The following is a 72,089-nucleotide window of genomic DNA, read 5'->3' on the forward strand; positions in this document are numbered from 1 at the left end:
GGAATAAAACCTAGAATGTTGGCCTGGATCAAAACTTTGTATAATCAACCAACTGCAAAGGTAAAGGTCAATGGAACTTTGTCAGACTCGTTTAAAATGCTCAATGGAACAAGACAAGGATGTCCCTTGTCTCCGATGTTATTTGTCTTATCTTTGGAATCACTACTGGCAACTATTAGAAATAGTGTGGACATCGGGGGCATAAAGGTGGGACAAGTGGAGCATAAGGTATCTGCCTTTGCAGATGATATCCTGCTTTACATAAGTAATCCGAGGATCACTTTGCCCAACATAATTAAAATAATGAAACAATATGGAGAACAATCAAATTTAAAAATTAATCAAAAAAAATCAGAAATATTAAATATTAATATCCCTAAACAAGAAGAGGAGATGTTAAAAAAAGAATTTCAGTTCAACTGGAGAAAAGATGAGATTAAATATTTAGGGATAAAATTAACCCCAACTCCAGAAAAACTCTACAAAACAAATTTTCTAGAACTTCTGAATGAAGTAAGATCAGAATTAAATAGATTATCCCCGAGAATCTTTTCCTGGATAGGGAGAATAAATACGATAAAAATGATAATCCTGCCCAAAATTATATATAAATTCCAGATGATTCCGATTTCATTACCTCAAGTATTTTTTAAAACACTTAAAAGATTAATATCCCGCTTTATTTGGAAATACAAAAAGCCAAGGGTAAAGTACACTACACTATGTAAAGGTAAGGGACAAGGGGGACTAGCCCTACCCGACTTTAAAAATTATTATTTTGCAGCAATACTCACAAGGGTGATAGAATGGACAAAAAAAAATAATGATAGAAATTGGGTGGTAATAGAAAGCAGTTTGAGTGGTACACACCTAGCAAAAGTTATATGGATACCTGAGAGGTTTAGAAATCTGGACACTAACACGCATATAATCACAAGACATGCTATTAAGGTTTGGGATAATATACATAAAAAAGAAAATTGGAAACACAATTCACCACTGATCCCGTTACAGGGCACAAAATTTTTTGCACCAGGGGAAGAGAAGGAATTAGGTAAATGGATAGAACAAGGAGAAGCACAATTAGGGGATATAGTAGAGAAGGGGAAAATTATAACCTTGGCGGAGCTGAAACAAAGGAAAGAAAACTGGAAGATAAATGAGTGGAGGTATATCCAACTAAAGCACTTCACATTGTCACTACCGCAGCCATTGAGAGATATAAACGACCTCCGCCCTTTTGAGCAATTATGTCTTAAGGATAAGATAATAAATAATATTTCGAATGTGTATAAAATACTGTTAACAATAACAAAAGAGAGAGGAATATCATTAAAAGAAAAATGGGAAAGAGACCTCGGCCCGTGTAGTAACAACAAACAGTGGGATAAGAGCCTTCAATTAGTACATAAATCCGCGATAGACACCAACACGGAGGAGATGAACTATAAATTGATCACAAGGTGGTACAACACTCCTGATAAGATGGGAAGAATTCAGGTGGAGAGTTCAAGACTTTGCTGGAGGGGATGTCAGATGGTAGGGACTATAGCCCATATATGGTGGAAGTGCCCAAAAATTAAAGTATTCTGGAGTGAAGTTATAGAATTAATAAGTAAAATTACTAAAATGGATATTCCCTTGGATCCTTGGAAATGCATGTTTCACGGAACCCATATGTCAGTGAAGCAATATAAAAAAACATTACTCCCTCACTTATTAAACTCAGCTAAGAGCTTGAATCCCTTTAATTGGCAAAAAGAAGAGGCCCCCTCCAGGAAAGATTGGCTGTTAAAAGTAGAGAAAATAAGAAAGTTGGAGCAGGTGAGGACCTGGGAGGAGGTGGAACAGGGGAATGAAGAGGAGATTTGGGATGAGTGGCAAGAGTTTAAGGACACAAGGGAATACAGAGAAATAATAGGAGTCGAATGATAAGAAGAGACGGGGGGGGGGGGGGGATAAGGAAGGGAGGGGGGAAAAAAAAGGGATAAAAGGTAATATGTGTAAAATGTATATGAAAAAATTCTCCAGCGATTGGAGTGTTGTAAATAATTTTTTACCTGGAAAATTTAATAAAGAAATATAAAATAAAAAAAAAAAAAAAAAGAAAGCTGAACGCTTCCACGGGACATTGTGGAGATGGTTGTTGGTGACCCAGGTGGTGGTGTTGCTGGCAGATCCTCTGTTTGTGGGGTGGCAGGTGCCGGTATGACTACAGAGGTGGATGAAGAGGCCGAGAGTGCAGCAACAGAAGAGGAAGCAGGAGGAGCCAGAGACCTTTCTTGGTTTTTAAAGTGTGCACTCCACTGCAGCTCGTGCTTTGCACTTAGATGCTTGGTCATGCAGGTTGTGCTCAGGTTGAGAAAGTTTATGCCTCGCTTCAGGCTCTGATTGCACAGCGTGCAAACCACTCGTGTCCTGTCATCATCACATTGTCTGAAGAACTGCCATGCTAGGGAACTCCTTTGAGCTGGCTTTGGTGTGCTCGGTCCCTTGCTGCGTTGGGCAGTAGCAGGCGTAGTGTCTAGGGCACGGCCGCTCCGCTTTTTCACCCTGCTCCCTCTTCTGCTGTGCTGGTGGCTCTGTGCGACCACCGCCTCTTCCTCCAAACAACTCAGGTCACCTGCATGACGTTCATTCCATGTGAGGTCGAGGACCTCATTGTCCTCCACATCATCTTCCAGCCAGTCTTCACCCCTGCAACCCTTGTCGGTCTCCACAATTCAGAATTCCGCAGCAGTTGGCACCTGTGTTTCGTCATCATCCGAGACGTGCTGCAATTGTCCTCCCATGTACTCATATTTCTTGAGACATAAGTGGTTGCCATTGGTGCACTCAATCCCTTCCACTTCTGGGGCAGGGCTAGATGGATGGCCCTGGGAAACCTTGCTAACAGAGTCATCAAAAAGAAGAAGAGACTGCTGCATGACTTGGGGCTCAGACTGCTTGGCTGATTTGCAAGGGGGTGAGGTGAAAGATTGATGGACTTCGGCTGCAGGTGCCAACTCTGACCTTTCAGCAGAAGAATGGGTGGGAGACAATGTGAAGGAACTGGAGGCCCTGTCAGCAACTAGAAACATGTCCCAAACTATTCGCCGTACCCTGTACCTCACAGTCAGCAGACACATTCCAGCCAATCAGCATACCCTCCCTCCCACACTCTCCCACCTCCTATAAAAAAGCAAGGGCAGCATCCATCTTAGATCATTCTGAAGCAGTGTGTTAGTGAGAGCAGGGAGAGTGCTGCTGCTGCTGTTAATAGGGACAGTTGTTAGATAGTGTTCTCGGTCCACTCCTGCTGTAAGGACAGCATCCTGACAGCACCCCAAAAAGCCCTTTTTAGGGCTGGTATTTCAGTCAATTTTTTTTTGATATATATATATATCTATTGTGCAGTTGCCTGCCCACCGTGTGTGAGAGGCCACAGACCCACCACAGACTGTACTGTGTGCACACCACACTCATATCGGGTGGCACAGTACCTTGCAGTTTAAAAAATATTTTTTTTTCCTCTGTCATAATTGCAGTTCCCTGCCGGCTGCCAGTGAGTGTCAGGTCCACAGAGTGTACTGTGCCCACTGCAGTGCTCACCACTGATTTATACGGTGGCACAGCACCTTGCAAATTAAAAAAAATATATTTTTTATAATTGCAGTTGCCTGGCCTGCCAGTGAGTGTCAGGTCTACAGAGTGTACTGTGCCCACTGCAGTGCCCACCACTCATATATACGGTGGCACAGCACCTTGCAAATTAAAAAAATATATATTTTTTATAGTTGCCTGCCAGTGAGTGTCAGGTCCACAGACTGTACTGTACCCACTGCAAATGGACTGTTTGCGGTGTGTTAAACGGGGAGTTTGGTCTGTCAGAGTTTGGTCTGTCACTGTGAAGCGGGCGTAACCCTTACACTACCTGATTGATACAACATCATACCTGATCGTATACACACACTGGATGTTTTAAAGCAAGTTATTCCAAACAATTTAGGAATGTTAGGTGATTTATGCCCTTTATGGATTAAAACCCGACTCTGCATCAACTACGTAATTTTCCATGGGAGTTTTGCCATGGATCCCGCTCTGGCATGCCACAGTCCAGGGGTTAGTTTTTCCATCACTATTGTGGCCAGAAAGAGTCCATGTGGGTTTTAAAATTCGCCTGCCTATTGAAGTCTATGGCGGTTCGCCCGGTTTGCGAACATTTGCGGAGGTTCGCGTTCGCTGTTCACGAACGGCAAATTTTAGGTTCGCGACATCTCTATCAGCAACCCAATCTACTATCTATAGCCTGTACTTGTTCTGGCCTCAACATTTGTAGAGGCGCATTAGGCCCTGCCAAATACTGCTGTAAGGTTCTGTCGCCTACTCGCAGCTGAGAAAGGTGTTTCACTTGTGCGTGTAGCTGGCACAGATCGACCATGTCCTCTCCTTGCAACAGGAGCTCCACCAGCAGCACCACGACCCAGCACTAACATGGTGGAGCAGTATGTGTGCACACGCCTTGACGTACTGAATGACGGGTCTGCCCCCTTCAACCTCTGGGTCTCCAAATTGGGCACATGGCCTGAGCTTGCCCTTTACGCCTTGGAGGTGCTGGCGTGCCCTGCAGCCAGTGTATTATCTGAATGTGTATTTAGCACGGCTGGGGGCGTTATCACAGACAAGCGCAGCCGCCTGTCCATTGCCAATGTGGACAAGCTCATGTTCATTAAAATGAACCAGGCATGGATCCTACAGGACTTGTACATACCTTGTGCAGAATAGACATGTATACTGGCCTTACCCAGCCATTGTTGTATTTTTGATCTTTCTTACTCTTTTTGGGATGTACCCTCATTTAAAAAGAAATAAAATTAAAAACAAAAACCAGTGTTGGCTACCTCGTCCTCCTCCACCGCCGCTTCCACCTACACATCCACCGCCACCTCAACCATCTACTCCATATGGGCCTCCTCCTCCTCCTCCACCGCCGCCGCCTCTTCCACCCAAACCGCCATATGCTCCGCCACCTCAGCCTCCTACTCCATATGGGCCTTGTCCTCCTCCTACATCATTCAAGATGATTATTTTTTATTTTTCTGTTTTTTATGTTCTTTTAAGTTATTTCCCTATCCACATTTGTTTGCAGAGCACTTGCCACGCTCTTAAGATGATTTTGATGCAATTTGAAGCCCTCTAGCCCTTTCCATGTTTGTTTTAGAGGCATTTTAGTGCTCAAAAGTTTGGGTCTCCATTGACTTCAATGGGGTTCGGGATCGGGACAAAGTTCGGGTTAAGTCCGGGTCACGAACCCGGACTTTTTTTCCAAGTTCGGTCAAACCCGCCAAACCCGAACATCCAGGTGTTCGCTCAACTCTAACCACTATCTTTTCTGATAGTGAAAATCGTTTAACCACTTCAATACCGGGTGATTTCTGGCACTCCGTTCCTACATGTAAAATTTATAATTTTTTTGCTAGAAAATTACTTGGAACCCCCGAGTAATTATATTTTTTGTGTTAGCAGAGACCCTAGGAAATAAAATGGCAGTCATTGCAACTTTTTATTTCACACGGTATTTGCACAGAAATATTTCAAACGTGTTTTTTTGGAAAAAAAAACTGTTTTGTGAATTAAAAAAAAAAAACAAAGCACTAAAATTAGCCCAATTTTTTTTATATAATGTGAAAGATGATGTTACGCTGAGTAAATAGATACCTAACATGTCACACTTTAAAATTGCGCACACTCATGGAATGACGCCAAACTTTGGTACTTAAAAATCTCTATAGGCGACTTTTTAAAAAATGTTTCAGTTTTGAGTTAGAGTGGAGGTCTTAGGCTAGAATTGTAGAAAAATATATACAAGGTATATTCCCTGCGCCAAGTTTAGGGTAACCAATAAATATGAGGAAAAGTAAAAGCAATATATTAATATAAAATGGGTGAAAATAGCTAGATAAGCAGCTGCTGTAAAAATGAGTAAAATGCCAAAGGAATGGTCTTTATAAAAAAAAGGCCAAATACAGCGCTTGCTATTTTAATAACAACTAGGATTCTATAAATTACAATTACCAATAAAAATTAACCTGTGCTTGTAAAGTGCCAATGTGTCTCCATAAACACCACTTGAATGGTATAATTGTAATAAATAGCATAAAATTGAATGTGATTAAGTATTAAAAGATAGAAAACGTGACAGTGAATCATAATCTGGTATGCATATGTGACTGTGACTAGAATAAATAACATCAATCAACAGTCATCTTTAAAAGAGGTGAAAAATATATATATGAAAGTCCAACAATAAATAGTGATTAATGCTCAGGCAATTATTATCCTCAATAAGTGGCTATCCACAAAAAGTGCAAGTGCTCTGGCTTGATTGTTCAAAGTATCGATTGCTTGTCCCAAAAATGGGAGACGTCTGAAGACGTCACCGGAAGTGACGAAACGCGTCAGTTTGGACCGCATAACGTCATCACGCTACCCTAGTTGGAACGCAAGCCGGAAGTTAGCCGTGATTCCACGAGGAGGACGCGCAGCCCGCACCGCTGACCACCAAGGATAGTGTGCGTGTGATTTTTACCTTGTCTGGACCCGATGGATGGGTAATAAAACTTCAATAAGACTTTATTACGCTATTTGGAGCCTTTCTTTTCTCCTTTTCCATTACTTTTGATTATTATATCTCGGAGTCCAGAGGAGCCACTACTAGCCCACAGGACCACCTAAAAGGGAAAGCCACTTGGCCCAGGGGGCCACCAAAGCCTGAATGGTCTTAGTGTCATACGACACATAAGACCCACGTTATCTGGTAAGTGACCCATCTTATTCATTTTTGGGGCAAGCAATCGATACTTTGAACAAGAGCACTTGCACTTTTTGTGGATAACCACTTATTGAGGACATTAATTGCCTGAGCATTAAATCACTATTTATTGTTGGACTTTCATATATATATTTTTCACCTCTTTTAAAGATCACTGTTGATTGATGTTATTTATTCTAGTCACAGTCACTTATGCATACCAAATTATGATTCACTGTCACGTTTTATATCTTTTAATACTTAATCACATTCAATTTTATGCTATTTAATACGATTTTACCATTCAAGTGGTATTTATGGAGACACATTGGCACTTTACAAGCACAGGTTAATTTTTATTGGTAATTGTAATTTATAGAATCCTAGTTGTCATTAAAATAGCAAGCTATGTATTTGGCCTTTTTTATAAAGACCATTCCTTTGGCTTAGGCTAGAATTGTTGCTCTCACTCTAACGTTTGCAGCGATACCTCACATGTATCGATTGAATGTTGTTTACATATGTGGATATGACGTACGCATGCGTTCACTTCTTCATTTGAGCACGCAGGGGCGGGGGCACTTTAAATTTTGTTTTATTTATTGTTTCTTCTATTTTTACACTTTCCCTTTACTTTTTTTTTTTTGATCACTTTTATTCCTATTACAAGGAATGTAAACATCCCTTGTAATAGGAATAGGGAATGACAGGTCTTCTTTAAAGGGAGATCTGAGGTCAATAAGACTCCAGATCTCACCTACAGGCTAGAAAGCCTGAAATTAAAAAAAAAAAAACAAAAAAAAAAATCTCAGCTGAATGCCGAGATCAGTGCAGTATTGAAACTGCCAGGCCGAGCGTGGCGTCAATACGTCGCACCTGGGCCTCCGAGAGTGGCTGGCGGCCGATTCGTAGAAGCACCACTGCCTGTAAGAATGATCAAGCAGCTGTTCAGCCGCTAAGATTGCTCTTATGGTGAAGGGAGTCGCCTGAGGAAAGAAATTATATCTAAATGATGCCTGCAGCTGCACCCATTATTCACATATCCCCACTTAAAGCCCAGGATGTCATATGATGTCCACCTAAGGGGAAGTGGTTAAAGTAGGGGAAATGTTTATAAATCATGACTAGAGTTGAGTGGACACCTGGATGTCCGTGTTCGGCGGGTTCGGCCGAACTTGAAAAAAAAGTCCGGGTCCGTGTCCCGGACTTTTTCCGAACTTCACCCGGACACCGATCCCCATTGAAGTCAATGGGGACCCGAACTTTCAGGCACTAAAATGGCTCTAAAACACCAATGGAAAGGGCTAGAGTGCTTCAAATGGCAGCAAAACGTAGTTAAGAGCATGACAAGTGCTCTGCAAACAAATGTGGATAAGGAAATAACTTAAAACAACAAAAAAAAAAAAAAAACAGAAAAATCAAACAATGTTCTTCATCTGTGAAGGACGAGGCCCATATGGAGTAGGAGGGAGGTTGAGGTGGTGGTGGATGTGGCGGTGTCATAGGCGTGCGCACAGGGTGTGCCGGGTGTGCCTGGGCACACCCTAATCACCTAGGGCACATTAGCATTATCGCTCTGTTTGCCAGTGAGGAGATGGGAAAGATCTCCCTCGGACCTGCTCTGCCATAAGGGAAGTGCCACACACTTCTATTTCACTTTGCCAGCAGGGAGAGTAATGTACCGGGGCCATATACATGTAGGCAAACACATGCATGTGTATTTAAACTTTGGGGTGCACACCCTAATGCAATAGGCTGCGCACACCTATGGGCGGTGTAGGTGGAAGCGGCGGAGGAGGAGGACGAGGTAGCCAACACTGCTTTTTTTCAGTCATTTTAAATGAATACACCCCAAAAGAGTGAGAAAGATCAAAAATAGAACAATGGCTGGGTAAGGTCGGTATCCATCTCTATTCTGCACAAGGTACAGAAAAGTCCTGTGGGATCCATGCCTGGTTCATTTTAATGAACGTGAGCTTGTCCACATTGTCTCTGGACAGGCGGCTGCGCTTGTCTGTGATAATGCCCCCAGCCGTGCTAAATACACGTTCAGATAATACACTGGCTGCAGGGCACGCCAGCACCTACAAGGCGTAAAGGGCAAGCTCAGGCCATGTGCCCAATTTGGAGACCCAGAAGTTGAAGGGGGCAGACCCGTCATTCACTACATGTAGGCGTGTGCACACATACTGCTCCACCATGTTGGTGAAATGCTGCCTCCTGCTAAGACGTTCCATATGAGCTGCTGGTGCTGCTGTTTGTTGTGGCGTGCTGACAAAGCTTTTCCACATTTCGACCATGCTAACCCTGCCTTCTGAGGTGCTGGCGGTGCCCTGGTTGCGTTGGCGACCTCTTCCTCCTCCTCTGCCTTGGCCTTGTGCTTCCACTGTGGCCCCGCTGTCAGGTGGGAATGCCGGCTGTCCTCTGTGGGAGGTGTATCGTCTGTGTCCTCTGTATCCCCCCAGCCACGCACCAGTGATGGCCATGAGCGTGCCTGGGTGCCACCCTGCTGTGAACATGGTTCCATCTCCTCCTCCATCTCCTCCTCTTCATCCTCCAGCACTGTGCCCCTGCTGGACAATTGTGTCCCTGGCGTTTGTGGGTGCAGGAACCCACCCTCGGAGCCACTTGCGAATGACTGCCCTGAAAGCCTTGGAAATGTTACCTCTTCATCCTCCTCCTCCTCCTCCTCATCCTGTGCCACATCCTCTTCCATCATTGCCCGAATCGTTTTTTAAAGGAGGCATAGAAGTGGGATAGTTAAGCTGACAACGGCGTCATCGGCACTGGCCATGTTGGTGGAGTACTCAAAACAGCGCAACAAGGCACACAGGTCTCGCATGGAGGCCCAGTTATTGGTGGTGAAGTGGTGCTGTTCCGCAGAGCGACTCACACGTGCGTGCTGCAGCTGAAACTCCACTATGGCCTGCTGCTGCTCGCACAGTCTTTCCAGCATGTGCAAGGAGTGGAGTTCCACCTTGTGGGCATGTCACATATGAGGCGGTGAGCGGGAAGGCCGAAGTTACGCTGCAGCGCTAACAGGCAAGCAGCAGCAGGGTGAGAACGCCGAAAGTACGCACAGACAGCCTGCACTTTCTGCAGCAGCTCTGACATATCGGGGTAATTTTTAAGGAACCTCTGCACCACCAAATTCAGCACATGCGCCAGGCAAGGGATGTGCATCAAACCGGCTAGGCCCAGAGCTGCTGTGAGATTTCGCCCGTTATTGCACACCACCAGGCCGGGCTTGAGGCTCGCTTGCAGCAACCACTCATTTGTCTGCTGTTCCATGCTCCTCCACAACTCCTGTGCGGTGTGTGGTTTTTCCCCCAAACAGGCAAATTTTAAAACTGCCTGCTGTCGTTTACCCCTGGCTGTGCTGAAGTTGGTGGTGAAGGTGTTACACTGACCGGATGAGGAGGCGGTAGAGGATGAGGAAGCGGAGTAGGAGGAGTTAGGAACAGGAGGCAAACTGTAGCGCCCTGCAATCCTCGGTGGTGGAAGGACATGCGCCAAATTGCTATCCGCCTCAGGCCCATCCGACACTGCATTTACCCAGTTTGCCGTTAGGGAGATATAACGCCCCTGACCGTGCTTACTGGTCCACGCATCGGTAGTTAGGTGGACCTTGGCACAGATGGCGTTGCGCAGTGCACACCTGATTTTTTCCCCCACTTGGTTGTGCAGGGAAGGGATGGCTTGCCTGGAAAAGTAGTGGCGGCTGGGCACGACGTACTGTGGGACAACCACCGACATAAGGCTTTTAAAACTGTGCGTCTCCACCAGACGGAATGACAGCATTTCAAAGGCCAAGAATTTTGAAATGCTGGCATTAAGGGCCAGGGATCGCGGGTGGGTAGGGGGGTACTTCCTCTTCCTCTGAAGTGTTTGGGAGATGGAAAGCTGAACGCTTCCACGGGACATTGTGGAGATGGTTGGTGACCCAGGTGGTGGTGTTGCTGACAGATCGTCTGTTTGCGGGGTGGCAGGTGCCGTTATCACTACAGAGGTGGATGGAGAGGCCGAGACTGCAGCAGAAGAGGAAGCAGGAGGAGCCAGAGACCTTTCTTGGTTTTGAAGGTGTCTACTCCACTGCAGCTCGTGCTTTGCACTTAGATGCCTGATCATGCAGGTTGTGCTCAGGTTGAGAAGGTTTATGCCTCGCTTCAGGCTCTGATTGCACAGGGTGCAAACCACTCGTGTCCTGTCATCAGCACATTTTCTGAAGAACTTCCACGCTAGAGAACACCTTTGAGCTGGCTTTGGTGCGCTCGTTCCCTTGCTGCATTGGGCAGTAGCAGGCGTAGTGTCTAGGGCACGGCCACTCCGCTTCTGCACCCTGCTCCCTCTTCTGCTGTGCTGGTGGCTCTGTGCGACCACGCCTCCTCCTCCAAACTACTCACGTCACCTGCATGACCTTCATTCCATGTGGGGTAGAGGACCTCATCGTCCTCCACATCATCTTCCACCCAGTCTTCACCCCTGCCCTCCTTGTCGGTCTCCACAATTCTGAGTGCCGCAGCAGTTGGCACCTGCGTTTCGTCATCATCGGAGACGTGCTGCGATGGTCCTTCCATGTACTCATCTTGAGAAATAAGTGGTTGGGCCTCGCTGCACTCAATCTCATCTCAGACTGCTTGCCTGATTTGCAAGGGGGTGAGGTGAAAGATGGTTGGACATTGGCTGCAGGTGCCAACTCTGACCTTTCTGCAGTAGACTGGGTGGGAAACAATGTGAAGGAACTGGAGGCACTGTCAGCAGCAAACCAATCTACTATTGCCTCTACTTGTTCTGGCCTCATCCCTTCTAGAGGCGCATGATGCCCTACCAAATACTGCTGCAGGTTCTGTCGCCTACTCACACTTGAGGAAGGTGTTTCACTTGTGCGTGTAGCTGGCACAGATCGACCACGTCCTCTCCTTGCAACAGGAGCTCTTCCAGCAGCACCACGACCCAGGCCACGGCCCCTATTTGACGGTCTCCTCATATTTCTGTAATTTATGATCTTGCCCTAGATAGGTGTTTATTGAATAGCGGAACAAAACAACAACAGTATCGCACGGGTGTATCTCACAGTCAAATATTCAAACTATGCCGCAATTTAATTTTTTTTACCCCAAAAGGGTGTATATTGAATAGCGGAATAGAAAAAAAAGGTAAAAAACTGTGTATCTCACACGTACAAACACAGACTAGGCCCCGATTTTAATTTTTTGTACCCTAAAGGGGGGATGAGGAATAGGAGTAGGAGGAGTTCGGAACATGAGGCAAACTGAAGAGCCCTGCAATCCTTGGCGGTGGAAGGAGATGCGCCAAACAAATTTAAAAGGTTTATCTCACACGTACTGATACAGACTATCCTGTAATTACATTTTTTACACTCCAAAAGGGTGTATATTGAATAGCGGAATAGGAAAAATATTATAATACGGTGTATTTCACACGTACAAACACAGACTAGGCCCCGATTACAATTTTTTGTACCTTAAAGGCAGGATGAGGAAGAGGAGTAGGAGGAGTTCGGAACAGGAGGCAAACTGAAGCGCCCTGCAATCCTCGGCGGTGGAAGGAGATGCGCCAAACAAATTTAAAAAGGTGTATCTCACATGTACCGATACAGACTATGCCGTAATTTAATTTTTTACACTCAAACAGGGTGTATATTGAATAGCGGAATAGGAAAAATTTTACAAAACGGTGGTGTATCTCACACGTACAAACACAGACTAGGCCCCGATTACAATTTTTTGTACCCTAAAGGCAGGATGAGGATGAGGAGTAGGAGGAGGTCCGAACAGGAGGCAAAATGAAGCACCCTGCAATCCTCGGCGATATGAGATGCGCCCCAAAAATTGGAAAGGTGTATCTCACGCGTACCGATACAGACTATCCCGCAATTTAATTGTTTTTACCCCAAAGGTGTAGATTGAATAGCGGAATAGAAAATATGATATCAAAAGGTGTATGTATCTCACACGTACAGACCCAGACTAGGCCCAAATTACTATTTTTTGTACCCCCAAAGGCAGGATGAGGAGTAGGAGGAGTTCGCAACAGGCAGGAGGCAGACTGAAGCACCCTGCAATCCTCGGGGGTATGAGATGCACCCCAAAAATTGGAAAGGTGTATCTCACACGTACCGATACAGACTATCCTGATAATGGGGTACTTTGACGCAGTAGTGGGCTTGAGCACGATATGGCCATATGGTGGGACCAAACCCCCATTTTTATTTATGGATTGTCTTCAGATTTGGTAGTTATTTCTTTTGCATTTGCGCGCTATTCTTTTTTAATATACATGTCTCTTGGTTCATAGCTGCAGCAGCTTTAGAAATACATGGGTATGCTCCCCCAAATTTTTTGCCTGTTTATTATGTATTCGGTCTGACCAGACTATCGAGGTTGAGCAACCCTCCCCACCCCCCACACACACCTGTACTCAATCAGTGTCCACCATCAAGTGGATATAGGAAGAGTCCCCTGTAGTGCATTTGCACATCCTTCCCAGCAAGGAGTATTATCTCCAAGGGTAAGAAAGGCTGGATTCATCTCTTTTTCATGGATAGTGTAGGACCCACTGATAATGGGGTACTTTGACGCAGTAGTGGGCTTGAGCACGATATGGCCATATGGTGGGACCAAACCCCCATTTTTATTTATGGATTGTCTTCAGATTTGGTAGTTATTTCTTTTGCATTTGCGCACTATTCTTTTTTAATATACATGTCTCTTGGTTCATAGCTGCAGCAGCTTTAGAAATACATGGGTATGCTCCCCCAAATTTTTTGCCTGTTTATTATGTATTCGGTCTGACCAGACTATCGAGGTTGAGCAACCCTCCCCACCCCCCACACACACCTGTACTCAATCAGTGTCCACCATCAAGTGGATATAGGAAGAGTCCCCTGTAGTGCATTTGCACATCCTTCCCAGCAAGGAGTATTATCTCCAAGGGTAAGAAAGGCTGGATTCATCTCTTTTTCATGGATAGTGTAGGACCCACTGATAATGGGGTACTTTGACGCAGTAGTGGGCTTGAGCACGATATGGCCATATGGTGGGACCAAACCCCCATTTTTATTTATGGATTGTCTTCAGATTTGGTAGTTATTTCTTTTGCATTTGCGCGCTATTCTTTTTTAATTTACCCCAAAGGTGTAGATTGAATAGCGGAATAGAAAATATGATATCAAAAGGTGTATGTATCTCACACGTACAGACCCAGACTAGGCCCAAATTACTATTTTTTGTACCCCCAAAGGCAGGATGAGGAGTAGGAGGAGTTTGGAACAGGCAGGAGGCAGACTGAAGCACCCTGCAATCCTCGGCGGTATGAGATGCGCCCCAAAAATTGGAAAGGTGTATCTCACACGTACCGATACAGACTATCCCGCAATTTAATTGTTTTTACCCCAAAGGTGTAGATTGAATAGCGGAATAGAAAATATGATATCAAAAGGTCATACCTCCCAACCGTCCCGGAATCCGCGGGACTGTCCCGCAATTTGGAGTGAGTCCCGCGGTCCCGCAGAGCCGGTCTGAAGTCCCGCAAAATCATCTGGTGGCCGGCCATCCCTCCTCCCAGCTCCGCCCCTGTCTTCGTCTCCTGCCTCTCAGCGCCGGGATCGCTGCAAGCATCACTTTACTGACCTATCCGCAGCACACTCCACACAAACCTGCAAACCAACCACATGCGAGTATGAAGCAGGACAACACGTGACGCCGGAACGTACAGTGCTACAGACCCGCCCCTTGTACTAGGAGACAGAAGGAAACTTAGCCTGCACAGCAGACAGGTACGGGGAGAGCGGATTCGTTCAACCGGTAAGCACTGCCCGAGGGCCCAAAGTCAGGGGGGGCCCAGCAGGGTCGTCTTTCTCATGCGCATGCTGGGGAGTTGTCTGGGAGGCCCCCGATCTGATCCCCCCACGCCGCAGCAGCAGCTACATTATGCGGTAAACTGGTTGCTAAGATCGCCTGCCGAATGGCGTCTAGCAACCAGTGACATCCGAGTAGGGACCAGCATGCAAATCATCCTCCTCCATGCCTATTAGAGACTTCCTCCTCCACCCACCTCCGCTCCTCCCTTCATCCTCACTGTGCGGCCGCTGCGGAGGGGAAACTGCCTGAGTGACTGAGGCAGCAAGACCGAGCACAAACTGCTGCTTCAGGTGAGTATTCTTTCCCTCCTCCCCTTCTCTCCCTCCATTCTCTCTCTCCCCTCTCCCCTCTCCCTCCCTCCCACCTTCTCTCTCTCCCCTCTCTTTCTCCCCTCCCCCCTCTCTCCCTCATCCCCCTATCCCCCCCTTCTCTCTCTCCCCTCCCCTTCCCCCTCTCTCCCCCTCCCCTTCCCCCTCTCTCCCCCTCCCCCTCTCTCCCCCTCTCTCCCTCCCTTTCCCCCCTCCTTTAAACCCCTCTCTCCCCCCTCTCTCCTCCCTCCCTTTCCCCCTCTCTCTCCCTCCCTCCCCCCTCTCTCACCCCGCTCTCTCCCTCCCACCCCCCTCTCTCGCCCCGCTCTCCTCCCCCATCCCGACCTTCTCTCTCTCTCTCCCCCTCTCTCCCCCTCCCTTTCCCCCCTCTCTCTCCTCCCTCCCACTCTCTCCCCCCCCTCTCTCCCTCCCCATCTCTCTCTGTCCCTCCCCCCCTCTCTCTCTCCCCCCCTCTCTCTCTCCCTCCCCCCTCTCCTCTCTCTCTTTCCCTCCCCTCTCTCTCTCTCTTTCCCTCCCCCATCTCTCTCTCCCTCCCCTCTCTCTCTCCCTCCTCCCTCTCCCCCCTCTCTCCCTCCTCTCTCCCCCCCCTCTCTCACCCCGCTCTCCCTCCATTCTCTCTCTCCCCTCTCTCCCCCCCATCCCACCCTTCTCTCTCTCTCCCCCTCTCTCCCTTCCCCCTCTCTCCCCCTCCCTTTCCCCCCCTCTCTCCCTCCCCCCTCTCTCTGCCCCCTCTCTCTCCCCCCCTCCCCCCCTCTCTCTCTATCTCTCCCCCCTCTCTCTCTCGCTCCCTCCCTCCCCCATCTCTCTCTCCCTCCCCCTCTCTCTCTCCCTCCCATCTCTCCCTCCCCCTCTCTCTCTCCCTCTCTCTCTCTCTCTCTCCCTCCCCCCTCTCTCTCTCCCTCCCTCCCCCCTCTCTCTCTCTCTCCCTCCCCCCTCTATCTCTCTCTCTCTCCCTCCCCTCTCTCTCTCCCTCTCCCCTCTCTCTCTCTCCCTCCCCTCTCTCTCTCCCTCTCTCTCCCCCTCCTCTCTCTCTCCCCCCCCTCTCTCTCTCCCCCTCTCCCCTCCCTTTCTCCCCCATCTCTCCCCCTCTCTCTCTCCCTCCCTTTCCCCTCTCTCTCCCTCCCTCCCCCTCTCTCACCCCACTCTCTCCCTCCCACCCCCCTCTCTCGCCCCGCTCTCCCTCCCCCATCCCAACCTTCTCTCTCTCTCCCCCTCTCTTTCACCCCTCTCTCTCCCTCCCCCTCTCTCTCCCCCCCTCTCTCTCTCCCTCCCCCATCTCTCTCTCCCCCCCCTCTCTCCCCCCCTCTCTCTCTCCCCCCTCTCTCCCCCCCCTCTCTCTCTCTTTCCCTCCCCCTCTCTCTCTCTCTTTCCCTCCCCCATCTCTCTCTCCCTCCCCTCTCTCTCTCCCTCCCTCCCTCCCTCTCCCCCCTCTCTCCCCCCCTCTCTCGCCCCGCTCTCCCTCCATTCTCTCTCTCCCCTCTCTCTCCCCCCATCCCACCCTTCTCTCTCTCTCCCCCTCTCTCCCTTCCCCCTCTCTCCCCCTCCCTTTCCCCCCTCTCTCCCTCCCCCTCTCTCTCGCCCCCTCTCTCTCTCTCCCCTCCCTCCCCCTCTCTCTCTATCTCTCCCCCCTCTCTCTCTCTCTCCCTCCCTCCCTCCCCCATCTCTCTCTCCCTCCCCCTCTCTCTCTCTCTCCCTCCCCCCTCTATCTCTCTCTCCCTCCCCCCTCTATCTCTCTCTCTCTCTCCCTCCCCCTCTATCTCTCTCTCTCCCTCCCCCCTCTCTCTCTCTCCCTCCCCCCTCTCTCTCTCCCCCTCCCCCTCTCTCTCTCTCTCCCTCCCCTCTCTCTCCCTCTCTCTCCCCCTCCTCTCTCTCTCTCTCCCCCCGCCCCTCTCTCTCTCTCTCCCCCCTCTCTCTCCCCCCCTCTCTCCCCCTCTCTCTCTCTCCTTTCATAAAGTATAAAGAAAACCCTATTGACATAAGATAAATACCAATAATCCCCCAAAAGAAATGAAAACCTAAATAGACCACCCTCCTGAAATAAAAGGTTTTTTTTTTTGATAAAAGGCCTGGCAGAATTTTTTTTTGTGGATAGGACAGCATCGCCACCAGTGGCGGCTGGTGCGTTGGGGGCACAGGGGCAGCTATCTATTCCCTATCTATTGGCCGAGGAGGAGGCGGGAGGACTCGAGGAGATGTGGGGGACTGAGGAGAAGGCGCCGCTGCAGGTAAGTGCACTGGTCTCTCTGCATTGAAGGGGGCACGCTGGTCTCTCTGCATTGAAAGGGGACACGCTGGTCACTCTGCATTGAAAGGGGGCACGCTGGTTACTCTGCATTGAAAGGGGGTACGGCACACTGGTTACTCTGCATTGAAAGGGGGCACGCTGGTCTCTCTGCATTGAATGGGGGCACGCTGGTCTCTCTGCATTGAAAGGGGGCATGCTGGTCTCTCTGCATTGAAAGGGGGCACACTGGTTACTCTGCATTGAAAGGGGGCACGCTGGTTACTCTGCATTAAAAGGGGGCATGCTGGTCACTCTGCATTGAAAGGGGGTACGGCACACTGGTTACTCTGCATTGAAAGGGGGCACGCTGGTCTCTCTGCATTGAAAGGGGGCACGCTGGTCTCTCTGCATTGAAGGGGGGCACGGCATGCTGGTCACTCTGCATTGAAGGGGGCACATTCTACCTTGATTACTGAAGGCTCCTTTCACACTTCTGTGACCTCAAAGTCACGCAATTTCTCCTGCATTCTGTACATTACATACTCCTGTCTCCTGTACATTACACACTCCTGTCTCCTGCATTTTGTACATTACACTCTCCTGCACTATATACACAATACTTTACATTATATACTTCTCACCAAAGTCTTCATTGTCTTAACAGTTGCTGGTTGCTATGCAGTCTCTGACTATTTAAATGAAGTTCTTCTTTAAGGTAGGCTGAGCAATCAAAGCATATTTTATGAGTACTAGGAAGTCTGGGTTTTGTTTACCCTATCCCTTAAGCCCCTCCCACTGCTAAGCAATTGGCCACACCCACAATTTGCCGCGGCATGCTACGCGCACCGCAGGTTTGGTTTCTCTTTCAGTGTCCCTCATTGCGAACTTCAAAAGTTGGAAGGTATGTAAAAGGTGTATGTATCTCACACGTACAGACCCAGACTAGGCCCAAATTACTATTTTTTGTACCCCCAAAGGCAGGATGAGGAGTAGGAGGAGTTCGGAACAGGCAGGAGGCACACTGAAGCACCCTGCAATCCTCGGCAGTATGAGATGTGCCCCAAAAATTGGAAAGGTGTATCTCACACGTACCGATACAAACTATCCCGCAATTTAATTGTTTTTACCCCAAGGGTGTAGATTGAATAGCGGAATAGAAAATATGATATAAAATTGGTGATTTTTCAATAGCACATGTGAACAGCAGTGTCTTATATCAGTCAGCTCTGCTGCAGGCTATGGAGGGAAAAAAAAAAGAAAATTCCCCTTTTAAGTTTGTAATTTTTAAATAGATTAGTACAGACTATGCCACAATTTAATTTTTTTAACCCAAAAGGGTGTATATTGAATAGTGGAATAGAAAAAAGTGTATACATTTTGAAATCACTCAATAATAGCACATGTGAACACAGCAGTGTATTATCACAGTCAGCAGCACTGAAGGAAAAACGCTGCACACAACTGACTGATAAAAAATACTTTTTTCTCCCTCCTCCTCAGCGTGCAAAAAGATGGTGTTCACACCACCCCACACACAGCAAAATCGATGTGGACCACTGACCCTGCCTATCTCCAGCCTCGCCCTAAAATGATCGATAAGATTGGTCACTGTCGGCACTGCAAACCCCCCACACAGCAAAATCAATTGTAGAACACTGACCCTGCCTATCTCCAGCCTGGCCCTTAAATGATCGATAAGATCGGTCACTGCCGGCACTGCAAACCACCCCCCCCACACAGCAAAATCGATTGTAGAACACTGACCCTGCCTATCTCCAGCCTCGCCCTAAAATGCCCTTACAACTCGCCCTGCCTGCAGCACTCCGACCTGTCCCTGATTCTGAATTCTTTTCGGACACAATATAATTTATGACTGTCTGTCCCTAATCAGCAGCCAGCACGTATGATGTGTGCTCTGTCCCTGTACTACAGCAGAATGACGCGGCGGCGCTCGGTCTCGAACTTATAAAGACTTGGTCACATGCTTCAGATGGCCAATCACAGCTACTAATACATTTGTAGGCATGGCTGGGATGGCTTAAGGCACACCAGTTAAACGCTTGTTGATTGGCTGTTGAAAGCCCGCCATTAAAAGCGCGCCAATACATACAAACCCGGAAATAAAATGACCGAACACGGATTTTAAACCCGAACATACAGTAAAGTTTTCGGGTCCGTGTTCGGGTAACAAAAATCCAATTAATCGGTATGAACACGAATAATACAGTCCGTGTTCGCTCAACACTACTCACTATACTTTACCGGTCCAATAAAGTCCTCCTATTATTGTAATCCACGTAGAGTTTATCCCACAGCTCAGTGAGATTTACCTTTTTCTGTTTAAATACCTTGCTACCAATGGAAGTGGACATGGTTCAGTAGTTCCCTGATTGGCTGCAGCCCAATTTTTTGATTTATTGATGTAATGCACAGGGTGCACATGATTGCAGTCAATCATTATATTCCCTTTTTTTGCCTGGCTATGTATATCGGTTGTTAATCTTTAGGTCCTTCTTCGGTAATAGGTTTACTGTGGGAGTGGCCACTGATATACATAGTTACATATATATATATATATATATATATTTAAACTTTTTCACAAAAAAAACCCCTCTTTTTCCTACCCTTTATATTTTTTCTATATTTTTTTTTTTTTTAAATATATACTATGAATTAATGACTCAATTTTAGACTTTGAGTCCGATATTTATATATTATTCATTCTCTAAGTAAGTGTTTTTTCATCTACTATAATCAAGCGTGATTGGTCAGTCTTTAAAGCTAGTTGTATTGTTTACTTGCTTCCTTCTTTTTCCTTCCCCATTCCCCTTCTTTCCCTCTCTCTTTATCCCTATATAATTCTTTTTATTCTGTAGTTCCAACAGTTGATGGGTATCAGTCATGGCACAATTAACAGGTCCAGCATGGGAGAAGTTCCTTGATTCAATTCAACAGACGTGTACAACTTATGCCCCTAATGACATCAGTGTTGAGGTATACTTTCAAAAACTAAAAAAACTAAAAAAACTAAAAAAACTAGTCCAATTTGGGTAAGCATATCAGATATTTTGATAAATATCTGAGGGATAATGTCAACCCAATCGGCTTGCGTATCCAAATTTTCCCATCATTTGAAGTTCTTGATCCAGTGTTCCGTGAACAATGGGAAAAGAACCTGACTGCGTGTTCAGCTAATATGATGCAGCTCCTGAGGAGTAAATACCTCAAGGACCTGGAAGAGGTCGATAGGGATATCGGCCTGCTCCAGGACAATAAACCATTGCTTCAAACCCCCGATTTTGCAAAAAGAGAACAAGAACTAACCCAATTCTTGGAGCGATTTAACAAAGAAATTATTGGCAAAAAGGATTTTAAATATATGAAAGATAGACTGGCCTTCGCAAGTGGGTCAGCCTATAAATGGAATAAAAACACCTGGCAGAAAAAGAATAATAGGCCCTATATTCCTAGAGGTGCTAATCATACCAACATAATTAGAACAGAATCTGAGGCATCCCTGTCGTCTTCAGCCTCATCATATAAAAGTTCAAATCAGACACAGAGAGGTAAATCCAAACAAGGAAGACCATCTCTTAGGGGAGGGTCGAATCGAATGGACTTTCAACAGGAAAAAGCACAGAAAAGATCGGTATCTCCGTATGAGACAACACCAAAACCTAAACAGTCCCTCCATGTGGAAAGAGGTCCTATAAATACACATGGATATAGGAATGAGCAAAATCAATTCTCCATGTTTGGTATGGATGTAGATCCCTCTCAGATACCTCTAAATACAGGAACCAAACCTAAGACCAAACAACTAGGTGTTTCCCATGATGCCCCTTTAGGTCTAACCCCGACACCGGCTGGAGAGAAGAAAGCAGGTTTGGAGAGAAGAAAGCAGGTACTCTGGATATTTACATGGTAAAACCGACCCCCTCCTCTATCGGATTAGATGTCATAAATCTTTCCTCACGTCAGCTGACTAACAACGAGATTGATATTGTCAAATTAGGTTTAGAGTTCTGCCCACTAGACAAATATAACAAATTAGAACTAACCAAAGACCTCCATCTTTTTGCTAGAAATCTGACCTTCAAATACCTTTTTGACAAAAATAAACACACGAATGAGGGAGCACATGAAGATCCGTATAAAGGATTTAAAGTACATGATTTCAAAATGCTAAAGATATTTATCCAACTCCTCGATGAAAGTGGGGCCTCGGCCGATGACTCCGACTCATCATCATCGTCTGATGATGAGTCTGAGGCTCCTGCTGAGCCCCAATTCAAAGCCAAATCAACAAACTTCCCACAATTACAGACATGCCCAACTGTATGGGTTTTTTTGAAACAGACTGCTAGGGATTTTGAGAGCCTCCCCCCATCCCCTCACTTCAAATCCAATCTGTCTCAAGCACAGAGGCTAGCTCTTGATCGCTTGATCCATGACGACCACATTTTCATCAAACCCTCTGACAAGGGTGGCAATGTGGTCGTCATGGATCGCCATCAATACTTGGATATGTGCCAAGCAATCCTCTCTAATGAGGATTGGTACTGTAAGGTATCCGATTCATTAATTAAATGACAAAGTTGCTGAATTCAACACACTTATCTCTGATGCTGTCCGTAATAGCATCATAGATAAGGAAATGTATGAGTATCTATATGTGAAATGGCCGATTACACCTACATTTTACTCCATACCGAAGATTCACAAAAAGACCAGCCCACCACCAGGACATCCAATCATCTCCGGCATCGGTAGTGTATCGGAGATGGCAAGTCGATATATTGATAGCCAGTTACGCCCGCATGTGGCTAGATTACCTTCCTATTTGAAGGATACTGTAGAGCTACTCAAAGTGATAGAAGGGCTTACTGTACCCCTTCACTCAATATTAGTGGCAATCGATATTGAGGCACTATATTCTTCAATCCCACATGCCAAAGGTCTCAGGGTGGTGTCTTTGTTCCTCCGGGAACAGGAGCGCTCCAATTGGGCGCGGACCGATTTTTTACTACAACTCTTGGAGTTCATTTTACATTCAAACATCTTTGCTTTTAATGGCGAGACATTCCTCCAGGTACAGGGGGTAGCGATGGGGACAGCTTGTGCCCCATCGTATGCCAACCTGTACCTGGGGGGATGGGAGCACTACATGTTCTCGGACGAGAAGGCGTCACCCTTCTTTGAGCATGTCCTCCTTTGCAAACGATATATCGATGACGTCCTGGTGGTGTGAACTGGATCTTGTGATGAACTTATGAAGTTCATGGAGTTTATATCAATTAACCAGTTTAATTTAAGATTTATGATGCAGCATAGCAACACAGTCATTCCTTTTTTGGATACCTTCATTCATCTATCATCAGATGGAACACTCTACTCATCCCTGTATCGCAAAGATACAGCGGGTAATACTATTCTTCAGTACAATAGTGGCCACCCTAGACCACTTGTGAGGAATATACCGTATTGCCAGTACTTGAGAATCCGTCACAATTGCGGCAAAGAGGAGGACTTTGAGAGAGAGGCAAAGGCGTTGCAAGTTCGCCTTAAGCTGAGGGGATATAGTGGGAAGGTCCTCAAAAACGCCTACAAAAAAGCCAAAGTTCAGAAAAGAGAAGATTTGATCTTTACTCCCAAAAGACAGGAATCTTCTTCAACTACAAAAATGATTACAACTTTCAACGCTCAACATCAGGAAATTCGATCTATCCTGGCCAAAAATTGGCATTTTTTGACCGAAGACCCCATTATTTCAAAGTATGTCCAACCCAGGCCAGAATTGGTCTTTAAAAATGCCAAATCAATAGGTGACTTCTTGGTCCATAGCCACTATCAGCCATCGACTCCCCTAGGAGCTGATGGTGCATTAGGCACACATAGATGTGGGACCTGTGATCAATGCCCATGGGTAAGGGAGGAATCTACCCTCCATCTGCCCAGGGGGGGGGGACCCTTCGACCAAAATTTTCTGCCACATGACAAACCGAAGGGGTTGTATATTTAGCTATGTGTAAATGCGGTGCATTTTACATAGGGAAAACTAAAATAAAGTTCTGGCAAAGAATTAGTGATCACCTATATTATTTGGATGTTGGGCTCATTTATACACCTATATGTAAACACGTTGGCTTAAATCATAGTTTTGATCCACAAATGGTTTCTTTTTCAGTGTTAGAGGTTGTAAATAGAAATCCACATGGTGGTAATACCGATAAAATCATTCTTCAGAAAGAAGCCAAATGGATATTCAACCAACAAGCCACTAGTTGGCCAGGCTTGAATACAGCAGTATCATACAAACCATTTCTATAAATACCCATACTCCATTCACTCTATCCCTATCTTCTCCTTTCTTCTGTTTCCGTATTCAATTCTACTAGCTGAGACCAAATACACTATGAGCAACTTTACCCTTACTCTATGTTCATATGGAGTGGTATCTTTGCTAATAGGATTATGTCTGTTTATATGATTATATATGTATTAATCATGCTTTATTGTTATCTTTTTTCTTTTCTTTTCCTGTATATGTTTATGTTATGTGGGATACCTATATATCTATATTGATTACTTTTATATCATTTTTTTTTCTCTTTTGTAATAGAATCTGATGATGCCACATGGTGGATTCGGGCGCAAAGCAGAGGAGGGATGCCTATCGGCTCCTGGTCCTCTCCCACTAGTTGGGAAACTGCGCTTTCCGTTCGTGGCTGTAATACCATCATCAGCCACTACCGGAGGTGACGCACTATGCATTGCGCCCACGCCGGAAGTGACGCGGGACGCTGCTGGCGTCTCACTTCCGGCGGGACCTTCCCCTATTTAATGCGCACGAGGCGAGGACGCCGGAAGCAGCAGCACACCGTGCCGAGGGACCGGCATCTGAACCTCTGTTCCAAGCGCAACCACTAAGGAAGGTAATGGTCTGGGGTCTTATGGATATATCCCCCCCTTTTTTCTTATGCCCTCTTTTAGACCTATAGAAACCATGCTTCTGCTATTTTCCCTTTATCTCTACTGGGATAGCATGGGCTTTTTTGCCATATCTATGGAACTGTCTATGGGGGGTTGTTTGATATACCTTCTGTTATATACCTGTCGGTTTATAACATACATCTAAGAATTGTCCCCCATTTTTATGTTTTTCTTTCCCCCTTTTTTCCCGGTAGAGTTCATCTGGAATTTATCTATCGGCTCCTTCCAAACGCCATCTTCTGCATGTTTGTTCCTTTTTATATCTGCAAGGACCCCCTACGAATATAGCCACTTATGGTTCTTCAGTGTTAACTGTTTGGCTATGGTTACTGTACACTGGGGAAGCTATGGAGAAGGTCCGATCCACCAAGCCTCAACTGAGGCGTGTATGATCCTTATCCCAGGATCACTTGGAAGGGTTTCCATTTGTTTCTTCATCTCTGATCTGGCATCATGGGTCCTAAAAAGTCGATTATGTTTATGAACTAGGTGAGCAAGTTGACAAAATGTTATTTATTCTGAATCCACAGCACATTGTGTGTAAAAAACTATCTGTATTTATATGTTATTGATTTATTGATGTGTTTTCCCTTTTCCCTCCTCTTTTCCTCTTTGTTTTTGGATTAGAGGCTATATGGTCTGATCATATCGGTTCCTGAAGAAGCCAATCTGTATTTGGAGAAACGCGTCGAACTACATGACTGCGTGAATAATATGATCAGTTGTTTTTGTGTCTATTTGCCTTTGGAATCACTCAGTAACTCTGTAATGTTCTCTGCTTCTAATGATTTTACTATGCAATAAATTTATACCTTTTTAATATTTTTGTATTGCTCACTATACTTTACCGGTCCAATAAAGTCCTCCTATTATGGTAATCCACGTAGAGTTTATCCCACAGCTCAGTGAGATTTACCTTTTTATGTTTAAATACCTTGCTACCAATGGATGAGGACATGGTTCAGTAGTTCCGCTGCAGCCCAATTTTTTGATTTATATTTATACATATTATATAACTGGTATTTTTTATATATATATATATTTTTTTTGTATAACATTTTATTGAAATTCAACTCAGTACAAGAGAATTAAACAATGAGCATGGATACACCATTACTTACATAGGTGATACAGATACATACAACGATGATGTGCTCTGTTAAATGAAACCATCTTGTCAAGGAATTTCGGGGGTCGAACTGTCAGGGTTACCTAAGCAGAGTCAGGAGTTTTTTTTTTTTTTTTTTGGTATTATGTCTGGGAGGGTAAGGAAGGGAGGAGGAGATATGGGAAGGGAGGGCAGGTATGTAACCAGGTAAGTCGAGTCCCCTTGGGATTAATCATGAAAGTGGTCTGGGAGGAGGTACAACCATCAGGGGGGGTGGAGAGCGGGAGAGGGGAGAGATAAAGAGGTGGGGAGGTTATGGGGGGGAGGGAAGAGTGCACCTTAATATAAATCCGTAGTAGGATGGTCATGGACTAGACTGGAACAGAGGAGGGATAGAGAACTTTTACCACGAACAGCACATAGGAACTGCTTAAATAACCAACATATACTCTATTATTTCTGGGACACTAGATTGGTTCAAGTATCATATTTGACACAACATTCCACTAAGGTAGTTATGAAGACCTAGGTCCAAGTATTAGTCGAGGAGGGGGCTAAGTGGCCATTAGTGTGAGGGGTGGGGTGGGTGATAGGCAAGCAAGACCATTTGCGTGTAAATTGTAGCCGGGGCTGGCGCGGGTCCACTGAGAGGCCCACCGACTCTGTAGATCTCAGAGCGCATAGATCAGCAGACAACTCTGTCACTGTGGGGGCAGTGTCGGACATCCAGTGGCGCAAGATCAGCCTGCGGGCCACCATCAAGCAAGTCGCTATCCAATGTTTACGGAAGAAGAAGGGTTTTCGGGAGTAGCCTGGCAGTGTGATAGTGTCCTTGTCCAGGCAGTTAAATAGTAATGGGTAGATGTCCTGAGGGAGTAGTACTCCTGTCAATTTTGCTATGTAGCGGGACACTTTGCTCCAGAAGGATGCGATTGGGGGACACGTCCATAACTTGTGCAGTAGGGAAGGGAAGTACAGTGATGATGAGCGATGTCTTTGGACCAGCGGATGTGCAGGATATATGCTCCATGAATTAACTTGAACTGCTGCTCTCTCCAGAATTCATTGGAAACCATCGCTCGGGTAGCAACATAGACTTTAATAAATTTCTGTTGGGCAGTGGAAGAATTTAGGATCTTATTCCAGGATTTGGCTACTGAGTGCGAGGCACCCTTCGAAAGTTCCTGATTGAGAGGTTTGTACAGCTGTGATATCCTGTGTTTACCCTGTTGTATCCAGGAGTCCAGCAAGGTAGTTCGGAAACGGTGAGAGGGGGCACGACACAGATCTGATACATAGCTAACACATTGTCTATAGTATAAATAGTGGCTTTTGGGCAAACCGTAGGTCTCTGCAAAGCATGAGAAACTCAGCGGTTTGCCCGTGCTCATGTCAAAGAGTTGTGACATCAGCTTTATCCCCTTGGATGACCACGTCTCATAGACTGAGTGTTGCTGCGCCCGGGGGAATCCAGGGTGACCGTGAATGGGTAGGTATCTGGATATTCGCTGTGGTGCTCCCAGTCTCTTCCGCACCTCTCTCCAAGCCGCCACCGTATCTCGGATCAATATGTTGTTGCGGAGAGAGACGGGAAGATCCCCGGTCCCGCAGTGCAGCATTGCAGTCAGGTCATGGGGGGCGGCCATCTGGGTTTCTAAAAGTAGGTTAGTATAGCGTGATTCCTGGCCGAGTCAGTCTAAACATCCTCGCAAAAGGCATGCTATATTATACAGTCTGGTATTAGGAAGGTCCACACCCCCATCCCGTTTGGCCAAATAAATTTTGCTGAGAGAGATGAGGGATCTCTTTCCCCTCCAAAGGAAGCAAGAGAGTGCCTTGTGTAGCCTATTGACATCAGTATGTTTCAGTAGTAATGGTATCGTTTGTAATGGGTACAACAATTTCGGGAAGGTGGTCATCTTGTATAGGTGGCATCTACTGAAAAGAGATAATCGTAATTTGGCCCAGGAGTTCATCTCCGCTATCATTTTGTCCAGCACCGGCGTGTAATTTAATTGGTAAATGAAGGAAGGGAATCTGCCTATCTTGACCCCTAGATAGGCAATGTAGGACGGCGAAACGCGTAGGTTTAAAGATGTCGCCCTCGACGGTGTATCAGTGGTATTGAGGGGCAAAATTTTGCTTTTGGTAAAATTTATGCACAGACCCGAACACAGACGATATTCCGCAAATATGGTTTGTATTAGGGGGATGTCCCGTCCCGGGTTTGATGTAAAAATAAGGACGTCGTCCGCAAACATGGCAGTGCGGAGTTCTGCCGTGCCCGCCCTGATACCCTGCAAATTTGGGTGTGCCAATAAATACCTGGAGAGTGGCTCCAGGGCTAGATTGAACAGCAGGGGAGAAAGCGGACATCCCTGTCTCGTCCCCTTGAAAAGCCTAAGGAGGGAGACGTATTCCCTGCGACCACTACTTGCGCCTCCGGGGAGGCATACATCATTCTGACCAGATGTAAAAATTTGCCGGTAAAGCCTGCGTGGGTAAGGACACGGTCCAACCATTGAATATTAACGTTATCGAAGGCCTTCTCGGCGTCTAGGGTGACAAATAATGGCCGTGAGAATTTCCTCTAGGGTCAGTGGTGCGTTCAGGTGCTCTAATTGGTCCGGTGTGATCATAAGGAGGTGGGTTTTGGTGAGCCAGTCCGAAGCTACCTTCTCATTTATGGGATTATGACTGTACAAATTCTGGTAAAACTGAGTGAATACCTTATTGATATCCTGCGGTTTGTCAACTATGAGGCCGTTGGCATCTCTGAGGGCGGGTACCTGTGTGGGTGTAAACGGTCCTCTGCATAAAGAAACCAACAGCTTTCCCAGTTTGTTACCATAGCAGTGGAACTTCCATTCCAGATGTGATTTATAGAGTTGTTCCTGTTTAGCGGCCCATTCATCAAAGTGTGCCTTGGCGGATTTCCAGCTTTCTCTATTTGTAGGGGAGTTATGCTATGCAGCGCAGCTTGAGCTGTTCTCAGAGATGAGCTGGCTGTTTCAAACGATTTAGCGAGGTTGCGTTTGTATGCCGCGGCATATGAAATAATACGGCCTCTCATTACGGCCTTCCCAGCCTCCCACAGAAGGGTGGGAGACACAGAGGGAGAGTCGTTCTGCGAGATTAATTCCGACCAGGCTTCCTTGATGAAGGAGGTAGCTCCGGGGTCCTTAGTGAGAAAGGAGGGGAAACGCCAACATTTAGCCACTGGGGTGGATGTGTAGAGGGTGAGGGCTATCGAGACAGGAGCGTGGTCAGATATGGCAATGTCGTGAACCTGAAGGGAAACCATACACGGGAGCAGGTTCAAATTCGCAAAGATATAATCTATCCTGGTAAGCGTCTGATGAGGATGTGAGTAAAAGGAATATTCCTTGCCCTCTGGGTTGTGTAAGCGCCACACATTGGTTAATTGTAAGCTAGCTGCAAAGTCGCGCAGGAGCGGTGAATGTCGGATGGGAGTATGCGAATGCCGGGGCGCAGCCGACGAGCGGTCTTCAGTTGGGTGCATGAGCTGGTTGAAATCCCCCGCAACAAGCAGCGGGAGATGTAGATACGGAGCTAGAGTCTGCGTAACCGATTGAAAGAATTGTGCTGATGGCGTGTTAGGAGTATATATTCCCACTAATGCCCATTCCCGTTGCGCTGTGGCCAGGTGAACCACTGCCACTCGCCCTGCGTCGTCTACCACCAATTGTTTCAAGGTGGTGGGCAGATTTTTATGAATAAGTATGAGGACGCCCGCTTTGCCCTTTACTGCAGGAGACCCATAAACCTGGCCCACCCACAATTTGCGCATGCAATGAAAATCCTTCGCCTCCAGATGGGTTTCCTGTAAAACCGCTATGTCAGCTCTCAGCCGTTTAAGGTGGCGGAGAATTGCCATGCGTTTGTTAGGTGACCTAAGGCCTTTATCGTTTCATGATATCACACTCATGGCGGATCCCAGTGAGGTTGTAATATCAGTACGGTATTCGCCGTGAGTGTAGGTGTCCCTGTGTTAGAGTCCCATGTCGGCAAGCATATGAAGCAGTCTAGGGTGTTCCGCACTTGCGCGAAGTAATGAGGTGCTGTTGGAGTAGGGAAGGAAGGGTGGGAAGGCCCAACCGGGGCCAACCGAGTACATGGGGATAAACCACGGATTGAGGTGTGGAACTTCACTTTTTTCCTCATGCGAGCTCGCTCACGCATCGGACAGCGTTACCAGGTCCAGTAGTTGTGCCCCCATAGCAGCTGAACAACAAGTAGTAACTAATCAACGCTGCATTAGCGACTGAGCAGCGATCCCTGCCATCGGTCATGGGTGCGGTGAACTGGAAAGGCAAGACTGTGCGGGCATGGTGGCCAGCACGCATAGCGTAAAACATCAACTGATAGAAACTTAAACTGGGGATACAACAACCATAGAAAGAGATTAGTGTCATGGGAGCCCCAGAGGGGCAAGATACCCACAGTGGTCAGCATGTAAATCAATGGGAGCATAACATTTAAGCGAACCGTAAACATAGAATTACACAGTGCCCATTACATAGTTACCCGTCACCGAAGCGGGTAGCAACCGTAGATAAACACAGTATATGCACAATATGTGACCGTTGGGGTAAGAAGAGAGGGTGACCAACCGGCTTCAAGCAGGAGTTCAACGTGCATTGCGGCGGTGGGAAGGACCATGTACTCGTCGCTTTTTGGCAGGGTCTCTCCTGGGACTTTGTTGCTCCCGGGCACCTTGGGGGCGCTGGGAAGATGGTGTGGGTGGAGGGTCCAGAGCGATGTGGAAATGGCGCTGAAGGAAGTGATAGGCTTCTTCTAGTGCTGAGAACGATTTCTGTTCACCGGACAGATCCGCAAGGCGTAACGTTGCCGGGTATGCCAGCGTAAATTTAATTGATTTGTGAAATAGGGCCTGGCAGATCGGGTGAAGGCCTTCCTGCGTCTGGAGACTTCCTGGGAATAGTCTGCAAAAATTAAAAGTTTATGTTCGTCAACTTGCAAGGACTTGGCGTTGCGGAAAGATTTCAGGATATTTTGCCTGTCCATGTAGTTCAGGTACCGCACGATGATTGAGCGCGGAGTGCATCTGTCATTGGAGGGGGCTCCCAGGCGATGTGCGCGTTCCACTGAGCATGGCGACTGGATCCCCAGAGCTGCAGGAAGGCGGGAAGAGGCTATTTCACAAAGGGATTCCACTCCATAGGATTCCGGCAAGCCGATGATCCGGAGGTTATTTCTCCGGGATCTGTTCTCGAGGTCATCCACTTTGTCCAAAAGGTACCTCTGGGTCTGCCTAGCCTGCTGATCCATTGAAAATGACCCCTGTAGCTCGTCCTCCAGGTCAGATACCCTATGCTCTACCTCTGTGATCCGGTGAGCGTGTTCGCCCATCTCCTTCCGGATCTGGGCTACCCCCTCAGAGATAGCTTTGTCCACTGCCTCCTTTATGGTGGGTGAGAGGAGAGTGGCCACCGCCTGGGCCAGTGAGGATATTTGGGCGTCAGGAATAGGGCTGATGGACTGACCTTGGGCTGCTGGTGGTGGGGGAGGGGCGGCGTCCGCCATTTCTGCTTCGTTGGAGGCCGCTGGTGAAGCTGCCGTCTTTCCTGATGTCTGCGCCGGAGCTCCGCCGTGGTGCAGATACTTGTCCATGGCCGCCTGATCCCCTGAAAACGGACCGGTATGGTAGCAGCGTCTGCGGGCTCTGTGGGGCGGTGTAAGCCGGTTAATTTGCCGGTGAAGCCTGGAGCCGATGTCCCGCGCTGCCGACAACATGGGCGCCAAAACCGGAAGTTTTATATGTATTTTTTGTGTATTTATATACATTCACGCTAGTTGGGACCTTAATTGAATCTCAATTTAGTGATATTTGATGATTTTTATCATTATAGGTTGTGTATGTACACACATGGCATGTGTATGTACACGAGACTCTCTTTTTGCTTCACTAATTACATATATTTTGCATATGTTGAATATCAACAATAATTTATATTCATTTATATTTATTATTATCATTTTCAGTTATTATTATTTTTTTATTATATTTCAATTTATTTTCAGATATATATTTTTATATATATTATTTTTATATATATTTTTTTTTCTTTCGCTATTTAATTATATTTTTTTACTTCTGTTTCTGTATAATCGATTGTCTTTAGAATCTATAGTCACACTAGTTTTCTTTGTGGTGTGGCCCAAGATCGGTTTTAGATATACTGTTCCAATATTAGCATGTATTTTTTCCATACTGTGTATTGTTTTAGTCTCACACCACTATTTCCAAATGTTTTTATCTAGAATTGCCCATATTTCATCTCCAGTCATGACAATCGTATAGGTGGTTGTTAGTGAATAGTATTGGATTAATAGTAACGGTCTCAGTTTAGGACGCAGAGGTAGTCCAGCAGTTTTCCCTATATAGTGCCCTTCCCTAAGATGGCGCCTTAGAGGCCTGAGGAAGGAGCGCATGCTCCGACAACGCGTCGCCTGTCAACGTCATCACGCTCCACGTCCTAGCCGGAAGTACGCCGCTGGAAGCTCCGACAGTGTCCCCTGGATCCGCGATATGCCATTCTCCATCGGCTCCAACGGACCTCCACAGCGGACTGGTCAGATCCTTCTGCATAGGCACCCGGACTTACCGAACCCCATGGTCGAATATCCACTGCTGCTTATACTTACGTGATTGTATGTAGTGTGTTGAATTTCCAATAAAATACGAGTCCTATAACACTTAGAGTGGCGCCTGTCTTTTTCCTATAGCTCTCTGCAAGTTCCTCTTCTTCACTTGTGACAGAGCAGCCTTCAAGGGTATAAAGACTTGCTGTTTTTTATGGATTTTATGGACTCTATATGTGCCATGCCATTATAGTTTTTCCATTTGCCCTAGATGGTTGTATTAAAGATAACCCTCCAAGTTCTTTGCGCCAGTACACCCCCAGTGTTGTGTATCCTTTGGCAATAGTGAGACCGTGTTTGGGCGGACATAAGTTGCGAGCTTGTCTAGGGCTTGATTTGTCCAGCATTCTGTCAAACGATGTGTTTGAATCTCCTCCCACTAACAGTGAGCCCACGAGGTACGGTGCAAGTTTAGCACACATTGTGGCGAAAAACTGGGTTTGACCCTGGTTGGGGGCATAGTATGAAACAAACGTGTATTGAGTCCCCTCCATAGTCCCCGATACCAAAATGTATCTCCCTTCCAGGTCTCTAACTTCTGATGTGGGAGAGAAGCCCATGTGTTTAGAAAAGAAGATTCCTACCCCTTTGGTCTTCGTCTCTGCATTGGCCAGGAAGAATTGAGGAAATTTGGAGTGAATGAATTTGGTATGTAAGTCGCCGGAAAGTGGGTTTCCTGAAGCAGGAGTACGTCAAGTTTTTGGGAGTGAGCATATTGAAAGTACGAGTCCACTCGACCCCGGAACCACCCCCCAACTCCCCACTTTAGGATGATGGCCCCAAAGGGGATGGAGGAGGAGGAAAAAAATCGTAAAACTGTTCAGCTGGCTTGAACATATATAGCATAAATGTAAAAACTAACACAAAAACACACCAGACCAGACCCACATGCCTGAGTATTAAAGGGACCTAAGTCCCACAGGGGTGTCCGTGAAGTCCCCTAACTGAGAAACCAAAAACAGGGGAGAGAAAAAAGACAAAAAGCTCGAAGAAGGGCAGTTCAGGTGACATGTGAATCCTTGGACTTCTTGGATTTTTTCTTCTGCCAGGCAGGGGCAATGGGGCTGGCTGGAGAAGGAAGCTTGGAGGATCCCGCAGGATGGGAGGGCAGAGGCTGTGAATGTTCCAGGGAAATGATGCCCAAAAGTAGAAGGAGTTTTTCGCCCTCCTGAAAGCTGGAAAATCCATGTGTCTTGCTCTTATAGGCGAAAGAGAGACGAAATGGAAACGACCACCAGTACTTGATTGCCTTTTGAGTTAAAGCATGCAGTTGCGGTTTAACCACTTAAGCCCAGGAAGATTTTACCCCCTTCCTGACCAGGGGGTTTTTTGCGATTTTTTTACTGTGTGACTTTAACGGACAATTGCGCGGTCGTGCGACGCTGTACCTAAACGAATTTCACGTCCTTTTTTTGTTTGAGCCAAGCGATCAGAAAGCATTTTAGAGAATGCTGACACCATGCTATTAAAGTCCATAGAGGGGGCAGGTGGTGTGAGCTCAGAGAAGTTAGAAATTGAGGGGCTGCACTGTAGGCCTCAGGCTGGGGTGTGCAACATGTCCCCCCAGAGATCTTCCAAGGAGTGATTCCGTGGAGGCTGGCGACTGGGCAACTTGGGGGATGTTACTCACTGTGCCATCGGAGCATGGATGTGGCGATTGGTTGCCCCCTGCATCGCTGTCCTCCATCCCCTCCGTACCGGACTCCGGCGTGTGTGGCGCCATCTTGTGAAGGCCCGAAGCCTCCGATCCGAAACCTGGGTTGGGGGAGAGATCCCTGCGGACCGACCCCGAGGCCATGGGGGGAATCTCTGAGGTGCCCGGACTCGATTGAGGGGGTTCAGGGCCAGCTGCGTTGCTCACTGCTGGCAGGATGGAGCTGGATGGTCCAGGACGAGACGGAGCCTCGGAGCTAAGCCGCCATATCCGAGCGCTCCGCGCATGCGCCTGTTGATTTTGGACTTTTTTTTACACATTTGGACTACTGATTTATTTCACTGGCACAGAACACAGTGTTTTCTATTGGATTGTATATGTACATTGTTATATTTCACTGGCAGATTATTCAGTGTTTTCTATTGTATGGTATATGTATATCATATTATATATTTTTATTAGTGTGGCAGGCACAGCACTACAAAGTGCCTTATGCGCTGTGGCATTAGAAGAATTGGATCTCTCTGACTTCAGTCTAACCAGACTGTCTGTTACTCTATAAATTCCTCTAATACCGTTCTATGGAAAGCAGTAGGTTTAAAGAGGACACCAAATGCTTAAGATATCTTCGTTATTAACTTCAACTTTTCTTCATAGATAACAGTGACACTTTTGCAGCAGACAGACTATGTACAACATGTGCTGAATACAGTATAACAAAATAGTGGATATATTTCTCTCTCTATTGCTGTTTGCTGTTTGAGTTTGTTTGCTTGGGTTTGGTTTTGAGTTGTTAGAATTGTTTGGGTTTGTTCGATAGTTTGAATTCAATATAACTTTTGAAGTTTGATAGTTTGTTTGTTTGATTTCGTGTTCGAGTTTGTTTGTTTGTTGGAACTACAAGTGAACACATAACTAGTTCAGTATACAGCTCTAATCACATTACTAACAATAGGAACATGTATAACTGGTAATTACCTATTTTTGGCCACTTGCTTCCATAAAACTGCTCTGTGGATCTGTGTGTCTATTCAGTTCTCTTGCTCTGTAGTGGAATGAGAAGGTTGGCTGAAAGCATGAGGCTTCAGAGAAAAAATGGGTGTAAGGCTGGCTGTGATTGGCCAAGACTGTTGCTGAGTGTGAGATTGGCTGTGATTGGCCACAAACTCCTTATGGGTAATAAAGTTTAACTCTGTGTTTTCTGGTTTAAATTCTGCTTTGTCTGAGCTTACCTTACAGGCATATAAATGAATCTTACAGGCAAATTTCCTTTTGCTTCTGTGAACACAACATACATCTGTTATGTGACATCCAAACATGAAATCACAGTAAATAACTCTGCTTTTGTCTCTCACATATAAACATATGCACTGTATTGAGGTTATTAACAGGTCTAGCTGTATATGCATGTAGGTCATATTAGCAACCTAGGACAGGTTCTAGCTGGCCAGCTACACTCCCACCAAAATTACCTATAATTCTATGTTCTCTATAGTAGGATTTGAACATGAATTTGGGGAATTTTCTATCAGGTTCTCAACTCCCAAGTGTCTTTTATCACTTTGATGTAGGAGCACTGACCATAACCATAACTACTGGCATCTGAAAAGTGATGAAGTTCTATTTTCTTGTACTCTCCGAAATCATGAGGTACAAAACATCTGGGTATCCGAACTTCTCTTAAATTCTGCAAGTCTCTTATCCAAGCCTCCCACCTTGGCCTCAAATCTTCAGGTATGGGTTCATCCCATCCCAACTTCCGTCTGCATAATTCTTGTAGTATTTCTTTTGCTTTGAGGATCACTGGGGCCAAGAATCCCAATGGATCATATATAGAAGCCACTGCGGAAAGAATGGTACATCTAGTTGCAACTTTCTCTTCAAAGGATACTTCAAAGAAGAACTCATCATTCTCGACATTCCATCCCAATCCAAGTACATTCTGAACTGGAAGATGATCATAATTGAGATCTACATCCTTCATTGTTGATGCAAGATCAGAATCACTGATGGATTCCAGTACCTCTCTGTTGTTTGAGATGAATTTATGAAGGCGCAGATTTCCTCTTGCGCATAACTCTTGGCTTTCTTTTACTAGTTTGATTGCAGATTCTGTGGACTCTAGACTTATAAGACCATCATCTACATAGAAGTTTTTCTTTAGAAAATTTGCTGCTGATGGGCAATCCTCTTCATTTTTGTTGGCCAGGTACTTCATACCATAATTGGCGCAACCTGGAGACGATGCTGCTCCAAACAAGTGTACTTTCATTCTGTATTCTGCTGGCTCTGTATCTGTATCTCCGTCCTCCCACCATAGAAACCTCAGGAAGTCTCTATCTTCATTCTTCACATGAAACTGGTGGAACATCTTTTCAACGTCACACATGACCGCTACGGGATACTTTCTGAATCTACAGAGTACTCCAGGCAGAGTGTTTGTAAGGTCTGGTCCTTTTAGTAGATGATCGTTCAATGCAACACCATCATACTTTGCTGAGCAATCAAATACTACTCTAATCTTATGTGGTTTCTTTGGGTGGTAAACACCTTGATGTGGGATGTACCACACTTCTCCTTTTTTAGGTTGGTTATTCACCTTCTCTGCATGTCCTTCTTCAAGGATGCTTTCCATGAATTTAAAATAATCTTGCTTGAATTTGGGATCTCTTCCCATCTTTTTCTTCAGGCATTTCAATCTTGCTAGGGCAAGATTTCTGTTATTTGGCAGACAAGGTCATTCTCTAAAGGGTAAGGGCATTTCAAGATAACCTTGTTGATTCTGCTGAATACTTTCTTCTAGAGTGTGTACGAACTTTATGTCTTCTTGAGATACACTCTTTTCTTCAGAACTTATGTCTGCAAAGTCAGACTCAAGGATCTTGATTACTTTTGCTGAACTTACAGTTGGTAACTCTTGGACGGATATTCGATGACACAATCCTGTCACCTGTCTTGAGTTTGCAATCTGCTGTTTTCCTCCAACAACACCCCATCCTAGATCAGTTCGAACAGCGTAGGGTTCACCCTTTCCTCCTGTGATTACCTCTCGTGGTACCAAAGCTTCGGGACAATCGTAGCCTATCAACAGTCCAACACCAAACTCCTTCAGCGGTGACATTTCATGTGATATGACAGATAGGTGTTCCCATTTATTGGCTGTTTCACAGGTAGGTATGCGATCTCGATCTAGAGGTATATTGTCTTTCGTATAGGCTGGAGGTAGATTTAATGTGAGGTTTGAATGAAGTCCTCTAACTCTCAATCCTTTGACTCTTTGACTGTTCACTAATGTATCTCTCCCCGTCATTGTGGTGAGTTTGAGCTTCACTGGTTCTGTAGCCACTTGTAATTTCTTGCAGATTTCTTGATCAATGAAGGTAACATCGCTTTGGGCATCCAATAGTGCATAGGCATATACCTCCTTATTCCTCCTTTTAGGATTTGAAATGCACACTGGTAAGACCATTGATGTGCCGTTGCTTTCTCCTTCCCTTACTCTGCAAAAGAATACTGATACTTTCTTTTCTTCCTCAGCATGTTTAGGTATAGAGGATTCATCCTTCTTTGGACGTTCTTCATGTAGTGGTGTAGGATGGCGTCCTTTGCAAACACTACATGTGGCCCTTTTCTTACACTCCTTAGTAATATGGCCTTTCCTTAGGCATCCAAAACACAGTTGATTATCAAGTACAAATTTTTTCTTTTCATTTGAGGACTTCTCTTTCAATTGTTGGCACTTGTGTATGGAGTGGTTCTCTCCACAGAACATACACTTAAGGAGTCTGAGGATTTGTCAGTTCTGTCTCTCTACTGATCCCAGTAGTGACTTTGAACTTGCTCTTGTAGGTATTTAGACCTTTAGCTGCTGTGTTGGTTGCAAAGCTAGCTGCTCTTGAACGTCTTATATCTCTCGCAGGCCTTTCTTCTAAGGATTTTAAGGCATAAGATGCTGTTACTGGGTTACATGCTATTCGTGCTTCCTTATTGACAAACTCAGAGAACTTTTAAAAACTTGGGAAGTCCTTATTTAGATCTAACTGTTCAGTCACATAGCGATTCCACCTAGAAGCCACTCCTTCAGGTAGTTTAGCTAGCATCCTGTGGTTTTCCAGATAGTCGTTCAGTACTTCTAGTCCTCGTACATGTGGGATGGCATTGCTGCATGCTTGCAGGAAGTCACCATACTCTTGGAGTTTGAAATGCTCTTTAGGACCTATCTTAGGCCAGTTATTCAATTTCTCCCTAAAGGCTCTTTGTACTAAGAAAGGATGACCATATCTTGCATTTAACTTTTCCCAAGCTTGTTTGTAGGCTTCTTCGTCTGTTCTATAGAAGTTACCTTCAAGAGCTTTCTTTGCTTCTCCACCAACATATTTCTGAAGGTAGAATAACTTGTCAACTGGCCTGGAGCAATAGTGCTCAATGATCATTTCAAAACTCGCCTTCCACTCTATGAACTTCAATATGTCTCCTGAAAATACAGCAGGTTCTGGAACAGGCAGTCTTGCTGGGACTGTTCTCTGTTGTCTTGCTGGGACAATAGTTGCAACATTTTCCTGATCATTGCAGTGACATCTAGGAATAGGATCATCTAGTTTTATTTTCTCACCTAGTTCTGAATTAGGTAAGTCTCTCTCTTTGTCTTTCTGAGCTGGGATAGAAGGGCACTGACTTTTTTCTTCACTACATACAGGTGATTTCCTTTCATTCTCCTGGGCGTATGAAAGGAAGTAGGAGTCTGCATCTTCACTTAGTACAGATTTGGACTTATGATTACTATTCAGGTCCTCTTCGTGTACTCTCAGTCTGGCTTCTATAATCTTGACTTCTTTCAGCCTTTCCAGACTTTCCATTTTAGCTTCCATTTCAGCTTTTCGTAGGCGCTGCGCCTCAATGGCAGATTCCATCTCAATTTCTGCTTTCTTGACAGCAAGTTGTTCGACCAGTTCCTTTCTTTTGGCTATTAAGGTACTCGAGGACTCTGATATGTTACTGGCACTTCTGCTAGTGAAGGAAGTCCCACTTGAGATTGTGGCTCCCCCTAAGGACCTAGCATAGTCTCTCATAAAGAGCTCGTTCATTCTCTTTCGTGCCTTAACTTCATCATAGTTAGCTTCAGATGATAGTTCTCTCATGAGCTTTACTAAATCTTTAGTGACTGCAGTGCATGTGTCCATGTTCCTTACAATATCCTGGGAAGGTGTCGTGGATGACCAAAGATTGACATACGCTGTCATAAGCTCTGATTCAGATTCTTCTATCGTCTCTACAATATCACTCAAGTTTTCTTTTACACTTTCTTGCTTTAGCCTTCTACGAACATCTTTAATGTATAATTTCCACTTATCATACATTCTGGTGAACTTTTTTCCTTTTAATGCAGCTTCTTGCTCCAAATTTTCCAGCATCTTTGCGGTCGGTTTTCTGATACGTTCTAAAAGTCTTAGGTCGTCTGGTTGGGATATATCAGTTTGGGGCAAGACTAATGCTGCATCTGACTCTTTTACCTCAGACAGGTTCCCTTGCTCTTCACTTTCTAACTTATCTTTCCTTGTATCCTCTAACAGTGGCATAGCAATACTAGACTTAGACATTTTTACTCTAAATGCTATAACACTCAATAAGAATATTAAGAAGACTTTCACTTTAAATGCAATAGCAATAGGTGCAGGCAATAAAAAATGACATTCACTTTAAACACTTTAGAGTCCGTGTACTACAACTGCCCCTTGTTTTTTACTTACAGTCCTTTTATTGTCCTTTTATTCCTGAACACGAAAATGTCTCTTTCTTGTCAAGCCTATTGCAATGATAAGTAATAAAGGAAAGTTCTGACCTTATTCTGAAGAGCAGGATACTGCGATCTGTAGGTTGCTGGAACAAATATCAGTCTTAAAGGAGACTTGTCTTTTCTTGATCTGATGCTCTATGCAGACTTGCGATGCTCTGCGCTGACTTGCGATGCTCTGCGCTGACTTGCGATGCTCTGCTCTGACTTGCGATGCTCTGCGCTGACTTGCGATGCTTTGTGTTGCAGGCTTTGGGCCTAGTGGCGGGAAACTAGCTGGCTGCAGTACGTGGTCTCTCCGTGGGTAGCGGTGCAGGCACTCTAGCTCTGGACTTTGGCCTCCCACCATGCGTCTCTTTCTCTCTCTAGGAATCGCAGGAGGGTTGGCGCTCTTTCTGTGTCTACTATCTTGCCTTTGCCGTTCTGCCACTTTAAGAGTCTGCTGCAGTTTGACTAAAACCACACGTTCTATGGCCTCTATGTAGCTACGCTGCTCAAATGCGCTCTTTACTCTGCAAGTTGAGGAGCACTATTACTTTGCCCTCAAAGGGCTAAATAGTTCCACTGCGGCAGGCGCAGCACTACAAAGTGCCTTATGCGCTGTGGCATTAGAAGAATTGGATCTCTCTGACTTCAGTCTAACCAGACTGTCTGTTACTCTATAAATTCCTCTAATACCGTTCTATGGAAAGCAGTAGGTTTAAAGAGCACACCAAATGCTTAAGATATCTTCTTTATTAACTTCAACTTTTCTTCATAGATAACAGTGACACTTTTGCAGCAGACAGTCCATGTACAACATGTGCTGAATAAAGTATAACAAAATAGTGGATATATTTCTCTCTCTATTGCTGTTTGCTGTTTGAGTTTGTTTGCTTGGGTTTGGTTTTGAGTTGTTAGAATTGTTTGGGTTTGTTCGATAGTTTGAATTTGATATAACTTTTGAAGTTTGATAGTTTGTTTGATTTCGTGTTTGAGTTTGTTTGTTTGTTGGAACTACAAGTGAACACATAACTAGTTCAGTATACAGCTCTAATCACATTACTAACAATAGGAACATGTATAACTGGTAATTACCTATTTTTGGCCACTTGCTTCCATAAAACTGCTCTGTGGATCTGTGTGTCTATTCAGTTCTCTTGCTCTGTAGTGGAATGAGAAGGTTGGCTGAAAGCATGAGGCTTCAGAGAAAAAATGGGTGTAAGGCTGGCTGTGATTGGCCAAGACTGTTGCTGAGTGTGAGATTGGCTGTGATTGGCCACAAACTCCTTATGGGTAATAAAGTTTAACTCTGTGCTTTCTGGTTTAAATTCTGCTGTGTCTGAGCTTACCTTACAGGCATATAAATGAATCTTACAGGCAAATTTCCTTTTGCTTCTGTGAACACAACATACAACTGTTATGTGACATCCAAACATGAAATCACAGTAAATAACTCTGCTTTTGTCTCTCACATATAAACATATGCACTGTTTTGAGGTTATTAACAGGTCTAGCTGTATATGCATGTAGGTCATATCAGCAGCCTAGGACGGGTTCTAGCTGGCCAGCTACAATTAGCACTGCACACATTTTATTTGTTTTGTTGTAGGAGGTTATATATTCACCTTTTTTTGCCGGCGGCTCAAGACTCCATAGTGCTCACTTTGCACATGGTTTGAGAATCCGTTTTAACATACACTTCGCAATCAGTTCACATAGACAGGATGCGAGTTAGATGCGGTGCCGAACCTGCAGCGAATTCGCTGTGAGTTTGCACCACATTTAGTGTGAACTTGGCCTTAAATCTAACAACAGTGCAAAGGCCTTCCTGATTGAATACAGAGTGTTTAGAAAATTTAGGCTGGCCCCTATACTACATTGTTTTAGTTATGCCCCATACACACGTGCAGATTATCTGCAGACTTTTGTCTGCAGACTTACCTTTTCTATGTAGTGCAAGGGCCTGCCGGATTGCATACAAATTGAAAGTGTTTAGGTTTGACCTCATATTATATGGTTTGGTAAGTCTGCAGACAAAAGTCTGCAGATAATCTGCACGTGTGTATGAGGCATAAATCTAAAGTTGTTAGTAAAAAGATTATATGGTCATGCATGTTATGTGTGATCCTTAGGAGCAGTTCAGTGAATATCCTGCAAATCTCATCCAGGTGTATGGGGATTATTGCTATCAATAAACACTACAGATGGTTCACCATAATTAACTGTGCCCCCTTTTTTTCTCATAAAATTCCAGAGAGCAACACACTAAATCTTACTCATTGCACTCTGATCTTCACTATTACTGCTGAACACAGTAAAGCCTTGCCCTCACTCATCTACCGTTCAATTAAAAAAAAAAAAAAGGCTTGGTAAACATTGACACAACACAAACTTTCATATTGTTCAGGAATGTCTCCACCCATCCAAGATTGCCTAACCTTTCAGGAAGTAAATGCTCATAGAACAAATAGGAAAGCTTCTGCTGGTAGGTACTAAGACCATCAATTTAAAAACGACATATACATTCTGCATAATCATTTGTGGTTTTAATTATTTATTTGTTTATTTTATTCACCAGCTCTTCAGCTACAGTTCTGGTTGAAAAAGCAAATATGGAAAGATTACGTACAAAAGGTAAGATTGACAAAGGTCACACTAAATCTGTGTTCACCATCATGATTTCACCTACGGACTGTCCATGTATTTTATTTCCTTGTTGTTTTTTCCTGGACTTTCTTAGCCACTGATTGGGAAACCCTATGCAGACCAAGAGATTTGATTTCACTCTGATTTTCCTGATCTTGCATCCTTGTTTTCAGCTCAGTTTCTCAAAGCATTGAAACCTAGAGACAGCTGTGCAATTAGCATTTTTAAAAGGACAGCAATAGATCCCTTTGCTTAGTACAGGTTTCCTTTACAGAAATAAGTTTTCCCAGTTTCCCTTTTCCTCCAATTATTCTAAACTGATAATGCATACACATTTAAGTGGTCTAAACCTGACCTTTATCTGTGGCTTTTTTTCTGTTTCAGTGTTTTTATTAGGTATTTCACAATACATGAAATGGTAAAGGGGGAACGATGTCAACATTGTCATTGTACAATAAGTAGAAATACATTTATCTGTTACATAAGTGTAATTAACATAACAGGAATTACAACAGCATTAAATTATAGTAAGTATAGTAAGTTTTTGAACGTAATATGTATTAAGTAGTCCCATTCCCCTCAGACACACCAATTGGGAGCACTCTGTGTAATGAGGGTGAGACCGTGTTCTCGACTTAACTTCTATAGCACTGCCCCCTTGGGGGTTGCTGGTTTTTAACACTTTTGGATTCCCCTGGGTTACCCGTAGCAACTGCTTGCAGAAATCTTAACACTTTACATTTGGCTCAGTCAATGATCAGTCTAGGGGTTGATATTTTTGTTGTTTTTATTTTATATTGGGATGGGAGAAGAGATGAGTGGGATACTCCAACACTTGAACTATTCTAATTAGTTCTAACTTGAGAATTCTAATTCTCACAATTCTAACTTGAGAATGCGGCAAGGCCGCTACTTCATCCTGTCACTGGATGAATCTGAGGTAAATGTTCCTTCTGGTATTTCTCTTCAGGCCACTCACCTGGTACCCCCTTTCCTCCACCAGCTGACACCCGTCCACTGACTACACCACTCCAGAATGGTCCCCTTCCTGAGCAGACTCTTAGGCAAGATCCTCTGTACTCACGATACTGCTTTCCAGATTCCTGCAGTGCCTCAACTCCTCCAGTCAGCTTCTCCTGAACCTCTGGGCTCAGCTCCACTCCTCTGGTTCACCAGGCCGACTGCTTGTGACCACACACCAACTACTTCAGAAGAGGAGGCAGCCGCCCCCCTCCTTCTGGGACTCTTCCCGCCAAAGACTGTGTGCACCTGTGCCCCTGGCTTTTTATACTACACCCCACAATGCACCGAGACAGCAGCCTGTGCCAATCCCTGGGGCTGTATCAAAGCCTGTGTCCTCATTGACCAGGTTTCCTCCACTGTCCAATGTGTGCCCCCATTGGGCACAGTGGGGACACTCCCTCAGACCATATGAATCACACACTGGGCACATTAAGCAGACCTAACTCACAGATCCTGCTCCTTGTTAAGCAGAGTGCAATATAGAATGTACCTGCTGCTCCTCTGATAGGCAGACAGATCCAAAACTATTCTCTCTCTAGCACCTACCTAGGAGGGTGCTACACTCACCCCCCACCAATCGAGCCATGCATGTCCTCATTGGCTCTAGGGCAGGCGCCCCCTACAAAAATTGTCTCCAAAAATTTTCTAACAGAGTATCCCACAAACCTGGAAAGGGGGAAAAGGGGAAATAACAAATGTACATAATAATAAATTAGGTAGAAAAATAGACATTTTACTGTACAAATATTCACAGTGCATTTATATACAAATACTCAATGCATCCCCCCACCAAACAAAAATCTGTTTGGGTCAGTGAAACATGTCATCCTCACTGACTGAACTAGATACAATATTCACATTGCAAACTGTGGAGGCCTAGCCAGACCCGGATATTTAATGCAAAGCAGCAAAAGAAAGAACAGAGTTAGAGCATTTACAACATTTCTACCTGAACTGGGGAGATTGCCCTCTCCTCAGAGGTGACCTTCTCACCCAAGATCCTTGACTACACATTCTGGTAGATATCACTTCCAGCAGACTTGACTTGGTGTTCAGCTGTTACTCCTGGACAGGTGACAACCAAACCCTATTAAGCTAACTATCTACCTTCTGGATCACAATTTGTGACTGAAAAAGACACAGTCCCTTTAGTATCCGGGCACTGACTTGTGGGGTTTAACAGTCTCTTCAGGGGCCCCTTGCACTTGGGCACCCCCCACCAAAGAGACTTCAGGACACTGCCTGCTTTCCTGAGGTAGTAACCTACACAAAGTTCCTTTACTGGCCCGGTGGCCCAACAGAGTCTTCACAAAGTATCTTTGTAGAAAAAGTCTCTCTGTAAAAGATTCTCCTCTTCAGCCCGATGGCCCTAACTACTCTGCAGAGTGTCCTTTTAACTTGAGGTGGTAAATGATCCTGGCCGATGGCACAAAGGATCTCCATTTTAGCACAGTCATAGTATCACTAGAGTCCTCCTTTAACAAGGGTCTCTTTCTTGATGATGAGGGAGGCATAGGCCTCATTTTATTCCCGAGCTCGGGCATAGGTTTGAGGTGGGGATAGATCTGGGACCCGTGTAGAGAAGGCCTCGCAGAACCCTAAATTCCACGTACCACAGAATCCCTGGTCTCCTCATCAGGAATGCTAGGACTGGCTGAACTGTTACGTTTATCTAACCCCCAGTCCCACTCGGTCTCTTCCTCTGACCTCCAGACATCAATCCCTTTCTCCAAGGATCCATAGCGATGCTGGAAGCTAGGAGACCCCATGTCAATAGCCCCGGCCTCTTCCTCACTGCTCACACTCAGTCTTTCCAACTCCAGGCCATCGACTCCTCTCTGCCTTTGTTAGAGCGGAATCGGCATCTGCCAGCCAGCCTACGATCGCATGTGAGGACGCTGTATCTTTTGCTCCTTTACATCTGCTACATGGAAATACATGCTCCAACTGGCGTTGTATATGTGAGTGCACTGTTTTATTTTAAATAAACCATTTTAGTTGTACAGTATCATGCTATGTTCTTGCCCATTTATATCTTTTTGGTTCCTGGTTTTCTACCTTGAACATCTCCATACATATGTTCCATGCAACAAGCGAATTACACCTGGTGGATCTCTCTGCAGACAATAAGCTAGCTGAGGTTTATCCATTGATTTGGGTGACCATATTGATCTGGTAAGCAGCCTCTTTGGATACCCTTTGGTGATCAGATCACGAGTGCTTTACCTCTTTTACACTTACCTATGGAGTGGTATCTTGCCTGATGAGATTTGTGGTCCTTTTTCCTGTTTTTTTTTGTCCTGCACGGAATATATGTTCAATATTGAAATTTTCATGTGAGTGCAACACTTTTTGTTTTAATTTGCGATTGTGCATACGGTATTATGCTATGTTTTTTTCCATTATTATTTTCATGGCACCTGAGCTTCCATCATGAGTATCCCTGTACATGTGCATTATACTATAAGTGAACCATACCTGGCAGATTCTTCTATTAACTTTGAGGTTTATCCATTAAATTGGGTGACCAGATTGATTTGGTAAGCAGACATTTTGGATACTTTGTGGTGACCTGATCATGGGCGCTTCACATCTTCTATATCTACATACAGAGTGGTACTTTGCCTGCTGGGATTTGTGGTTCCTTTCTTTGCTTTTTTGTTTTACACGTTCAACATTGTTATTTTTTATGTGAGTGCAATATCTTTTGTTTTATTTTTTCAATTGTGTGTACGGTATCACACTATGCCCTTGCATTCCTTTTTTACATATGGTCTCTGAGCTTCTGTCATTGAATACCCTCTACCGCATATTGTATTGAATCACACCTGGTGGATCTCATTATCATCAATTAAGCGAACCTAGGTCTATCCATTAAATTGGATGACCATTTTCATCTGGTAAGCAGCCTTTGGAACATACCCTAGAGTGAAGAGGGGTTGGTCTAACACTTGCAATTGTAAACACCTCCATCCCTAATATTTGCAAAGAAAAAAGATAGCCCTAATGGGACTTTATATGAGGTGAATACAATAGTCACTAGGAGTAAAAAAGTAGATTTTATTGTAAAATACAATGCATAATAAATATATATGTGTGCATGAACACAAGCATAATTGCAAGACATGTAAGGCAGATTGAACACATTGAAGAAGTAACAACATTGCAGCATATTGAACATAATAACAGCATATCAACATCAATGTAACATGACGATAAATAATTTGTAATGGAGACTCTACGCGTTTCGTGGGTCCTTATGCCCACTCATCAGGAGTATATAGATAAATCTGTATGAAAAGAATGAAATAAGATGTCAATGTCCACTATGCATATATTTGGCCAGCAAATATGGAATTTCAAAAAATGAATAAAAATGTGTGTAGCCCAAATGGGGAAACCACACTTACTTCTGGCTAAATCAGACTGGAAAACACTACCATAGAGTGGGGGTATATTCGTCTGATCCGGGAGCTGAAGGGGCAAGGATGTGCTGCACCACGGCGGAGAGCCAGGAGAGGAGACATATGTGGTTAGAAAAGGTGAATCAAGGTGGATGAAGTGACACTGGCTGGAAATATATAAATATGTATGAATAAATGAGTATATCGGTACATTTATATAAATGAATCAATCAGTATATCATAATATAAAGGTATGTACTGTATCACGAAGTGATACCACAAAGAAAGAAGAAGTATTTATATGTGGAAAATGTATTCCAACAAAACCAGTGTCAGAATCAAAAAAAAGGGAGAAAACAGGCAATAAAAGAAAAGAAGCTTAGGACCCAAGAAAAAGTGCTGATCTCTGTGCATCTAATGAACCAAGAAAATGACCAAAGTGCTAGATCACAAGAGAAAAGGTGATAAGAGTACGTAGACTTGTCTGACTGTGAAACATTAGTGGGATTGACACATGTGTAAAGTTACACAGGATGGCAGTAGTAAAAAGTAGCAATATTGTGAGAATGGAATCAGATTGAGACAAGTGTATAAACAAAAGTAACCAGAGAAAGTGAAGAGACAGGGGGGAGTGAGAAATCAGTGAGTGAGATAACCCCGTAGTCAGGAGCTCAAGACATGGCAGGAGAAGAGAAATGTGCAGAGACCAATGATGTATCCCAATAAGAAGAGAAAAAATGAAGATGAATAGACATGAAGCAGTGAAGTGCAAAGAGAAATGGTTCCTCACCTGAATGTCCGTGTAGGCTGCATGCAAATCCAGTCCCTAACGTCATGTAAAACGGTGGGACAAACACAAGCCATAGGCTCATGTTAGTCAGCATGGAAAGAGCCAGCACCAGCTGGCAACCATGACCGTGAGTTTGAATACACCGCCAACACGTGCAGACGCCGCAATTGCAGCGGTACATGTGATCAGCAGGAACATGACGCCGATATATAGGTGGCTCCTCCCTTGGAGGGGAGGAGACAGCAAGGGAGAAGGATCTCCCTATAATATATCGCAGCTCCCGGAGCAGATCCAAACCCACCACTAGAGGGAGCGCATGTACCAATAAGATTGAATGCCAGTATGCATCTGTACAAATTGAAGGTATATGATATGATTTAATAATATCAATATAAATATAGTAAAGATAAAATTGACTACTTTGATCCATACTAAAGTGTTGTATGGGTTGGACTACAGCAGTGTAGGACCATAGGCGGGCAATGGGTGTCTTCCACCCGGGGGTTAATAATCAAGAGGGGTTAGACCAACCCTATATATCGGCGTCATGTTCCTGCTGATCACATGTACCGCTGCAATTGCGGCGTCTGCACGTGTTGGCGGTGTATTCAAACTCACGGTCATGGTTGCCAGCTGGTGCTGGCTCTTTCCATGCTGACTAACATGAGCCTATGGCTTGTGTTTGTCCCACCGTTTTACATGACGTTAGGGACTGGATTTGCATGCAGCCTACACGGACATTCAGGTGAGGAACCATTTCTCTTTGCACTTCACTGCTTCATGTCTATTCATCTTCATTTTTTCTCTTCTTATTGGGATACATCATTGGTCTCTGCACATTTCTCTTCTCCTGCCATGTCTTGAGCTCCTGACTACGGGGTTATCTCACTCACTGATTTCTCACTCCCCCCTGTCTCTTCACTTTCTCTGGTTACTTTTGTTTATACACTTGTCTCAATCTGATTCCATTCTCACAATATTGCTACTTTTTACTACTGCCATCCTGTGTAACTTTACACATGTGTCAATCCCACTAATGTTTCACAGTCAGACAAGTCTACGTACTCTTATCACCTTTTCTCTTGTGATCTAGCACTTTGGTCATTTTCTTGGTTCATTAGATGCACAGAGATCAGCACTTTTTCTTGGGTCCTAAGCTTCTTTTCTTTTATTGCCTGTTTTCTCCCTTTTTTTTGATTCTGACACTGGTTTTGTTGGAATACATTTTCCACATATAAATACTTCTTCTTTCTTTGTGGTATCACTTCGTGATACAGTACATACCTTTATATTATGATATACTGATTGATTCATTTATATAAATGTACCGATATACTCATTTATTCATACATATTTATATATTTCCAGCCAGTGTCACTTCATCCACCTTGATTCACCTTTTCTAACCACATATGTCTCCTCTCCTGGCTCTCCGCCGTGGTGCAGCACATCCTTGCCCCTTCAGCTCCCGGATCAGACGAATATACCCCCACTCTATGGTAGTGTTTTCCAGTCTGATTTAGCCAGAAGTAAGTGTGGTTTCCCCATTTGGGCTACACACATTTTTATTCATTTTTTGAAATTCCATATTTGCTGGCCAAATATATGCATAGTGGACATTGACATCTTATTTCATTATTTTCATACAGATTTATCTATATACTCCTGATGAGTGGGCATAAGGACCCACGAAACGCGTAGAGTCTCCATTACAAATTATTTATCGTCATGTTACATTGATGTTGATATGCTGTTATTATGTTCAATATGCTGCAATGTTGTTACTTCTTCAATGTGTTCAATCTGCCTTACATGTCTTGCAATTATGCTTGTGTTCATGCACACATATATATTTATTATGCATTGTATTTTACAATAAAATCTACTTTTTTACTCCTAGTGACTATTGTATTCACCTCATATAAAGTCCCATTAGGGCTATCTTTTTTCTTTGCATACCCTAGAGTGTTGCTCTTCTAGCAAACATAGTGACTCATATGTGCTGGGACTTGTAGTTCTTCATATCCATATTTCACATATTTTGGATTGGCACTATTATTTTGACTTTTTATTAATTTATCAAGGACTCACAATTTACAACAAATGTTTATTTATACATTATGCTTTATATAATTTTTTTGAGCATCTCTTGCTGAAATTATTTCACTATTTTTTATTGGGATAAGCGCAACACATATCTCCATACACAATTCTTTGGATTTTCTATAGGTTTATGCGTGCAGCTTCCCCCTTCTCAAACTAGACACAATTGAATCACATTTCTTAATACTTTTAGCGGAGAAATCCATCCATTTATTTTCATCTGCCACCGTAGTCTTCTGTGCATCAGGTGGCTGCTCCTTGGCCTTCACTCCCTGCACGCACAAGGATTCTGTAGTGCGGGTCTCCCTCACTTGGCATACTGTAGTACCAGCAGGTGCCACTGGTCCCGGCCACAGCAACGCCCTAAGTACTCCTCTTCCTCTGCCCTGGGCTCAGCTCCACTCCTCTAGTTCACCAGGCTGACTGCATGTGACCACACAGCAACTATTTCAGAAGAGGAGGCAGCCGCCACCCTCTTTCTGGGACTCTGCTTCCTGCCCAAAGACCTTGTGCACCTGTGCCCCTGGCTTTTTGTACTACACCCCACAATGCACCGAGACAGCAGTCTGTTCCAATCCCTGGGGCTGTTTCAAAGCCTGTGTCCTCATTGGCCAGTTTTCCTCTACTTTCCAATGTGCGTCCCCATTGGGCACAGTGGGGACACTCGCTCAGACCATATGAATTACACACTGGGCACATTGAGCAGACCTAATTCACAGATCCTGCTCCCTGTTAAGCGGAGTGAAATATAAAATTTACCTGCTGCTCTTCTGATAGGCAGACAGAGCCAAAAACTATACTCACTCTCTAGCACCTACCTAGGAGGGTGCTACACTTCTTTTCAGATATTCATATTGGAATGTTTCAGAAGAGAACATTGTACATTTGACAGAAAAAGGAAAGAAAAAAAGAAAAGGGGTGAAACAATACAAAATATGGTGGCAATGACTTGCCCCACATAACATCTTGTGAGGTTATAGGCAACAGAACATTAGAAACTAGGGTGCCAACATTGATAGAGAAATTATAAATTAAGTTGGTGTTTCATTTAGGGGGGGGGGGGTTCTCCAAACCGCTTCATAGTGAAATGGGGTACAAGTTGGCTTAAGGCGGGGCAGGTGTAACTTATATCAGAAATAACATTACTGTCTATTTGCAGTCTTCAGAGTAGAGATGGACCGAACATCGGCCGGGGCGGTTCGAGAACGTCAGACGCGAATTTTCTCAAAAGTCCGCGAACCGCAAGTTTGCGGCGGGCCCCATTGACTTTAATGGGAGGCGAACTTTAAAAACTTTTAGATCATATTTGCAGCCACAAAAGACGTACTAGCTGTGCACAAATAGTTCCAGCACATGGGCAATGTCATAACAGAAGTTTTGCAATTGAAAAAGTTGCCCTAAATTTTATTTTTATTTTTTTTACAGCAAATTCTTTTTTTTTTTCATAAATCAGCCAGAAGTGACAGTAGCCAGTAAATACATTGTCTAATACATATACCATTCACACATCTGTAAAGTGGGTCCCCATCCATTCCACAATTTGGCGGAACCTTTACAGACCCATTGATTTTCAATTCCAGTCTGAAAAATTAGGCATTCACAGGATAAAGAAGTAAGTGTCAGCCATTCCAGGCCCCACAAGTTTGCCCACATGCATTACCTGCCAGCTAAGAATGTAGTATTCTGTGGCTGAAGGTACATTAGGCATTCACAGGATACAAAAGTAAGTGTCGGCCAGTATTGGCCCCAAAAATTAGCCCACATGGGTTTACCTGATAGCTAAGAATGTTGTATTCTGTGGCTGAAGGTACATTAGGCATTCACAGGATACAAAAGTAAGTGTCGGCCAGTATAGGCCCCAAAAAATAGCCCACATGGGTTTAACTGACAGCTAAGAACGTAGTATTCTGTGGCTTAAGGTTCATTAGGCATTCACAGGATACAGAAGTAAGTGTCGGCCAGTATAGGCCCCAAAAAATAGCCCACATGGGTTTAACTGACAGCTAAGAAAGTTGTATTCTGTGGCTGGAGGTACATTAGGCATTCACAGAAAAAAAAAATTGTCAGCCCTGAAAGGCCCCAAAAATTTGCCATTCTATGGACATGAAATGCCTTTAATGCCGCTGTATGTAGCGAAGCCAAGGACCAGGAATTGCTTTGGGTGGATGGCGGTCTGGCGGATATTTGTGGCCTGGCATGAGGTATTTCAATGAAACATGGCCTACTGGTCACATGTGTGGAATTCTTCAGAGATCCATGCCTCATTCATTTTTATAAATGTGAGGTAGTGTACACTGTCATGAGCTAGGCGAGTGCGCTTATCAGTCACGATCCCCCTGCTGTGCTGAACGTCCTTTCGGACAGGACACTGGACGTGGGGCAAGCCAACATTTCCATTGCAAATTGTGCAAGCTCTGGCCAGAGGTCAAGCCTGCCCATCCAGTAGTCCAGGGGTTCATCACTCCTCAGAGCGTCCACATTGGCCGTGAACCCGATGTAGTCAGACACCTGTTGGTCTAGGCGTTCCCTAATGCTGGATCTGGAGTACAGCTGTCGATGGGTCGGCTGAAAGAAGGATCTCATATCTGAAGTCACCAAGACATCTTCAAACTGCCCTCTTCTTGCAGGCGCTGTTGGATTGCTACCCGCAACTGTCTCTCTGTGAGTGGAAATTCCTCTGCTAGCGCAAGCAAAAGCAGAATGCAACATTTCCCGCAGCAAGGCCTGGAAGTGCTGCATTCTGACTGCCCTCTGTGATTGTGGTAACATTTCCGCCATTTTTTGTTTGTACCGGGGGTCTAAGTATGTTGCCACCCAGTACTGGTCCTTGGCCTTTATGCTTTTTATACGGGGGTCCCCTTTAAAACACTGGAAAATGAAGGCCCCCATTCGCACTAAACTGGAAGTGGTTGTGACGAGACCCTTGCTCGCTCTGTCCGCTCTCCTGACACTCCGCTTTTTCTAGTGAGTCAGCTTGCAGATCGCAACGTCTGATGGTTCGGTCAACCAAGGATCCGGGATCCGAACTACAGCTATGTGCCGTCCGGAATCCATTAGAACAAACACCAAGCAGGCTGTATGTAAGTTCAAACAGGAAGACATTTATTGGAAGAGCACAGCACACTTTTATACAGAATTTGGAACATCCTGCCCCCAACAACCGCTTTCCTATTGGTCAATTGTAAAGTACCTGCAGTTCCCATTCAGGTCCTCTCCAGACATGCAAATGAGGAATTGAAAATGAGTCAATAGTGATTGGTCAGATAGCTTTGACCAATGCAAGGAGACAGAAGCCCCAGGGGGCAATCAATGTACACAATAGTCAGACACAGAACAATGGTTCCCTAACGAGCCCTCAATACACATTACTCTGAGTGTCAATACCTCCCTTAGCAGACAACAGGTGAGGTCATTAGCACACCTGACAATAGGTGAATGGGGAGCCACCTTAGACAGTCCATCTCCTCAGAACTTCCTGGGATGACCATATTAGGAGTGGACTTCCTGCTCAGAAACCTCATGGCAAAGGGAACAATTGACCTTGCTGACAAATATGAAGCAATTCAACCCATCACCCATCTGTCCTTAAATTCCAGTGATGGTGAACACCATCACATATCTTCCCCCGGGTAAACAGTCCAACAGCCACAGTGGGACCCCGAACGGGTCAACTCGAGGATGTTGGAAAAGTAGTCTTAAGGTTCTAGGTCTGTCTGCCGGGATAACCCATCCGCATTCCCATTTTGAGGCCCTGGCCGATATTGTATGGTGAAATTGTATGGTTGCAAAGCCAGGCTCCACCGTAGTAATCGCCCGTTCTCTCCCACCACCCGGTTAAGCCATATCAAGGGATTGTGGTCCGTCATGACGGTAAAAGAGCATCCATACACGTAGGGCTGCAATTTCTTTAAAGCCCAGACTAAGGCCAAACACTCTTTTTCCACGGCAGCATATCCAACTTCCCGGGGTAACAACTTGCGGCTGAGATACGCCACCGGGTGCTCTTTCCCGTCCTCACCAATTTGGCTTAGTACAGCTCCCAGTCCGAACATGGAGGCATCTGTATGAACGACAAAGCGTTTGTTAGGATCGGGTGCCGCCAGTACGGGAGCTTGCGTTAGGGCGGTTTTTAACTGATGAAAGGCTGTCTCGCACTCCGAGGACCACAGGACCTGTTTAGGGAGAGTCTTTTTGGTCAGGTCCGTCAGGGGTTTGGCTATGTCACTATAGTGGGGTACAAACTTCCTGTAGTACCCTGCTGTCCCTAAAAATGCAAGTACCTGGGTCTTGGTTCTGGGAACCCGGCCAGTTTAGGACGGCCTCTATTTTTGCAGGTTCTGGCCTCTGCTTCCCACATCCCACTCTATGTCCCAGATATTGCACCTCAGACATCCCGATATTACATTTGTCTAGCTTTAGGGTCAGGTTTGCGGCTCGGATTCTATCTAGCACTATTCCCAGGTGTCTAAGATGTTCCTCCCAGGTCTGGCTATAGATTGCGATGTCGTCAAGATATGCACATGGAAAATCTTGCAGACCATCGAGGAGTTCATCTATCATCCGCTGGAAGGTAGCCGGAGCATTCTTCATCCCAAATGGCATCACCAGAAACTGGTAAAGGCCAAACGGGGTGATGAAGGCCGACTTCGGAATTGCTTCCGCATCCAAGGGAATCTGCCAGTAGCCCTTACACAAGTCAATAGTCATCAGATAATGTCCCTGGGCTATTTTGTCCAGCAATTCGTCCACTCGGGGCATAGGGTAGGCATCTGTCACAGTACAGTCATTCAGTCGCCTATAGTCCACACAAAATCGGGTCGTGCCATTCTGTTTTGGGACTAAAACTACAGGGGACGCCCAGGGGCTTGCTGATGGTTCGATCACCCCTAACTCGAGCATTTCCCTAATCTCCGCTCTCATCCCTTCTTGCACTGCTCCGGGAATCCTATAGGCTGGTTGTCTCAGGGGCTTCTGTCCAGGAGTCTCTACCTTGTGCACAGCTATGTGAGTATACTCAGGGAGTGCCGAGAACATCTCCGGTCGGTCCTGGAGTAATTCTCGGGCCTGTTCTTGTTCTTGGGATCCTAATCTATCTCCTAGCTGTATATCCTCCACCCCCCCGGAACAGTTATTGATTTCGGGAAGCTCCAGCATCGGTAGATATTCAGAGTCCCCGGTGGCCGGAGCGCATATGGCGGCTACTGCCTCTGCCCTCTCATTAAAGGCCTTCATCATATTAATGTGGAACGTCCTTTAATGCCCCGTACACACGTGCAGATTATCTGAAGACTTTTGTCTTCAGATTTACCTTTTCTATGTAGTGCAAGGGCCTGCCAGATTGCATACAAATTGAAAGTGTTTAGGTTTGACCTCATATTATATGGTTTTGGTAAGTCTGCAGACAAAAGTCTTCAGATAATCTGCACGTGTGTATGGGGCATTAGTGTTTGTGTCTGCACAGCTGGCAACCACGTAGGTGGTATCGCACAGCTGTTTTACCACCTGATAGGGGCCCTGCCAGGAGGCCTGTAATTTATTTTGCTTCAGGGGTTTTAGTACCAGGACTTTCTGTCCGATATAAAAGGTGCGATTCCGCGCAGACCGATCATACCAAACCTTCTGCTGACTCTGGGCTGATTGCATATTCTCATGGACTAGCTCAGTAAGGTCCCGCAGTCGCTCCCTGAGTTCCAAGACATAACTAAGGATGGGGAGGCCTTCCGGATCCTCTGCCCCCTCCCACTGGGCCCTTACTAAGTCTAAGGGTCCCCTAACCCTTCGCCCATATAACAGCTCAAATGGGGAAAACCCTGTGGACTCTTGGGGTACCTCTCTATATGCAAACAGTAGATGGGGAAGGTATTTCTCCCAATCCTTCCTACTCTCCACGAAGGCCCGAAGCAGCTGCTTCAGGGTCCCGTTAAATCTCTCACACAGCCCATTAGTCTGAGGGTGGTAGGGGGCGCTCTGGAGGGGTTTAATCCCACAGAGACGCCAGAGCTGCTGCGTCAGCTCAGCTGTGAACTGGGTACCCTGATCGGACAATATTTCGTGGGGAAACCCTACCCTAGTAAATACCCGCAGTAAGGCATCTGCTACTGTATCTGCCTGGATATTGGATAAGGGAATGGCCTCCGGGTAGCAGGTGGCGTAATCCACCACCGTAAGAATATACTTCTTCCCGGTGGCACTGGGGCGGGCCAGTAGGCCTATAATATCTACCGCTATGCGGCTAAAGGGTTCTCTAATAATTGGCAGGGGTTGCAGCAAGGCTTTCGGGTGATCCCCTGTCTTTCCTACTTTCTGACAAGTCTCACAGGTCCAGCAATATTCTCGCACCTCACCATGTAATCTGGGCCAGAAGAAAGCATGAGACAACCGACTCCGGGTCTTGGCTATCCCTAAATGTCCGGCCAAGGGGATGTCGTGAGCCAGTCGCAATAGCTCCCGTCTGTACTTCTGGGGTACAACTAGCTGTTTGTGGGGGCCCTGTCGCTTCCCAGTGCCCATTCCCTCAGTGTACCGATAAAGAAACCCCCCCTCCCACTCTATTCTGTCTTCCCCCACCCCACCTGGTACCTTGCCCGCCCTGTCCTGATAACCCGCTAAAGTTGGGTCACTCTGAGTCTCTTGCCTAACGTCAGAGGGAGAATCCCAGGACACGGTGTTGTCAATTCGGGGTAACGTAGGAGGATTTGGTCTTACCTGGGTCCCTATAGGAGTGGAGTTGCCTTGGAGTTGGCTCTGACGTCTGGTGGTCACGGCCATGGCGGCCTCTGGGGCATACGAGGAAGTTAAATGGCCCAAATCGTTCCCCAAAAGTACTTCTGCGGGTAACTCGCGTAGTAATCCCACTCGCACATGTCGCTCCCCTGAGCCCCAATCCAAGAGGACTTGGGCGGTGGATAAACGTAGCACCTGGTCCCCTGCTACCCTGACTGCAACAGTCTGGTCAGTCCGGGCTGACTGGGGAATCATGTGAGGCTGGATGAGGGTAATCGTAGCCCCGGAATCGCGGAGTCCCTGGGCCGGCTGCCCATTAACCCATACTGCCTGGCGATGGTGCTGCCGATTATCTCCGGCAGCAGCTTGGACAGGATCCGCTTCAAAAAGTTCGCCACACTCTTCCTGAACATCTCGATGGTTGGGCTCATTCTGGTAGCAATGAGCCGCTGGTCTGGATGGATGATTAGTCTCTCGATACCTCGTGGATTGGCTAGGGCAATGTCGTTGCAGATGACCAGTTCGGTTACAGGTATAGCACTTAGGTCCGGTAGGAGGGTTGGGTCGGGCTGGGGGTCTCGAGGCAGACCAGGGAGGTACTGAAGTCGGCTTAGAGGCTGGTAAACTGGGCAGAGATAGTGGATAGCGCTAGTTTTCATCTGACCTTCGAGAGTCCAGATATTCATCGGCCAGAGAAGCCGCTTGCTGTACCGTCTGTGGTTGTTTATCTCGCACCCAATCCCGTACTACCGGAGGGGTGTGGTTAAAAAACTGTTCTAATAGTACTAGCTGGGTGATGTCCTCTATGGTATGAGCGTGGCTTCCCTGTAACCAGCTCTTAAGGTTCCGCTGCATACGATGTGCCCACTCCACCTATGTGGTGTTGGTTTGTTTCCGGGATTCTCGAAACTTAATCCGGCTGGCTTCGGGTGTAATGGCAAATCGGGCTAGCAAAGCTTCTTTTACCCGGTCGTAGTCTTTAGCGTCTTCGTCCTCCAGGGCCCGATATGCATCCGCCACTCTGCCAGTTAAATTACTCGCCAGTAAGACAACCCAGTCCTGCAGGAATGCATCAATTTCCTCCTCTCCTTCCTTAAATAGTTTAAACGCCCGAAAGGGCAACTTACGGAAAGTCGCTGCATCTTTAGGCGTTTTCTCCGATTGCCGTATTTCTGCCATTTTCTGCTCATGTTGCCGCTCTCGTTCCCTCTCTTGTCGTTCATCCTGCAGCTGGATGTCTCTAATGGCATTCTGTATGGCGGTCTCTGATGGGTTAGCACCATATAATGCCAACCGCTCTCGAACTCGTTGCTGAAACAAGTCTTCAACTGACCGGGGTCCTGCATCACCATCCCTCTTATCCATCTCGGATAGCTCACTGATCAGGGTGGCCTTGTTCTTTGTCCCACCGATCCCTCCGCAGCTCTCAAGTAAGTCTTTCAGCGTGGCTTTCCTGCATGCTGCATAGCTGGTCATTTACTGTGGTGGTTTGGAGTGTCCCGGTAACTGGAGAGCAAATCCCACCGCTGCCAACCAATGTGACGAGACCCTTGCTCGCTCTGTCCGCTCTCCCGACACTCCGCTTTTTCTAGTAAGTCAGCTTGCAGATCGCAACGTCTGATGGTTCGGTCAACCAAGGATCCGGGATCTGAACTACAGCTATGTGCCGTCCGGAATCCATTAGAACAAACACCAAGCAGGCTGTATGTAAGTTCAAACAGGAAGACATTTATTGGAAGAACACAGCACACTTTTATACAGAATTTGGAACATCCTGCCCCCAACAACCACTTTCCTATTGGTCAATTGTAAAGTACCTGCAGTTCCCATTCAGGTCCTCTCCAGACATGCAAATGAGGAATTGAAAATGAGTCAATAGTGATTGGTCAGATAGCTTTGACCAATGCAAGGAGACAGAAGCCCCAGGGGGCAATCAATGTACACAATAGTCAGACACAGAACAATGGTTCCCTAACGAGCCCTCAATACACATTACTCTGAGTGTCAATACCTCCCTTAGCAGACAACAGGTGAGGTCATTAGCACACCTGACAATAGGTGAATGGGGAGCCACCTTAGACAGTCCGTCTCCTCAGAACTTCCTGGGATGACCATATTAGGAGTGGACTTCCTGCTCAGAAACCTCATGGCAAAGGGAACAATTGACCTTGCTGACAAATATGAAGCAATTCAACCCATCACCCATCTGTCCTTAAAGAGGAAGTAAACCCTCCTCAGGAAGTTGTACCTATAGGTAAGCCTATATTAAGGCTTACCTATAGGTACTGTAAATATCTCCTAAACATGCACCGTTTAGGAGATATTTACCTTTAATGCAGCCAGTGACGTCACTGGCGCATGCGCTCTGAAGGAACGGCAGATCGTGCCGTTCCTTCAGAGCCCCGTGCCGTGACCGTCGGCTCCCGCGCGCGTGCGCGGGAGTGACGTCACCGCGGCTCCGGCCAATCAGATGGCCGGATGCCGCGATCCCGGAAGACGGGCGACTATACATGTCGCCCGTCATACAGGTAAGCGGACGGCACGGCGGGGGCTCGTTCTAAGGTAAGTATTTCATAATGAGCTACTATGCGATGCATACTAGCTCATTATGGGTTTCTCTTTCAGGATGTAAAGAAGAGAAAAAATTTTTTTCTCGGTTTACAACCTCTTTAAATTCCAGTGTTGGTGAACACCATCACAGTGGTGTAGTGGCCTGCTTCCAGCTCATCATCCAGAATAATGTCGTCCTCGTTCTACTCCCCCCATGCACGGATAACACCAGGGATCCCAGAAAGGTTTAAAGCATGCTCTTCTTGGTCCTTCTCATCCCCCCCAGCACCATCCTCCTCTGACTACTCTTCAGACTCCTGCTGTTGACTTGTCTCAGATGGAGTAGCACCCACTGGGATTTCATCCAACATTGCGACTTCCTCATCTTCCTCAATAAAAAAAAGGTGTCTGAAGCTAAAAAAAAACCCAACCACCCGCCCGGCGCTTGTGGATAGATAAAACAGTGTTTGTGGATAAAATCACAATAATAAAATACTCATCCACTAGGAGATAAAATATTCATACAATATCCAATAGATCATATAAAATAGATAATATAAAATCATATAAATATGTGCATCCTTTTCATACACTAGCTGCCACTGTTAATGAAACTTGCAAAATATAAATGTATAAATATAGCCCAATCCGTGTGTCTTAGTCCGATATATTACACATTCAGCAGCGCTCATACACACACCCTCAGTGCATGCAAGTATGGGTGTTCAACCTCTGAAACAGTTCATAATGCACAGAAACTGTTAAGTCCACGCATATTCAGGAATCACATACAGTCTGTAAAATCTTCCTCAGATGTAAGGCACCAGTGTTTCCACACAAAGGTAAAATTAGCCTCCACCACACCGACTGTGCTCCCCTATGCAATGGACACTCACCACATTGCCCTTTAAATAAAGCCTTTATGCATTAGCTGCATGAGCCCTTGCTTCAGATCAGTCTGCCGTTTCCAGAGTCTATCCTTCCACCATGGATATTCACCAGGCTCCGTATCTCATCAGTTGGATTTGTAAGCAAACAACAGGAAGCGGGACATAGCGTAATACTGTTTATACTTTATTCAATATGCCAAGTTTCCCATCACCCTTCAATATATTTGCTTACATTTTAAATAACCTTTAAACGCATGGTATACAATCAAAGAGAGACTGGGAAGGTACCGCTGCTCGCCGTCCGCGAGCCTTTGCATCTCCCTGCTACGCGATGTATCGCTCCAAGGCTGCTCAGCAAGTTCCAGAACTCCAGCTAGCACCTCCCTCCGTCTCCAAGTTAGCAACGTCCGTGTGCCCTAAACTAAACTGGAAGCGGTGTAGTGGCCTGCTTCCAGCTCATCATCCAGAATAATGTCGTCCTCGTTCTACTCCCCCCATCCACGGATAACACCAGGGATCCCAGAAAGGTTTAAAGCATGCTCTTCTTGGTCCTTCTTATCCCCCCAGCACCATCCTCCTCTGACTACTCTTCAGACTCCTGCTGTTGACTTGTCTCAGATGGAGTAGCACCCACTGGGATTTCACCCAACATTGCGACTTCCTCATCTTCCTGCTCCTGCTCCTCGACGGCTTGATCAATGACACGACGCAATGCACGCTCCAGAAAGAAGGAGTAAGGTACGATGTCACTGATGGTGCCCTGGCCGTGACTGACCAGTTTGGTGATCTCATTGAATGGCCACAGAAGTCTCCATGCATCCCGCATGAGCAGCCACTGGCGAGGTGAAAAAAACCCAAGCTCCCCAGAATCTGTCCTGCCGCAGAGTTTGTACAGGTAGTCGTTAACTGCATGTTTCTGCTGGAGCAGCCTATCAAGCATATGCAACGTTGAGTTCCATCGTGTCGGGCAGTCACAAATGAGATGCCTGATGGGCAGGTTGTGTCGCCGCTGAATGTCAGCAAGGGGAGCCATGGCTGTGTAAAATCTCCTGAAATGGCCCGAGATTTTCCTGGCCTGCTGCAAGATGTCCTGGACCCCAGGGTATTTGGCAACGAATCGCTGCACCACCAAGTTCAGGACGTGTGCCATGCATGGCACGTGTGTTATTTTGCCCTGTTTCAGCGTGCTCAGCAGATTGGCACTGTTGTCGTACACCACTTTACCAACTGTCAAATTCAGCGGAGTGAGCCACTGATCTGCCTGTGAATGCAAAGCTGAAAGGAGTGCAGGACCAGTGTGGCTCTTGGCTTTCAGGCACAACAGACACAGCACAGCATGGCAACGTCTCACCTGGCATGTGGAATAGGTTCTGGGGATCTTGGGCGGCGCAGCGGAAGAGACGGTAGCAGCGGAAAAGGAGGAGTCAGCCGAGGAGGAGAGGGAGGATGGAGGAGGAGGAGGAGAAAAAGAAGAGGCAGGCCTGCATGCAATCCATGGCGGTACAACCAAATCTACATGGGTGCCACGGGTTACATGCTTGACGGCCGTCAGAAGGTTCACCCAGTGGGCAGTAAAAGTGATATACCTTCCCTGCCCATGTTTGCTAGACCTTGTGTCTGTGGTCAGATGTATCTTGGCACCAACACTGTGTGCCAGAGATATATTCACTTGCCGCTGAACATGGCCATACAGCTCTGGAATGCCCTTCTGCGAGAAATATTTCCTGCCTGAGACCTTCCATTGTGGTGTTCCAATGGCCACAAATTTACGAAAGGCCTCCGAGTCCACCAGTTGATATGGCAGTAGTTGGCGGGCTATCAGTTCCGACAAGCCAGCAGTCAAACGTTGGGCAAGAGGGTTATCCGGCGTTATTTTTTTCCGCTCCAACATTTGGGCCACTGAAGTCTGCCTTTTTCCAGAACAACGTGACGGCGGCATCATGGAAGGTGGAGTGGAGGACAAATGTGAGGAGAGAGGAGAATGAGAAGGAGAAGGAGAAGGAGAAGAGGCTGGATGGTGAGAGCCTGGAGTGTGGCTTTGTGGGTTCTGACGGTGTTGCTCCCACTGGGCTCGGTGATGGGAGTTCAGGTGCCTTCTTAAGGCGGTTGTCCCTAGGTGAGTGTTGGGCTTACCGCGACTTATGCGTTGACTGCAAAGGCTGCAGATGGCAACACTGTTGTCAGCAACCGACACATTAAAAAAAGCCCACACTGCAGAGCCATGTGACGGTGTCCTGGGAGTGCCAGATGTGACTGTACATGGTTGATGGCTCGCTCCTGATAAATTTGCAGTCTGCTTTGTACCTGTGCAATGCAAGTTCTGCCTGCCTCTCCTCCCTATCTGCCGGTCCGTCTCTCCCTCTGAACTGCCCTCCTCTTCCTCTCTTGTGGGCACTCACGTGACGTCCATAGAGATGTCATCATCCACGTCACCTTCCCCACCACTAACAATCGAGATCTTGGAGTAGGCAGCAACAGCGGGGACCAACCTCCTTGGGCTGATCTGGGTACTGTCGTCAGACTGCTGCGTGGCGGCTGTTGCTACCTCCTCTTCCTGATCCGATGCCAACAATGGCTGCGCATCCCAAATGTTTTTTGATGGATCAGAAAATAATTCCAGAGACTCAAGCGGAGGGTATGTGGTGGTGGTGTTGGTGTCTTTGGGGGTGCACACAGCAGAGTGAAGAGGGTGCAGATAGAGAGGATGAGGAGGTTGCAGAAGAGGAAGGCAGAGTGAGCCACTCAACCAAGTCTGGTGCGTCCTTTGGCGTAATCAAACGCGCCTTCTGAAACTTCACACTTTTGCTCCAGCCTACTGCTCCTGCCCTACCCCTACCACCCCTGCATAAGTGTCTGCCTGTTCATCTGCCTTTCATGATTTTAAATTACCCTGTGACAAAAGTCTCTAGAGAATCGCAGTTTATCTGGAAAAAGGTATATAACACCCCGCTTCAATCTGTGGTATTGGGGGCCACAGGTTTATCACACCAGTTCTACAAATAATTGGCCAGTAACTGTTGTCACTATGTGTAGCACAGTTAACACAGCAAAAGAGGCCAAAGTTTTGCAGGACTAACACACAATCTTAGAAAAGTATACTGTTAAATAACACCCCACTCCAATATGTATAATTGGGGGGCCACTGGTTTATCACACCAGTTGTTCAAAAAATTGGCCAGTGAGTTTGGCACTGTGTGTATCAGACTGAACACAGCAAATGAGGAAATATTGTTGCAGGACACAAATACACTTGTAAAAGTATACTCAGATAAAACCCCGCTTCAATCTGTGGTATTGGGAGGCCACTGGTTTATCACACCAGTTGTTCAAAAAATTGGCCAGTGAGTTTGGCACTGTGTGTATCAGACTGAACACAGCAAATGAGGAAATATTGTTGCAGGACACAAATACACTTGTAAAAGTATACTCAGATAAAACCCCGCTTCAATCTGTGGTATTGGGAGGCCACAGGTTTATTACACCAGTTCTACAAATAATTGGCCAGTAACTGCTATCACTGTGTGTAGCAGAGTTAACACAGCAACAGAGGCCAAATTTTTCCAGGACTAAAATACACTCTTAGAAAAGTATACTGTTAAATAATACCCCACTTCAATATGTGGTATGGGGGGGGGGGGGGGCACTGGTCTATCACACCAGTTATAATACATTAAGAGGACTTTTGTCACTGTAGTATTGCTGCAGCAACGCTCTGTCACCACACCTGTCACAATGCTGTACAGTTCACAATACTAATCCACTATAATATGCTTTCTACAAAGTATATTATACCGTGTATTACCCCCCTTCCCCCCCCCCCCCCCTATATAGCGCACTGCACAGCAATACCAAAAAAATTGCAGCCCTTTAAATGACTTTTGTGGACATTAACAGAGTGATTTGTGTGACTGCTGCCGATCTCTAACTGCCGCTAAAGCACAGGCTGGATACCTGTCCCTAACCTGAAAAGATACTGGACCTATACACGAAATACCAGCCCTGAAAATGACTTTTGTGGACATTAACAGAGTGATTTGTGTCACTGCTGCCAATCTCTAACTGCCCCTAAAGCACCGACTGGATACCTGCCCCTAACCTGAAAAGATACTGTAGTAGACCTATACCGAAATACCAGCCCTGAAAAGGACTCTTGTGGATCTTAACAGAGCTATTTGTGCCTGGCAATCTCTCCCTGATGCATACAGCAGACCTCTCCCTATGCTGACAAAAAGCAGAATGTGAAATGGCCAACAGCTCAGGTCTATTTATAGGGTAGGGGGTATGTCCATGTGCTGAAATGTTTCAATTACCTGTCCCGTTCCACCTGACGGCTGTGTCATGGGTCAAAGTTCTCTCCAATGTAAACTAATATGGCCGCCGCGAACAACGACATGCGTTTGCAAAATTGGCGGGTAGCAAAACAAGCAAAATTCACCGCGAACCGACCGCCGGGTGAACCGCAAGGCCATCTCTACTTCAGAGTAAATATTTAAAAAAGATAAAGATAATACCAATAGTAGGTGTATTGCTTGGTCGAGCAAACATCCTATATTTGTCGTAAATTAAGCTTTTCAGAAGGTTTCTGAGCAGTTTCGTTAGAAGGCAAGTTTGAGGGTAAGAGAAGGTGTTAGAGTGGTAGTAAAAAGAGAAGGAGAGAAGTAGAATAAGGGGAAAGGGAAGTGACTGCCGAGGGGGACACAGGGCCTGAGGCCGAGTGATGTATGCTGTTTTGGTAGAAGGTGAGTTAAGAGAGTAAAAGGGAGTTTTCTGTGGCTTTTTTTTATTCTCACTTTGGTTAAAGGATAAGTTCACCTATGTACAAAAATAAATAAATGCACTTTTTTTTGCAGGTAATAAATGTGCATTTATAATTTTCTGTATTAGGAGCCTGTAAAGCATTTTGCCACGTAGGGTTGGAGCCACCTAGCAATTTCACCTGGTGGCCTCACCCCCAAGTTGAGGGCATGTAGCCTGGTATTGTTCAGAGGGGGGAGTGCTCACCCCCCCCCCCCTTTTTCCTGATCTGCTGGGCTTCATGCTCTGAAAGGGTCTGGTTTGGATTTTAGGTGGAGGGGGGAGGGGGCTAATGGTGTTTTATTTATTTTTTTTAATTTTGACCTAAGGTTCCCCTTGAAATCTGTAGTAGACCCAAAGGGCCTGGTATGGATCCACTCCATCTTTTTTTTCTTTTTTACCTTTTTTCTATTGCTGGCAATGGTATTGTATTGCCGCAATTTAAATGTCATTTTTTTTTCTTTAGAAATGTCAGTTTTGCTGCAGTAGGTTATATCCATGGTACAGATGGGCCACTTTACAGGCAGCCTAATGGGACCACCCAGAATCTAATATTAAATTAATTTTTTCATTTTTACTTTTGCACTTTAAGCTTTATTAAAATCACTACTGTGATTTTAATTATGCTGTAAAAACATTATTTTTTCTTAAATGTTTGCATTGATACATGTTCCCCAGGGCAGTACCCAAGCCCCCATACCCTTTTTATGGGCAATAAGTTACTTATACAGTGCATTGCGAAAGTATTCGGCCCCCTTGAACTTTTCAACCTTTTGCCACATTTCAGGCTTCAAACACAAAGATATAAAACTGTAATTTTTTGTGAAGAATCAACAAGTGAGACACAATCATGAAGTGTAATGAAATTTATTGGATATTTCAAACTTTTTTAACAAATAAAAAACTGAAAAATTGGGTGTGCAAAATTATTCAGCCCCCTTAAGTTAATACTTTGTAGCGCCACCTTTTGCTGCGATTACAGCTGTAAGTCGCTTGGGGTATGTCTCTATCAGTTTTGCACATCGAGAGACTGAAATTTTTGCCCATTCCTCCTTGCAAAACAGCTCGAGCTCAGTGAGGTTGGATGGAGAGCGTTTGTGAACAGCAGTTTTCAGTTCTTTCCACAGATTCTCGATTGGATTCAGGTCTGGGCTTTGACTTGGCCATTGTAACACCTGGATATGTTTATTTGTGAACCATTCCATTGTAGATTTTGCTTTATGTTTTGGATCATTGTCTTGTTAGAAGACAAATCTCCGTCCCAGTCTCAGGTCTTTTGCAGACTCCATCAGGTTTTCTTCCAGAATGGTCCTGTATTTGTCTCCATCCATCTTCCCATCAATTCTAACCATCTTCCCTGTCCCTGCTGAAGAAAAGCAGGCCCAAACCATGATGCTGCCACCACCATGTTTGACAGTGGGGATGGTGTGTACAGGGTGATGAGCTGTGTTGCTTTTACGCCAAACATAACGTTTTGCATTGTTACCAAAAAGTTCGATTTTGGTTTCATCTGACCAGAGACTTCCACATGTTTGGTGTCTCCCAGGTGGCTTGTGGCAAACTTTAAACGACATTTTTTATGGATATCTTTAAGAAATGGCATTCTTCTTGCCACTCTTCCATAAAGGCCAGATTTGTGCAGTATACGACTGATTGTTGTCCTATGGACAGAGTCTCCCACCTCAGCTGTAGATCTCTGCAGTTCATCCAGAGTGATCATGGGCCTCTTGGCTGCATCTCTGATCAGTCTTCTCCTTGTATGAGCTGAAAGTTTAGAGGGACAGCCAGGTCTTCGTAGATTTGCAGTGGTCTGATACTCCTTCCATTTCAATATCATCGCTTGCACAGTGCTCCTTGGGATGTTTAAAGCTTGGAAAATCTTTTGGTATCCAAATCCGGCTTTAAACTTCTCCACAACAGTATCTCGGACCTGCCTGGTGTGTTCCTTGTTCTTCATGATGCTCTCTGCGCTTTAAACGGACCTCTGAGACTATCACAGTGCAGGTGCATTTATACGGAGACTTGATTACACACAGGTGGATTCTATTTATCATCATTAGCCATTTAGGTCAACATTGGATCATTCAGAGATCCTCACTGAACTTCTGGAGAGAGTTTGCTGCAGTGAAAGTAAAGGGGCTGAAAAATTTTGCACGCCTAATTTTTCAGTTTTTTTTATTTGTTAACAAAGTTTGAAATATCCAATAAATTTCGTTCCACTTCATGATTGTGTCCCACTTGTTGTTGATTCTTCACAAAAAGTTACAGTTTTAGATCTTTATGTTTGAAGCCTGAAATGTGGCAAAAGGTCGAAAAGTTCAAGGGGGCCGAATGCTTTCGCAATGCACTGTAAACTTTCATGTTCGGTTCCGATAGACTTTAATGGAATTCGCTGTTTGGGTCAGAACTTTTTCTCTGGTACAAAATGAACAGGGGGGTGTTCCATCCAACTCTACCTGCAACATTAGACACTGCAGTCTCCTGCATCCATAAACAAATGTCATAAATGCATCAGGAGCTTTTCACTATTTCTTCTGATTTTTTTATGTTCTCTGGGTCAGTGACTGTACAGTGGACACTGTTAGCATGATAGCTAGGCAACTAGAATTTCTATAAAGAGGTTAGCAATGGCAACCCCCATATTTGTTACTCCTCCTCTTTTTTTTTTATTGTAGAATTCTTTTTTTTTTAAATTCTGTCCAATGTTTATATATCAGGTTTAATTTGACTTGCATTGAAATAAACTGTGTAAGTATGGTCAAAATCACCTTCCTTTCCTAATAAGATTGTTACAATCCCATTTATATGTGTTTATTGAATGTACTCAAGACGTAGTAACAGACTTAAAGTGCTTCTGCTTTCCTATAGCATTAATAAATTTGCTCTTTTGGCCCCTTTCAGACAAATGGTGCGCCCGACAAACTCCGATTTGCTCAGCAGGTATTGATCCACCGATCCCCGCTGAGCAGGCGGATGACAGGTCCGTCCCCGCTTACTTTGCAGAGACAGAGCTGTCAGAGCCCCGCTCTCCTCTATGGGAGATCAGGAGAGAACAGACCGCCTGTCTGTTTTCCTCCGATCTTATCCTCCAGACGGATGGAAAATAGGGTTTCCATCCTTCCGGATTTCACAGACAGGATCGAATCGAATAGCAGCAGGTGTCAGCAGACATGTCTCCGCTGATGTCTGCTGCCCCATAGGGATGCATGGAGCATCCGATCAGGTCCGCCTGAAAAACTGACAGGCAGACCGGTTCGGAAAGCCCGTGTGAAAGGGGCCTTACTTTCCTACAATTTTCTTTTAAGACCCAAGCCCTGGCTGCATTGTTGTGAATGCCCCTCAATACCACTGTTAGCTGATTGTTCAGAGCAAAACTATGAGGAGATATTTATATACAGTATAGTTTCAAGTAATACTTTTAGTCTGGCATTCTTTTAACCTTTTTTTTCCCCTGTATATGGAGGAGGGTGTTAGGCATATACAGTAGTTCACACTTTTCACCACTAGATGACCCACCTGTCTTAAAGTGTCACTAAACCCACACATCATTAAAAAAAACTATCAATAAATGGTGCATGACATGCTGTTCATACTCACTCAGTCACTATCAGATTTGTTTTCTGTATTCTGCGAAAAACCTGGTTGATTCCACTGCTCTCTATCTCCCCCTTCTGTCCATGTCCCCAATTTAGCTAGGGATTTTGCAGCTGTGGTGGCAACTCTGCACATGCTCAGTTTTTTGTGAGTCTCTCTGCTGAGCATTCATTTCCTCCCTGTCACATCTGAGCAGCCCATGTGAGGAGTCACACATGTGGGAGTATGCATAGCGGTAAATGACAGCCCACTCCCTCCTTCCTCCTTCATGCCCACTAACCAGCTAAACACAATGGAGGTGGGATATTACATATAGATTAATGGAGGCTTTACCTTGCTCCTATTCTAAGACACAGGCTGGAGGGGCGTGACACAGCCTGTGACTGGCAGAAATCCGCCCACACCGTGTTATTTTCACAAAATAATGAAGATTGGATTTTAAATATATATTTGTATGCCAATTTAAATCAGTTTATGGATTTTAATTAATAGTTTTTACTCTAAATTACTTTATTTTGAACATGCGGCCAGCAGCAGAGGACTAGAAGCTCCTGCTGCTTAGGTTTTGCTGCAGACAGGCTGGGAGAGATCTGAGTCAGGTGACAGCAGTATATAGATTAGGAAAAAGGTACTTGGATTTTTTATTTTTTAAATAAAAAAAAAATACAGTGTCATCATCCACATACAGAAAGAGAAGGAACTATGTCAATTAACCACTTAAGCCTCGGAAGATTTTACCCCCTTCCTGACCAGGGCCTATTTTGCGATTCAGCACTGCGTGACTTTAATGGACAATTGCGCGGCCGTGCGACACTGTACCTAAACAAATTTGACGTCCTTTTTTTCCCCAAAAACAGAGCTTTCTTTTGGTGGTATTTGATCACCTGTGCGATTTATTTTTTTTTTTTTTTGATCATGCGCTATAAACAAAAAAAAAAAGAGCGTAAATTTTTCAAAATTAACAATATTTTTCACATTTTTTTATATGAAATTCCCCCCAAAAAATGTAAAAATCAAAATTTAACATTTTAGGCCAATTTGTTTTCTGCTACCTATGTTTGGTAAAAAAAAATCGCAAAAAGCGTATTTTGATTGGTTTGCGCAAAAGTTATTGCGTTTACCAACTAAGGGAAAGATTTATGTCATTTTTGTTGTTTTTTTTTTTTTAACGAGTAATGGCGGCGATCTGCGATTTTTTTTGCGGGACTGCGACATTGCGGCGGACAGATCGGACCGTTGACTGACATTTTTGACACTTTTGGGGGTACCAGTGACATTACTACAGTAATCAGTGCTATACATATGCACTGTTACTGTAAAAATGACACTGGCAGGGAAGGGGTTAACTTTATTTGAGAGGGAGGGGTTAAGTGTGTCCCTAGGGGCGTGTTTCTTACTGTGATTGGATGTGGCTTGATGTGTAAGAACAGAGATCAATGGTCCTACATAGCAGATCCGTATGATCTCCATTCTTACACAGGGAAGAATGACATGCGGCCTGCCTTTCTCCCGGTGTAACCGACGATCGCAAGTGACCGGCGGATATCGGGTCCGCCGGTCACTCGCGTGGGGGGGTCTGTGATCGAGCGGGGATGCGCGCGCTCCCTAGAGCCTCACAGGCTAGCGACGTAGTACTACGTCGCTTTGCCTGTGAAGGGCTGACCGCCGCAGTAAATAGTCGTGCGGCGGTCGGCAAGCGGTTAAACAGTATGTGTTTAGTGTCACTTTATGTTCCTTATTCCACATTGCTGTACTGTTCATTACATAAATAAGAAAATTCTCAAAAGACATTGTCTTGCCTAGTCCCTTAAAATCACCACCAGGCCATTAGCCCTGCCCACACACAAAGGTGAATTCAGTCTAGCCAAGGAAGATGCAACACTGCTACCAGTCAGGCTTTACTACAGTACATTGCACAATTCAGTGGGAGCTGACTGGAAGAAGAGGAAAGCACAGGGTCGATCTCATGGAAGTATTGCTTCTCCTTCACTACCAAATTGCTGACTATAGGTGGGCCTTGACCAACGTTCATTGCTTCTAAAACTGAACTCCTGGTAAACCGCTAAACAGATGAAATACATATATGGAAGCTGTTTTGTTGGCCAAACAATTTCTATGTCTGTCTCTCAAGTCCTGAGATTTACACAGGGTGATACACACTCAGTGATACGGCTTCATCATATAATTGTGTGTGTGTGTATATACACTATACTACCAAAAGTATTGGGAAGCCCCGAAATCACTCATCCATGTCTTTATGGACCTTGCTTTGTCCAAAAAGTCTTGGTATGCGGACGCCTTAAGAGTTCCCATCCCTCCTACCTAGGGGGCCAAGCCCAACCCCACACCGTAATCCCCCCCCCTCCACCAAATGATTTTGACCAGTGCACAAAGCAAGGTCCATAAAGACATGAATGAGCGAGTTTGGGGTGGAGGAACTTGACTGGGCTAACCTCAACCCAATAGAACACCTTTGGGATGAATTAGAGCAGAGACTGCAAGCCAGGCCTTTTCACCCACATCATTGCCTGACCTCACAAATGTGCTCCTGGAAGAATGGACAAACATTCCCATAGACACACTCCTAAACCTCGTGGACAGTAGGGATGAGCTCTGAGTTCGAGTCGAACATTGGCTGCTTGCTCGTTCGTCGCACTGTGCGCGCCAACTAATTGTCCTATATATATAGAGAGATCAATGTATGCTCTATACTGACCATGACCGATAGAGAGAGAGAGAGAGAGAGAGAGAGACTGACTATCTCTCTCTCTCATATCAGGCCATTCAGTATCTATCAGTCAGTTCTGTATAGACCATCCATTGATATCTCTATAGATATATAGGCCACTTGAGTATATATCAGGCCATTCAGTTTCTATCGGTCAGTTCAGTACATACCAGCAGTGCATTATATATATATAGATTATATATTGATCAACCAGTAATAAACCCCCCCTCCCCGAAATCCACATCATGTCCAAAAGGCCGACAAGGACAGGCCACCAAAAGAGGGCAAGCAGCCTTGGTGTCCACAGTGAAAAGTGGTGGTCACAGACATGGTACATCCTCTGAAGGGGGGGCACGCCCATCCTTTTTTTTCCCGGTGCTGGCTGTGTTATTCAGCCACAACACGTGGAAGAGTTGGTGGAGTGGATAAATAAGCTGTCCTCATCCTCCTCTGACATCCACACTCATACTAGTTTGCCTTCCACTGCAGCTGCCAAAGTGGCCCGTTCCACAGGCTCCTTCTCCACAGCTACTCCTTCTGTCGCCCCACTATCATGCACGGAGGAGTCACTGGAACTATTTGATCACAGTGTCAGTGACATGCTCATGGAGGATGCGCAGCAATTTGAAGCTGTGATGTTGGTTCCCAGGTTGATGAAGGGAATAACGTGAGCCTAGATAGAGGGGGGGTGACAATAACGGACAAGAAACTAGCAGTCATGTTGCCACAGCTGCAGCATACTGCCAACTTTGCTCCAGTGACGAGAAGGGAGGGGATGATGAGGTCACTGACTGTACTTGGGTGCCTGAGAGAATTGAGGAGGAAAGTGAGGGGGAACTCCAACAAGGCAGGATGTGCTCCAGGGGCCACCATAGGAGTAGCCAACCTATTGCATCACAGCACAGAGCTTCATAGGTGCAGGGTGCTGCAAAATCCCTACGGACTCCAAAAAGTTCATTAGTGTGGGCTTTTTTCATCATCTGTGCAGTAGATCGCAGCGTTGCTGTTTGCAACATCTGTCTGAAGTGGCTCAAGCGTGGCCAGAACACCAGCCGCTTGGGCACCACATGCTTGACAAGACATATGATGACCTGACATGCAATCCGTTGGCAACAGCACCTGAAAGAGCCACAAGATAAAAACAAGCATACATCACCTTGCTCCTCATCTATGATCTCTAACCCTACTATACCTCATGCCTTTTCAAATATCAGCATTGAGAGGGGTGATGGTATAGCAATGACTGGCACAGAGACTTGCACCCAATCTGCTAGCAGTACACCACCACTTGATTTGAGCCGCAGGCAAATTTCACTACCCCAGTATTTGAACCATAGAAAGAAATACTGTCCCATTCCTCCACATGCTCAGCATCTTAATGTGAGCTTGGCCAAATTGCTAGC

The sequence above is a fragment of the Pelophylax lessonae genome (genome assembly GCF_965119305.1).
Source record: "Pelophylax lessonae genome assembly, chromosome: 6".
NCBI classification, from domain to species: domain Eukaryota; kingdom Metazoa; phylum Chordata; class Amphibia; order Anura; family Ranidae; genus Pelophylax; species Pelophylax lessonae.